Source organism: Pelophylax lessonae (assembly GCF_965119305.1).
Source record: "Pelophylax lessonae genome assembly, chromosome: 4".
In the NCBI taxonomy this organism is placed as follows: Eukaryota; Metazoa; Chordata; class Amphibia; order Anura; family Ranidae; genus Pelophylax; species Pelophylax lessonae.
The window spans coordinates 492,735,857-492,807,945 of record NC_138771.1 but is presented as its reverse complement, the minus strand read 5'-3'; the positions used below and the strand labels follow the sequence as shown (position 1 = coordinate 492,807,945).

General features: G+C 44.7%; 2 protein-coding genes across 2 annotated transcripts; both read right to left on the bottom strand.

The window, feature by feature from the left end:
* Positions 1–13,221: 13,221 nt before the first annotated feature.
* LOC309552721 (uncharacterized protein) lies at positions 13,222–63,502 on the bottom strand. The gene is made up of 4 exons (XM_082253645.1): positions 63,398–63,502; positions 40,815–42,527; positions 30,355–30,482; positions 13,222–14,842 (listed from the first exon to the last, which is right to left on the bottom strand). The coding sequence occupies exons 2-4, from the start codon at positions 42,470–42,472 to the stop codon at positions 13,416–13,418; spliced, it is 3,213 nt and encodes a 1,070-aa protein (XP_082109771.1). The 5' UTR covers positions 42,473–42,527; positions 63,398–63,502; the 3' UTR covers positions 13,222–13,415.
* LOC309552353 (E3 ubiquitin/ISG15 ligase TRIM25-like) lies at positions 62,757–64,439 on the bottom strand. The gene has a single exon (XM_082253274.1). It carries the CDS (start codon positions 64,427–64,429, stop codon positions 62,855–62,857), a length of 1,575 nt encoding a protein of 524 aa, XP_082109400.1. The 5' UTR covers positions 64,430–64,439; the 3' UTR covers positions 62,757–62,854.
* Positions 64,440–72,089: the final 7,650 nt, after the last annotated feature.

Sequence of the window (72,089 nt, the reverse complement as noted above, 5' to 3'; positions counted from 1 at the left end):
CCACACCAGTTACTGCGTCTCTGATCACTGTCCCTGCAGCTACAGTGTCCCTGACCACTGCCACACCAGTTACAGTATTCCTAATCACTGCCACACCAGTTACAGTGTTCCTAATCACTGCCACACCAGTCTCAAGTGTCCCTGATCACTGCTACGCCAGTTATAGTATCTCTGATCACCGTTACAGCAGTCATAGTGTCACCCTAAGAACTTGTTAACATGTGCAATGCTCTCTGAACAACCATCTGTTTTCAGATCGCATTTCAGAGTGCATTTGACAGGCAGTAAAGAGATACTGTATCACCTTCTCACCACCTGCTTTAACCCCTTGGACCCCTCACAAGCACCCCCATTCCTTTGAAAGTGTCATGATCAGCAGGGTGTATAATTCCTGCCACAGCTGCAAAGCAAAGAATCACAGCCCTGGCATGTGTGCACCCCCAGCCGCTGCAGCTAAAGGGGGGGGGGGGTATTGGTTGAGGATAGCAAAACTGTGGCTTAATCATGTAGTTCTACCACCCCCCATCCTCAAGTGTGAACAAGCCCTAATAGTGCAGCCAGTCACAGTTGGAGTCCTTAATTATCGCCTGTACTAACCCTAGCTTGTTTAATAACCACATCTTTGCCTGTGCCTGAACTGACCCATCTCAATGTCTGACTGAATATGTTCCTGCGAGACACCAGTCCCTACCATCCCCTGCAGACAACTGCACTCCTTGAACCACAGGAACTCTTTTGTTTTCCATTACCTCTTGTACTTCCTGCCCAGTGAAGCTGCCACGTACCAGTAGCCAAAGCTTGCTTGGTTTATAGAAACGGGGACTGCTATAGGTGAAGCTGCACTAAGATATATTCCCTGATCACTTGCACCGAGGGCAGGTCCGGATTAAGAGCATCATGGGCCTGGTGCTGAAGATTTTGGTGGGCCTTTTTATGGAAATAAATAAAATAAGAAAAACAAACGATTTTTTGCTAAGGAAGTGAGAGTGGGTAACTGTCAAATCTAGGTACCCACTTCCTCAAAAAAAAGGACATGCCAAATGTGGCATATCAGGGGGTCAGGAGGCCTTAAAGCAGAAGTTCTACTTTTGGGTGGAACTCCACTTTAAACAGAATCTTAGTCACTATATACACTGCACACTCATGCCAACGTCATTGTACCCACATAATACTCATTATTATTGTGCCATAAGGAAGAAGATGGGAGAGACAGGGAGGAGGAAGGCAGGGGGGTTGGGGAGATGTAAACCCTAATAAAAGGACATTTTAAATCCTGTGTATCAAACAATAATGCAATATAGAAAATATTACTCCACCCAAAACTGAAGTTCTGTATATCTCTGATATTATGTGCAATACTATTCCTACTAATAGTAAAAGGCCGCCAGCCTCTGGGTTTAAAGTGTAATCAAAGAGAAAGCTTTTATTTTATTTATTTTTTTGGATAGAGTAAGGAGGGGTTAGCCTGGGTTCACACTACTGCGATACGGGAGCCACCGCCATTCCTGTGCGGGTTCCCGCATCGCATCTCCCCGCAGGCAGTTTACATTACGCTCTGCGAACAGCAGCTGGTGTCAAAACAAAGGTAATGACACCCCCAGATTGGTTTGCAGATCGAATTTGGACAGGAATTGGATCGCATGGGATCCAATTCCAGTGCGGGGAAAAAAAGGTTCCTGCAGCATTTTCTTGGGAATGCAATGGAAGTTTAGCCATACAAAATGCATGGCTGAATTTGCATTGCATAGACATCCCATGTGATCTGCATAGCAATGTGGTGCAAATCGCATGCGATGTCTGTGTTTGCAATAGTCTGAAACAAGGCTCATACCCATCAGCTTTTTTTCCAATCTGTGTCCCATTGAGATTTCTCTTCACTTTCTGTCCCATAGCCAAACAGGAAGTAAGAGAAAATCCCTCCAAAGTAAGGGAATCCCTGGTTGTCACCAGAACTTGTGTCACCATTGGATGATTTCCCCTCTATTCCTGCTCTGGGGACACCCAAAATATAGGGTTTTCATTTACTTCCACATGCGATGATAACAGTAAACAGGACAAATAGAGTCAAAAAGAAAGGGTAAATCTCCCTAACAGGGCCATAGGCAGTTATGGAAACCTGACAGAGGATCTAATCCCTCTCCACTCTATCAACAAACTAGAAAAAAGAAAAAATTGCATTTAGTTATACTTTACCAATGTTTTAAAATGTTCTGTGAAGGGCTCCGCTTAAGTGTAGAAACTCACTCTGCACTCCACCTTATTTCAATTCCTTTTTTTTTTTAGGTATTGCATGTGTAGAAAATAAGATGAGAGCACATTGAATACCTAAAGAGAGCGACAGAAATAAGGTGGAGTTCAAAGTGAACCATACTATTATCTTGCAGGAATTGGCATTTGGGGGGTAAAACATGCAGTGAAGAGGTAGGATATCACCTCCTCACTGCCGGTCACTTTTCAGTTTAGTGACAGTGCCAGCTGCAAGTGTGTACAAGCCTTTGGGTTCACACTAGTGCAGTTTGGCCGCAATGTTTGTGTATCCGAAGTTTCCTGCGTTTTACCTGCAGTTTTAGCTGCGATCCTATTGATTTCTATTAGGTTGCAAGTTTTTGCTGCTTTTTCTTTTTTCTTAAAGTGTACCAAAGATGCAGCATGCAGGAATTTTGCTGCGCTTTCAGAAAATACAGAAAAAAACATGCAACCTAATAGGAATCAATAAGACTGTGGCTTTAACGCAGGAAAACTGCAGATACACAAGCAATGGGACAAACCATAGCAAACCAGTGTGAACCCACTTAAACGCACAAAGCACTGAGCACTACCATAGGCTGATGACACAATTCTAAACACTTTGGCTGCAGTTTTAACAGCTAAAGCTGGAGAAAAAGTTAAAAAAGAGGGGTGGAGGGAGAGAAGAAAGGAGGCAGGAGGAAGAGTCCAGTCACGGAGCTTACATATGGATGGTTCCTGGAGGCTTATCACTCACACATATCTTATTCATGTTGTATCTGTCGGCTGCTCTGTGTATAAATTCCCGCCCACACGGCTCCTTCACTTCACTGTACAGACTGGTGTGTGTACGGGCACAGAGGGAGAGGGGCGGGAGAAGGCAGAGCCAATCCAACCTCTCTCCTCCTCCATTTGTGCAGGGGGAACTGTGCTCTGTGACACTGTAATATTCACACTGAGCCAACCCAGGTGCAGCCAGCCACCCCTACATTTACAAACAGCTTCTCCTGTCCCATAGACGTTTATGGACAGGAGAAATCAGGCTCATGCTGCTGGCTGGATGGGCCTATCTTAAGGGAGGGGACCTGGTGCTTCAGCTCCAATAGCCCCTATGTTAATCCGGTCCTGACCGAGGGGACCATTACAGTACATTGGTTTTGATACAATTGGTTGATTTGTGATACACAAGATACAATGCCTGGTACATAATCAGTCCAGACGTTGAAAAGGTCTCACACGTCGTATCGCCACACTCAGGAAAAGTAGCAGAATGTGCTTTGAGGTGTAATTCTAAGTATGCCCATGTTGTGTGTGAGAAATATCCTAATAAAATTGACAACTTTGTTTAAATAAATAAATTTAAAAAATAATTTAAAAAATTAATTAATTTTCACTGTATTTCTGCATTTTTCAAAAAACCTCTGGCAAAAAATGAATTAATCAAGACACTCACCATGCCTCTTTGGGGTGTTTGCTTTTCAAAATGTGGTCATTTTGTAGGTGTTTCTGCTGTCCTGGTGTGCCAGGGCCTCCAAAAATGTGGTTGGTAGTCAGGAAATTAGATGTGTCATTTACTGTATGCTACTAGCTTAAAAAAGCTTCTTGGATTTGGGCCCTCTCTGTGCTGCTAGGCTGTGAAAAAGTCCCACACATGTGGTATCCCCATACTTAGAAAGAGTAGCATAATGTGCTATGGGGTGTAATTTTAAGCAAACTTATGATGTGTGTTAGAAATCTTATCTTATTCGTTAACAACTTTGTGTAAAGAAATATAATTTTACTTTTCTTTACTACATTTTCCAAAAACTTGTGGCAAAAAAAATTACATTTTCAAGACTTATTATGCCTTTCAAAAAATACCTTGGATTGTTTTCTTTCCAAAATTTGGTTATTTTTGGGTGTTTGTACTGTTCTGGTGCTTCGGGGCCTCCAAGGGTAGTCAGGAAGTTAGATGTGTAATTTATTCCTCTGGTATGCCTGAAGGGGCTCCTTAGATTTTGAGCCCCTTTATGCTTCTAGACTGTGAAAGTCTTATATTTGGTATCCACATACTTGGGAGGAGTAGCAGAATGTGTTTTGTGGTATAATTGTAAGTATGCCTATGCTGTGTGTGAGAAATATAAATAGAGTGCAGCGCTACAAAATTATTAAACATGATTGTAAAGTGCCAAGTGCCTGAAAGACTTGAGGTATCAAAAAATTTAACAAATGCAAAGTTTACATAATTAGTGTAAAAATAAAATCAATACAACTTGAAATAAATCAAGATTAATAAGAAAGTTCATACAGAGTCCATAAATAAGTGAAAAGGTCCAAAAAGGGCATGTATTGTCCAAAAAATAAATAAATAGAAATTAAGTCTTTTGAATAAATGAATTCCGTGATCAGAAGAAACCATAGATCCCAATGTGCATGACGAAAAGAAGTGTTCACTGATCCATCCACCTAACGTGCAACCACCAACATGTGATAAAGAAATGTTTGCTTACCAGAAGATATGTGGCCTCCAAACGAATGGAAGGGCCAAAAACGCTTTTATCAGGTAAGTATCCACGATATGCAGAGCGAAAGCAGTGTACATTCAGGTGGGCATCCAAGTTAAAAAATTCAAGTCTTTAGATGCATTTGTTTTCTTCAGCCTTTTTCTCTTTATTTTCACCTGGTGATCCTTAGCTGCTGGTCTTAATGCAGGCCTGTGGATTTGTGAGGACTATGCCTCCCACAATGCACCACAACAAAGCAAATCCTGCCTTACCCTTCAGGTTAACCTTAACCACTTAAGTCCCGGAAGATTTTACCCCCTTCCTGACCAGGCCCTATTTTGCAAATCGGCACTGCGTGAATTTAACGCACAATTGCGCGGTCGTGCGATGCTGTATGAAATTGACGTCCTTTTTTTCCCCACAAACAGAGCTTTCTTTTGGTGGTATTTTATCACCTGTGCGATTTTTACTTTTTGCGCTATAAACAAAAAAAGAGCGTAAATTTTGCATAAATATCAATATTTTTCACATTTTTTTATATGAAATTCCCCCCCAAAAAATGTAAAAAAATCAAAATTTTTTTAACATTTTAGGCCAATTTGTTTTCTGCTACATATGTTTGGTTAGAAAAATTGCAATAAGCGTATTTTGATTGGTTTGCGCAAAAGTTATTGCGTTTACTAACTAAGGGAAAGATTTCTGTCATTTTTGGTGTTTTTTTTTAACGAGTAATGGCGGCGATCTGCGATTTTTTTCGGGTCTGCGACATTGCGGCAGACAGATCGGACCCTTGACTGACATTTTTGAAACTTTTGGGGGTACCAGTGACATTACTACAGTAATCAGTGCTATACATATGCACTGTTACTGTAAAAATTACACTGGCAGGGAAGGGGTTAACTTTATTGAAGATGCAGGGGTTAAGTGTGTCCCTAGGGGCGTGCTTCTAACTGTAAAGGGGTGTGGCTAATGGTGTAACAACAGAGACATACGATCCTACATAGCAGGACCGTATGATCTCTGTTCTTACACAGGGGAGAATGACAGGCGGCTTTGTTTACATCAGCCACCTGCCTTTCTCCCTCTGCACTGGAAGATCGCGAGTGACCGACGGACATCGGGTCCGCCGGTCACACGCGCGGGGATGTGCAGGAGCGAGCGGGGGCGGGAGCCCGCCTCCGGTGGCGCGCGCTCGCCCCCTAGAGCCTCACAGGCTAGCGACGTAGTCCTACGTCGCTTTGCCTGTGAGGGGCTGACTGCCGCAGTAAATATACTGTGGGCGGTCGGCAAGCGGTTAAAAATAAATAAATTCAAAAGCAGAATCACTGAGTTAAAAAAAAGGATCACCCCCTCCTAATGATGACTTGTAAACTCAATCAGGTGTAGACAAAGCCATTTGACTTTCAACTGTGATCAGCTGTGGTCATTTCGATTAGTTTAGCATAACAACAGCTTTCCTGGAGCATTTCAGTCCCTGGTAGTGCAACTGAAGCAAACAATCAACGATGGGTGGCAAGGCACTGTCAAAAGATCTTACAGATAAAGTTGTCGACAGGCGTAAATCAGGAGATGGATACAAAAAAATTTCAAAGACTTTATTAATGCCTAGAAGCACACTGAAGTCTATTAGAAAGTGGAAGGTATTTGGTACAAAACAGACCGTCACTGGATCAGGATGTCACTCCACACTGGATGAAACAGCCAGGAGGAAACTGGTCAGAAAGGCTACCAAGAGGCCTACAGCAACTCTGAAGCAGTTGCAGAAATGAATGACAAAAAGTGGCCATTGTGTGCATGTGACCACAATATCATTAATTCTCCACAAATGTGGCTTGTATGGGAGTGTTGCAAGAAAAAAGCCACTTCTCAAGAAAGGACACATACAGTCACGACTGAGCTTTGCCCAAACGCACCTTGAAGATTCTGAAGCCACATGGAAAAAGGTGTTATGTTCAGATGAGACTAAAATTGAATTATTTGACCTTAACACCAAATGATATGCATGGCGGAGGTGGTAATATCCTGTTATGGGGGTGTTTCTCTGCAACAGGGACTGGAGCACTTGTCAAGATAGAAGGAAAAATGGATGGGGCAAAATACCATAAAAAATCTTGAGGAAAATCTGGTAACTGGTATCAGTAGGCACAGTAATTAATCAGATTTCTGCAGCTGCGCACTTTCTTTAGTGAATCCCCCTTAATGTGTCCCATTGCGGAGACTTCCCTTCTCTTCCTGTTTTAGAGACACAACAAGAAGTAAGGGGAAAATCTTCAAAGTGCAGGGAAATTCTATTATAGGTAGTTGTCACCAGAGCAGGTGTCCCCATTAGAATATTTCCCTTTACTTTCTGTTCTGGTGACAACCCAAAAATGTTGGTTTTTCCATCATTCAACTACTTGCCATCCTGGCCATTTCTGACATTTCGCTCCTACATGTAAAAATCAACTTGTTTTTGCTAGAAAATTACCTAGAATCCCCAAACAGTATACAGTAAACCCACGCTCCATCGCAGTTCAGTTTTTGCGGTCCCGGTATATCGCGTTTTTTTTTTGTAATGTTATTTTACTATATAAATCATTAAAAATGAAATATTTTTGTGTTTTCCATAGCTCTTGCTATGTCTCTCAGTATCTTTTATGTGTTTTAATGAGTTTCTATTGTTTTAAAAGTGTGTTTAAAGACCTTAAAATGCTTCTATACGTACAGTGACAGTAAAAAAAACATGCCTACAATGCATTTTAATAGGGTTTTTCTATTTTGCGGATTTTCACTTTTCACGGCTGGGTCCGGAACGGAACCCCCGCAATGGAGGGGTTTTTACTGTATATATCTTTTTTTAAGCAGAGGCTCCAACCTAAAGTTAGCTAATTTTTTTTGTATAATGTGAAAGATGATGTTACACTGAGTAATAGATACCTAACATGTCACGCTTTAAAATTGAATCTGCCCGTGGAATGGCAGCAAACTACAGTGCTTAAAATTCTCCATAGGTGACACTTTAAATGCCTTTGCAAGTTACCAGTTTTGAGTTGCACAGGCGGTCCGGTGCTAGAAATATTGCTCTCGCTCTGACAATTAGGGATGCTCCGAAATTTCGGCCACCGAAATTATCGGCCGAAAACGAGCCTATCTCATTTCGGCCGATAATGGGTTAACATTGCCGAAAATAAATATGGCCGCCGTGGGGAAGGAGGAGGGCGCAGCGCAGGGCAGGTTTTAAAAGTCCCGCCTCTGGCCGGCCGTCCGCCTCTTAATGACGTCCCTACTACGATCTGTGCATTATGAATGGACATACCAGGCGGGGGGGGGCGGGGCGAGCGGCCGCTATAGATAGAACTATGTGAATTATCCCTGTCAGCTCAGCACGTCTATGTGTGAATGAGAACAGAACTGAGCTGACACCGGGCATGGGGGGGGGGGGGGGGGGGCGGGCGGAGCGGCTGCTATTAGCTGTAACTATGTGAGAGCTTCACTTCCCTGACAGGCATGTATCTCCGCTGACAAGGAAGTGAAGCTCTCACATAGTTACAGCTAATAGCGGGCGCTACGACGGCCCCACCCCCCCCCCCCCCCGCCCGGTGTCAGCTCAGTTCTGTTCTCATTCACACATAGTCCGGCTGAGCTGACAGGGATGGCTCACATTAGTTCTCTCTATAGCGGCCGCTCCCCCCGCCCGGTGTCAGGTCAGGTCTGTTCTTATTCACACATAGTCGTGCTGAGCTGACAGTGAAGGATCACATTAGTTCTATCTATAGCGGCCGCTCGCCCCGCCCCCCCGCCTGGTATGTCCATTCAGAGGCGTAACTAGAACCTTCAGGGCCCCGATGCAAGAAACCATAAAGGGCCCCCCAGACCCCTGGCCGGGGCCCTTCCCTTCAAGCCCAGGGCTCTTCCCACTAATCCTGGGGCTCTTTAATCTCATTGCATGGCCTTTTATTATGGTCCCGCATCAGGATCCTTTCACAAGTTCTGCAGTGGGCCCCCTTCCTGCAATCTTGGGGCCTCCCCACAGTGGGGAAATTCCAGGGCCCGGTCGCAAGTGTGACCTTTGAGATCCTAGAAGTTCACCCACTGGTTTGCTACCGGGCCCCCTGGAGCATGGGGCCCGGTAGCGATTGCAACCCCTGCAACCCCTGTAGTTACGCCCCTGTGTCCATTCATAATGCACAGATCGTAGTAGGGACGTCATTGAGAGGCGGTGCCGCCGGCCAGAGGCAGGACTTTTGAATGCAGGACACCCGAGGAGGAGGACGCTGAGGCAGTGGGGGTGGGGGGGAGATGGGGGGGGGGAGCTGAGGCAGCTTACCAATGGTATTTGTATTATGAAGCATGAGGGGTTAATGTATTGTCACTGCTGGTCACTCATCTATTAGTGACCGACCAGTGGCAGGTAATTAACCCTTTTGTGCTGCATTAGTGCAACCAGTATCAGTGTTAATTAACACTGGTTGCACAGATACTGGTTGCACTAATGCAGCACAAAGGGGTGCTGCATTACCTGCTACTGGTCGGTCACTAATAGATGAGTGACCAGCAGTGACAATACATTAACCCCTCATGCTTCATAATACAAATACCATTGGTAATTAAATTAACCTCTTGCCAACCCGTCACAGTACATATACTGTGACAGGGTGGCAGCGACAGGTGTACGTCGCTGCCTGTTTTTGGTGTATGCCCCTGTTCTATCCATTTTAAAAAATTTTTGGGGAAAAAGTAATTTTCGGTTTCGGTTTTCGGCCAAGGGCATCCTGCATTTTCGGTTTCGGCCCAAAAATTTCATTTCGGTGCATCCCTAACGACAATACCTCACATCACCATTTATATATAAGTGCGGGAGTAACGTGAGCGTTCCAATGCAAATGGACGTAGGCACGGTGGGACAGGGCACTTTACATTTTTTTTATTATTACTTATTTTATACAAAAATCCTTTTTTTTTTTTTTTTTACTTTTTTTTTTAAAAATTAACTTTATTGCTATCACAAGGGATGATCAACGACAGCATGGGCATGGGACAGATGATCAACGACAGCATGGGCCATGACAGGTCCTCCTTATGGAGAGATCTGGGGTCTATTAGACCCCAAATCGCTCCTCTAGCTTCTCATGCAGCCAATCAGACACAAATCGGTCTGATCGGCTGCTTTCCTGGCCGTTGGTGGCCAGGTAAATAAAGAGGCGGAACTGGAAGTGACGACATAACTCCTGGTTTCTGGGGTCACAGAGAGAGTGGAAAGTCGTCAGTTCCTCTCTCTCTGTTCAGGGCGATGGCAGTGGGATGGGGGTAGGGCCCCCTTCAGCCAACCTCAGAAGTGATCGAGCGGCTAATTAGCCACTCAGATTTCTTCTGCATGTTAGGGAATCGCCGTCTGAAAACATACATAATGGAATGATGCCTGTAGGTGCAGGCATCATTCCGGTATTATCACTGAAACCAGAGGACGTCCCCCCAGTGGGAAGTGAAGTCCAGCCTTTCCTTCGGTCTTGCACAGGTGTACACACTCTACTCCTGTACAGAAATTGCTTATTCTGATTTCACTGCACACTGTGAGCTGCAGGAAGTCAGATAGAGCCTACCTTATTTCCTAGCTGGAGGATTTTCAGCATCATTCAGTTCTTACCTCCAGATTTACATCCACCCATCAGGGGATTTTTAAGATATTTGCATAAGTCTTCCAAAGAGCCAGCTCACTGCTTGCTGAAGTACCGAGGAAGGGTGCTGTAATGTTTTCAGGAAGCTATGTACGGCACCCTGCCAACCCCTCCCCATAACCATGATCTACCTGCATTGCATACAGACGCACAAAGAGACTAAAATGAGGTATGTAATGAAAATGGAAATGTGTTATTTAAAATTTCATTAGCATGTTGATGAGGACACTGATGGTCCCTTCCACTAGCCATGATCTGCCTGCATTGAATAGAGAAGCGCAGAGACCCAGTGATGACACTACGGGGTATAAAATAAGGTATGTAACAAAAACAAAAACATTGTTTTGGGATTGTAAAGACAAACATTTTTTTTAAATTTCATTAAAAAAGAGGTTTAAACTTACCTACTCTGTGCCATGGTATTGCACAAAACAGCCCCCACCGGCTCTGTCCACTCCACCTCTTCTGCATCTGCCCATTTAAGAAGCCACTTGTTATGGGGGCACACATGCGGGCACGCTCCAGAGTCGGGCTTTGTGCACCCAGAGACACACACAGTGCGGCTCTGCCCACCCCCTGCTCCCTCCTCACTGATAGTTCTTAAATAGCTAAGGGAGAGGCCACCTAGTGACACCACCTCATGTCATGTCATCGATTGATGCATCCTGGGTGACCCTGCCCTTAGCTATTTAAGAACTGTAAGGCGGTGGAGCAGGCAGATGGCGGGAGTCTTCCGCACGAGCAGAGCATTTTTTTCCTGGGTCAGCGGTGGCAAGTGGCGTTATGATTGACGATTGAATTTACACCAGGAGGACATTTATTTTTTAATAAGGACTTGTCAAAAACTTGTGTTGTGTCTTTTTTGTTGGTGAATGTGTAGGGATACTATGTACCCCATACTCATTCACATGGGGGGCTGGGATCTGGGGCCCCCTTTGTTAAAAGGGGCTTCCAGATTCCAATAAGCACCCTGCCTGCAGACCCCCACAACCACTGGCCAGGGTTGTGGGGAAGAGGCCCTTGCCCCCAATCAACTTGAGAAAAAGGTGCTTTCCCTATGTTAAGGGCATGTGGCCTGCTAAGGTTTTGGGGGGGGGGGGGCTTGCTCGTCCCCTCCCTTTCCTGACCTGCCAGGCTGCATGCTCAAATAAGGGTTTGGTAGGAATTTTGGGGGGGACACCACACCAATTTTTTTATTGTAGAAATTCTTGTTTTTACATTCAGCTGTAAGCGGGAAACCCTGCTGACAGCTGAAGACTCATTGGTTGCTAAGGACATGGCAGTTGGCTTGCTGACCCGCTCCTTAACAGCCAGCTATTCACAGTTTGTTAAAGAGAAAAAAATTGGAAAAAAGCAGGTTTTTAAAACACACAACGCACCGCAAAATGTGCCAGAAAAACCCATCAACTGCAGCCTCATAGATGTGAACCTAGGGTAACGAATGCTTTAATAATTCATACTATGTTATTCTATCAATAGCGTTACAATCACATTGTTCCATTCAAAAATCACACAGCTGTGCTAAGACTTAAAAAAAATGAAACTAAACAATGACACCAACCTCTTATATTTTCCATTTATTTTTCAAGATAGATGATTAAGGCATGCTAGGAATTGTAGCATAGAGTTCTACATATCACAGAAGTGATAATGGCAGCTACTATCAGAAGGGGATTTTCAGATTCACCCTCTTTGGTAATATGAAAAAGGCTAGCTGTGATCTGAGCAATAGAAGAGTAAGGGTTCTTTCACAGAGGCATCATCAGTTTAGTCATGTTGTTTGCTACAAAAAAACTGATGAAAGTACTGATTCAGGTTACATCAGTTTAAAGTGGAATAAAAGCCAAAAACCTTCATGTAAACAAAATTAATTGTTATGCCCCAAAATGCAAAAATTGCCTTTTTTAACCTTTTTAAGTGGCACTTCATTGCCTGTCAGGTGATCACAACCCCCCTCCTTTCCACTCTAAGGGCAGCTGGTGGAGCATTTCTGTATGTGGAGTCATCATGAAAGCTGCATCATAGGTTCCCCTTTCAGAGCACTCTCATGAATGAGGGCGCTTGTGCATCCTCATTCATGAGAAAGAATGTTACATCGTGGATGGGGCTGGGGTAGGTGAGGCTGGAGGGGTTTTTTGAATGGACACTGACAATGGTAATAGGAAGTTCCTGTGAGCAGCCACATTCAGCTGCACAGGGCAACGGTTGTCACTAAAAGATAGGTGTGTTGCTGAATGTTTGTATTAGATGGTTGTTTCTAATCAGACATTTAGCAATCCATTTGATGTTTAATAAAAAAAAAATGTATTATAGTTTTCTAAGAAATAAAGGGTAGATTTTTAACTGGAATTCCACTTTCAGCTCACTATATGACATACCTTGTGATCAGCTGTGTCCAATCACAATGAATCACAGCATTACCAGGAAGTTCAGTTTATTGGCATTCCTCCAAATTACTGCTTACAGGGCCTGAGTGAAGGAGAGCTGATAAACTACTCTTCTGATGGGGGGGGGGGGGGGGGGTCTGCACTGATAATCAGTGCAGCCCCATCAGCTATGCCCACCAGTGCCCACCTGTGATGCCAATCAGTGCTCGACAGTGCTTCATATTAGTACATCCTCATCAGTGCCACCTCACCAGTGCCCATCAGTGTCGCCTCATCAGTGCCCATCAGTGAAGGAAAAAACTTATTTACAAAATTTTATGGCAGAAACTAAAAAAAAAATGTTTTTTTTTTTTAAATGTTTTTAGCAAAAAATAAAAAACCCAGTGGTGATGAAATACCACCAAAAGAAAACTCTATTTGTGGGGGAAAAAATATTATTTGGGGTACAGCGTTGCATGACCGCGTAATTGTCATTCAAAGTGCTACAGCATTGAAAGCTGAAAATTGGCCTGGGCAGGAAGCGGGTGAAAGTGCCCTGTATTGAAGTGGTTAATACAAGACCAGGCAGGAGAATGGCAGCAGTCCCTACCCACTGCCTCATCCTATTGGCTGAATATTCTATTAGAATACTCCCTCTTCTGTTGTGAGGTCTCTCTGTAGAATTTTCATATTCTGACAATTTCTGGATTCCTCTCTGATATCTTTATACAACCATTCCATATACGTAATGCAGCATGGAGGGGCTTGGTGAAGGTGGCGGTGAAGGTGTGAAGGTGTTGAATTGAGTCACACAGGGCATAAAATGAGACAAATCCAGCCTCATAATCCAGATATATCCTGATTCTGTCAGCAGATATATTGTCAGGTACCCGGCTCCTGGAACTGTCATGTATAACAAAATACCGATCGCCACTCCTGCGCAAACACCAGGCCTTCTCAGTGCAGTCAATCTGGGACTGGTATCCTACCCGGTCTATACTAGGGTAACACATCCCGACACCCCAATACTCGGATCCAGCAACATCCACTTCCCAGTAATGTCGGCCTGATGAGAAACTCTGACTACTTATCACCTGAGTATAATCCTGAAACCTTTCTGGTGCTTTTGGGTGATTCTGGTTTGGTGAATAGGATGCCACTTTCATGTCATCTGATATATGTAGATCATTATGAGATGTGTTGACATCCAGTAATATGTCTTCAGGTTTCTGTAAATAGAAACATACAGTTACCCCTGTTATTTGGGATACACCTGTGTGTAATGTGTGGGAGATGCCAGCCACATCCAGATCACTTGCTTCCTGTCTCCCTCTTTCCTCGTTGTCTCCATCCTCAGTATTACACAAGTCAGCTGTGTCTGATTCCTGTAGGACAGTCACTAAATCAGTTATCAGCTCTCGGTCAATGTCACACATCTTTCTTGACAGCTCCCCCTTTTTTATCACCAGCTGATCAATCAGATTGGAGACTAAGACAGATACCCGCTCTGCCTCTATGGTAATCTGACTCAGGACCTTCTTTTCCAAGTCATCTAACTGTCTTCTGAGGTCTCTAAACAGGGCAGTGACTCTCTCTTTTTCATCAGCTGCTTTTTCATCTACTTTTCTTTTGTGTTCCTGCAGACTCTGAGCTCTGTTCTCCATATTCTCTCTCTCTGTCATTAATTTTCGGTGAACGTACTTGAGTTTTTCCTTCTTCTTCTTAGACGCTTCATCCAAGGACTCCACTTGGTGCCCCTGATGTTCATCTTCTGAGCACTTTTCACAGATACAGGCAGCGTCCTGAACACAGTAATACTTCAGGTCCAGTTTGTGGACGAAGCACTGTTGGCTCTCTAGAGAGAGTTTAGATAAGAAGTGCTCTGATATGTTCCGTAGAGCAATGTTCTTGTGAAGCGTGGGCCACTCTTGGGACTCTTCTTTGCATTGAGGACAGGAATAACACCCGAATCCCTTCTGTGTGATCAGCTGACGAGTGATACAATCCTGGCAGAAGCTGTGTCCACATTTCAGGCTTACAGGGTCGATATAAATTTCCCAACAGACAGGACATTTCAGCTCCTCTCTCAGAGAGAGATCAGAAGACGCCATTGCTGAAAGCAGAAGAGGGAGTTAATATAAAAAGCCTTTAACACACAGAGCGTAGCGGGTTTGTTTACACAAGCTTGAGGCGAGGCCAAGATTGTGACTCATATTGTAGTCATATGATTAAGCTGGCCATAGATGGATCGAAATTTAGTTAGTTTAGCGAGGACCGACTGAATTTTGAATCATCTATGGGCATTCCTGCTCGCTGGAAATGTTCAATCAATTTGTGGCTGCAGCACTGTTCTGTGTATTCTGATAGTGGATGAGTCCCCTATGGCCAGCTTTAGTAATACAGAGGGACACAGATCATATCTAACAGGATATCACACAAATACATGATTCTATTTGGAGACAAGTATAAAAAGCTTTGGCAGAAATCGCTCTTGTGTGAATTAATACAAGCAATATTGAGGTTTGCTACGGAACATATAATGGTTTTGTAAATATTTTCTTTGCTTGTTATTACAGTCAGCACTAAAAACCCTTTTTTTCTTTTTTTTGTCAGGTAAAGATGAAATAATATTGCTTAGTTACTATTTTTAATGATGTTGTAAATAGAGCTCAGTAGCTCAAGCTGAAATTCACAAACATGCAGTGACTTTTACCCCTCCAGATCAGTGACTCCTCCCCCTCAAATGCAGGGACTCCTTTTTCTCCAGAGTAGTGACTCCTTTCCTTAAAAAACAGTGACACATCCCCTTCCAGAGCAACAATGCCCCCTCTTCTAGAGCAGGCAGTATTGTTGTGCCTACGGAATGGGGTTCTCAGGAGACTATGTAAAGTTCCCCCTTCTCAACAGCCCCCTGCCTATTTGTGGTACCCCTATCAGGGCTGATGACAGGGGGAAACAGGCAGCCATTCTGTACTGGGCCCCATTGGGTCAGCAGGGGAACCTGATAAAAACAGCAGCTCATGGCTGAAGACCCCAGGTGGCAATACTCAGTCGGGTGCCATCTGGGATCAGCTGGTGCTGTCTGTTTCCTTCGGGATAACTGAGCGAAATGTCAGGAGGGGAATAAGTGGCAGTGCCCAGCGGAACTGAACAAGCCTAGAAGCCTGCACTGACATGGCATAAAATCCAAAATGAAAGTGGGGTAACATGAAGTAGGAGAATAGAACTGACATCGAAGAAGGCTGAAAAGTTAGGCAAGAAAGGGAAAGTGGAATAGCGATTACCTCTGATGCAGCTGGTTGGACCCAGCAAAACCGGTCAGGCAAGACTCTTATATTTCCCTGACTCTCTATGTGATGTTTACATGGGCACAGATACATATATTTCTTTTGTAGTAAATTATCTTCTACCTGGAGGACATGTGCAAATATAGCTAGGCAACTCTTATAACATTGATTAGTGGTTCCAAATTAATACCTATTGCAGTAGGGAACAGACACAAAAAGATACACACCTCATCTTTCCAAAATAACTGTTCTCTTTTACTTGACGCAATTGAAGGCTTTTATATGCATGAATATGTAAGTATCACAGTAATATTACAATTGAACTTTTATGGTAACAAGGGGCGTAACATAGACAGGCTAATTCTAATCGGGACTCAAAATAATGCAAACATGTAATGAAAACATTATTAGTGCCGTGTGTACAATGAGTGCAGTGTGCAATACATACAAAATAAAATGTAAACATTTTTAATGTACAAATTTCCTTTACACTATGAAGATCTTATCCTTGGACTGAACATGATTTCTATATTGAGTCCCCTTACATCATAGCCCCCATTGGCTCTATGAAATGCAATTACAGTAAAACCTTGGATTGAGAGTAACTTGGTTTGAAAGCGTTTTGCAAGACAAGCAAATTTTTTTTTAAAAGCTTTGACTTGATAAAGAAGCGATGTCTTGATATACAAGTAGTGCCTCGAAGTGTAGCAATATGGTTACATTTATTGAAGTTACAAAATTTAGCAACTCACATGGTTGATAATTAAAACAGGCACATCTAAGTATGCAAGCACCCGGGGTAATGCTGTCCACATAGACTGTCCTCCAAACCGTCATCGACGTCATCCCTTCAATGCTGCACTCCACGAACACTTCAAGCCTTGCTTTCAAGTCACTTCAAGCCTCGCTTTCAGATCGCTCTACTGCAGGGTAGTCTTTCCGGTCACGATTCAAGACTGACAGCGGTGAGAGCCGGCGGTGCAGAAGAAGGTCTATGTGGACAGCTTTACTTCGGATGCCTACAAACTTAGATGTGCCTCTTTTAATCATCAACCATGTGAGTTGCTAAATGTTGTACCTTCATTTTTATGTAACTACTGCTACACTTAGAGGCGCCTCTCTTCTCTTTTATACTCTGTAGCTCCTGCTGGATTTTGCTTCTAATCCCCTAGTAGAGGCTGCTACCATTTTATGGTTACACAACCTATCACATTGCTATCATCTTTTTATATGGACTATAAACTGAAGGACTTATGAATAAATGGTTGTGTAACGAATCATCTGAGTTTCAATCATTTCTTTTGGGGGAAATTTGCTTTGATATAAGAGTGCTTTGGATTACAAGCATGTTTCCAGAACGAATAAGAGTCGGTTCACACTGGGGCGGCACGACTCTGTACTACTTCTGGGGCGACTTGTGCAGTACCGTGCACCGCGACTTCGGCGCGACTTGCACGGACTTCACATAATGGAAGTATATGCAAGTCGCTCCGAGGTCGCCCCCGAAGTAGTACAGGACACTTTTTCTAAGTCGGAGCGACTTGTGTCGCTCCTATTAGAACGGGTCCTGTAGCAGTCAATGGACTGCGAGGGACTACGACTTGTCAGGCTGACCGGTCGCCTGACAAGTCGCTCTAGTGGGAATCGAGTCTAATACTCTCAATCCAAGGTTTTACTGTATATCTTCTGCTGGAGTGCAAGGGAGGTGCAACAGTGGCTGCCCTGAATCACACAATATAATAGCATAAAGTTGATGATGATCTTGTGAGTCAGGTGCACTCTGGCAGCACTTGCATTCATCCTCCTTTGGACCACTGTGCCTGACATTGTATTTGAGGGCACTACCGACTGAAGTTGGAGCTGTACACTAATAAGGGGCAACCAGAGGATGGACTTTGTGGATACACACTTCCAGAGGGAACTCTTGTTGATGGAAATATAATCAATGAACCATTTTACATACTCTGCTGAACACTTCTTTGTCATCTTTTATCTCCTTTTACCATATTCAACATCTTGCTAGCCCCAGGGCCGGTGCTTCCACTAGGCAAACTAGGCAGCCGCCTAGGGCGCATTGCCACCTAGGGGCGCAGCCACGAGTCAGCACTCACGCTCCATCATGAATGATCCTTGTGAGCTGAGGAAAGGGGCAGCAGTGGGGGAGGAAGAAGGGACAGAGGAAGATGCCAGGTGTCTGGGGCAGTGGCAGAACTACCAGGCCCTGGCTTTCCACCATTGTTGGGGGAGCACCAAGGGGCAGGAAAGGAGCCCACCGGAGTGCTAGCTGCATAATGATCCTCTTCGTCTGGAGCTGAGCGGCCTAATCCCTGGGCGGGAAGTGACTCTCTAATCTGAGCTGGTGGGCAGTCGTTCATTTCCCTGGGTCGGTATTAAGCAGGGAGATGAGGGAGAGCTGAACCTGAGCCGGAACTCGGCACTGGAGGGCGGCACCTTTACTGGAGCAGAAGCGACGAGGCAACGGAATGGTCTGAGGATGTTGGTGATGAAGGAGGTGCGGAGCTCTCTGACTGCTGCTTCTCCCTCCACCAGGAGCCGGTTGGAGCTGTGGTGAACACTGTGGTCCAGGAGAGGAGCGTCCTGGTAGAAGGAATCAGCAGGATCATGGTGAAGGAGGGCAGAGTGCTGGCCACTCTCTTCATACTGCCCTGTAAGTGTCCCCAGAACAGGGAATCAGGGTCCCTGGGTGTGACATGGAGTATCCCTGGTGTGAAAGAGAATTGCGGTCACCAGGTATGCCATGGGGAATCTGAGTCACCAGGTGTTACATGGGGGAGAGGGGTCACAAGTGTAACAGGGGTTTGGGGTCACCAGGTGTGCCATGAGAAATTGGAAACCCTGGGTGTGCCATGGGGGATTGAGGTCCCCAGGTGTGACATGGAGGAACATCAGGGTCCCCAGGTGTGACATGGAGGAACATCAGGGTCTCCGGGTGTGACATGGAGGAACACCAGGGACCCCTGATGTGACATAGAGGAACATTGGGATCACTGGGTATGGCAGCATTACATGGAGGAACCATCAGATCAGGGTCACTGGATATGACATAGAGCAGTTTTTAACCCCTTCCCTTTTTATTTTTTTTTTGGGGGGGGGGGGGGGGCGCAAGTAGCTGATCTTGCCTAGGGCGTAAAACAGTCTAGCACCGGCCCTGGCTAGCCCACAACTCTTCATGATTGGAAGGACTTTGGTATTTGTACATTGGGGTACTTCAGCACCGTAGATGTCCTATGTAGATATTGATTGGTTTATATTGAAACATGGGTACTATGCACAGCTTCACATGGTGTCATTGGATGTGAGAGGGGGCAATTTTGTCAGTATTTTTAGCTATATAATTGTTTGTGTTATGAATTGAATCATATTTGTATTAAATAAAGTAGTTTTGTAATGAACCAAGTGGAGTACAGATTTATGTTGTTCAGTATACCCTCCATACATTTTTCTTTAATTTAGGGGTGTACAGAAGAGGAAGTTGAGTCTTAACCACTTGCCGACTGCCTAACGCCGATCTACGTCGGCAGTCAGCCCCTCACAGGCAAAGTGACGTAGGGCTACGTCACTAGCTTGTGAGGGCCTAGGGAGCGAGCGCGCCTGATGACGCACAGATGCGAAATGCATTGTGGTTACTGACAAACCCGGAAGCAAAACATACAGGCATTCGTAGCAGAGGCAGGGACGCTCGCCGACCGCCGCACACAGCACAGTGAGAGGAAAACTAAGAGGAAGCTGCAGATCCTCGGATACGATTCCCCACTATTGAAAGATTTTGTGTACTGCCGAATTGCCCAGTGCCAGGAGGGCACAACTAATAGTAAGGGACCAACTGTATACCTTTTTTATTAATTTTCAAATAAAGCATACAATATTTCACTATTGGAGGCTTTTTTTGTTTATCTTTATGCGGACTATATGGTCCATACATGCCTAATGTAGGAGCAGATATCCATCCCAAAAGAGATCGAGGAGAGGTCTGATCCACCCAATTAAAGGGATCACAGGCGTTGGGAGTCATTGTGACTCATTGGAAGCTGGTAAGAGGCCACGTGTGTCACACCCCACCACCTGAAGCACTTTAAGGAGCATATTTTTTGCACGAATTACAGAGACACTTGCTATATAATTATTATTTTTTCACTGGAGAGCATGAATTTATTTGCTTATATTTGACGAGTTTTTTTATGCACGCACTATTAAGCACTTTTATTTGTTTGCTGCACGGAATATTATATATTTATATAATTGATTTGCTTGTTGCATGTACAATATATTTATATATCTATTTATTTATATATAATTATTTATATATTTATTTATCAATAAGTAACAGAAATATTTTTTTAATTTTGAGTTGTGCACTTTAAAAAATATTTATTACCTTCAATTATAATAATTCACCAACAAGCACTTTTAATATATATTTAATACACATGCTACCCTGAACAAGTTTTATTCCAGTAAATATAAAAGATCACCAGCGCCTTTTTCATCTACGTCCCATATACTATGTAGATCTGTTGATCAGTGTCCTTTCACCTCAAGCCACAGCCAATCACAGTAGAAAGCACGCCCCTAGGGATACACACAGCCCCTCCCTCCCAAATAAAGTTAATCCCTTCACTACCAGTGTATTTTTACAGTAACAGTGCATATATATAGCACCGATTACTGTAGAAATGTCACTGGTAACCCCAAAAGTGTCAAAAATTTCAGTCAAGGGTCCGATCTGTCCGCCGCAATGTCGCAGTACCGCAAAAAAAATCGCAGATCGCCGCCATTACGCGTTAAAAAAAAAACAACAAAAATGACAAAAATCTTTCCCTTTGTTAGTAAACGCGATAACTTTTGCGCAAACCAATAAAAATATGCTTTTTGCGATTTTTTTTACCAAACATAGGTAGGATAAAACAAATTGGCCGAAAATGTTAAAAAATTTAGATTTTTACATTTTTTTGGGGGAATTTCATATAAAAAAATGTGAAAAATATTGCTATTTTTGCAAAATTTACGCTCTTTTTTTGTTTATAGCGCAAAAAGTAAAAATCGCACAGGTGATCAAATACCACCAAAAGAAAGCTCTGTTTGTGGGAAAAAAAGGACGTCAAATTCGTTTAGGTACAGCGTTGCACGACCGCGCAATTGTCCGTTAAAGTAACGCAGTGCCGAATCGCAAAATACCCCCTGGTCGTTTAGCAGGAAAATCCTCCGGGGCTTAAGTGGTTAATATGTTAAATTAATGTTAAAAAAAATCTGATCACTTTTATTGCTGACGCCAGACCCATCCACTGCACTTCAATGTATTCAAAACGCAAAATCGGCATTTCTGAATACTGACAGCTTTTTAAATTTGGCGCTTTTAGCCGCTGAGTAACCCGTACGTGATGTTATCACGCGGCTTCCAGATTACTACATCGGAGACTCCAACCAGCCGGCGGACGTGTCGGTTGGTTGCTCGGGTCTCCCAGTGGGACGGGAGACTCGGGCAGAGCCGCGGAAGGAGGTGGGGGGTGGGAATCCCCTCCCACTCGCTGGGGTAAGGGTCGAGCGGCTCCCGAGCCACATCGAAAGCTGACCGCTGGCTCTGAAAAATGGTACCAGGATGATGCCTCTAGCTGCAGGCATCACCCCGGTACAACCACTTCTCCAAGCCGACGTAGAGCTACGTAGATTCATGGAAAGTGGTTAATAGTCGCCATGAATTTCAAGCTATTTTGAATGCCTGTTTGATTTTTGTCTTTGTACAAAAAAACAAAACAATAAAAAGCATTTAAAAAAAGAAAAAAACGGCATACGAGGCCATACAATGTAAACTGCAAGCATATTTCCACGCCCAGTGGACAACTACCCATAGTAGTGAATAGCTGTATGCTAGCTGTACGCAGGTATATGTTGACTATGAGTAAACTCACACATGCATATACTTGTGTACACAAGCATACAGCCGTTCATTACAATAGGTGACTGTATGTTTCAGCTATGTTTCCTAAGTTTGTGAAAATACACCCACAATTTATGTTGTTTGGCCCCATGCGCTCATGTGCATGAAGCTTTAGAGGTAGAGTGATGTAAGCTGGTAAGTAGAAATGAAGGTGTCACTGACTGAACAAAATAGGGTGATGAGGAGGTAGAATACATGTGGGCACAGAAGTTGGGTAAAGTTATGGAAGGCCAATCAAAGGTGGAGCACTATGGACATCAGTGCAAATGGGGTGATATGGAAATGATGGAAATCTGTCAGGTAAGCTGTGCAGGCCCCATGATTTCGAATGGCAGTCCTGACCCCTATCACCAACAGTACAGTGATGTTGAACTAGTTTAAGAGTTTAAAGGTGATATGAAAGTGCAGCATGCAATGGAGTAAACTGGCAATGGCTAAATTGTTTAAGGAGTGGGACTAATAACGTCTACTGTAAAAAAAAAAAAAAAAAGAGCTTACAAAACGCCTGAGATAACACCGGGCGTACACTAATAAATTTATTTTTTTCAGTCTGCAGGTTGAACAAAAATGTAACAGATTCCTCCCGTGGATAGATGAATCCACCCTGATGGGGTAATGCTGGCTGTCAGAGTACTCAAACAGTGCTTGTAGCTGACTGAATGCAGGCGCTGTTCAACTGACCTTTTTCTGGATAGCCCTATGCGACAAAAATGGATTAGGTTATCAACTTATATTTAGCCAGCAAGGTCACCCACTGTTCAAATGTGGACCGTTTCAGAGGAATCTGCAAATATTCTAACAGTGTATGGCCAGATTAAATCACTACCTTTAATTCTCTACTCCGTCCTCCACTGCCTCCACCCACTGATTCACTCACTGCCCAAGAGATTGCCAACCACTTCAAACAAAAGATTGATACAATCCGTAAGGAGATCATTGCTGTTCAGATACCTTCCGTGCTTTACGCTTCATGCCCACAGGTGCGATCACTACTTACCTCATTCAACCCCACCACTATAGACGAGGTTGCTAAACTACTTGCTAATGTCCACTTAACCACCTGCCCTCTGGATCCTGTTCCCTTGCAAATGCTACGTTCACCCTCTGGTCCTATTCTATGCTCTCTAACCCACATCTTCAATCTCTCCCTCTCTTCTGGCATCTTCCCCAACTCTCTAAAACATGCACTAGTCAGCCCCATACTTAAAAAGCCCTCACTGGACCCAACCGATCTTAACACCCTACGTCCTATTTCCTTGCTCCCCTTTTTATCCAAACTCCTTGAACGTCTGGTCTACAACCAACTGTGCAACCACCTTGCCGAGAATAGCCTCCTCGATCCCCTTCAGTCTGGATTTCGGCCTCAACACTCCACTGAAACTGCTCTCCTAAAACTGACAAACGATCTACTAACGGCCAAAACCAATGGACACTATTCTGTACTCCTGGACCTTTCTGCTGCTTTTGATACGGTTGACCATCCCCTCCTCCTCAAAAAACTCCATGCCTTTGGTCTCCATGACTGTACTCTTCACTGGTTATCTTCCTACTTATCCAACCGCACCTTTAGCGTTACTTACAATTCCACTTCCTCCTCTCCTCTTCCCTTCTCTGTTGGGGTCCCCCAAGGCTATGTTCTTGGACCCCTCCTATTTTCAATCTACACCTCCTCTCTGGGTCAGCTGATAACCTCCCACGGCTTCTAATACCATCTCTACGCTGACGATACCCAAATCTATTTATCCACCCCTCAGCTCTCTCCCTCAGTCTCCGCACGTATCACTAATTTACTATCTGATATATCGGTCTGGATGTCACACCACTTCCTCATACTCAATCCATCCAAAACCGAGCTTATAATTTTTCCTCCACCACGTGCCCCTTCCCCTGATCTCTCTGTCAATATTGATGGAATTACTGTCAGTCCATCCCCACATGCCAAGGTCCTAGGTGTTGTCCTGGACTTTGAACTCTCCTTCAAGGCCCACATCCAATCGCTGTCCAAATCTTGCCGCCTTAACCTCCGCAACATCTCCAAAATACACCCCTTTCTAACCAAAGACACAACAAAGCTCCTAGTTCACTCCCTGGTCATCTTGTGCCTCGACTACTGCTAATCCCCTCTCATTGGCTTACCTCTACTCAGGCTATCCCCCCTTCAATGCATCATGAATGCTGCCGCCAGACTCATCCATCTTACCAATCACTCAGTGTCCACCGATCCTCTCTGTCAAGCCCTCCACTGGCTTCCGCTCACCCAACGAATCAAATTCAAAATACTAACAACATCTTACAAAGCCATCCACAGCTTAGCCCTTAACTACATCACTAGCCTAGTGTCAAAATACCAACCTAATCGCTCTCTTCGTTCCTCTCAAAACCTCCTCCTCTCTAGCTCCCTTGTCTCCTCCTCCCATGCTCGCCTCCAGGACTTTACCAGAGTCTCTCGAATCCTGTGGAACTTCTTACCCTTATTTTTCCGATTATCTTCTACTCTATTAGCTTTTAGGCGATCTCTGAAAACCCTCCTCTTCAGAGAAGCCTATCCTACCCACACCTAACAACTCTACCTCCATTTTATCCATCTGCCCACCCCCCTCGGTTACTGCCTTTTGTTTCACTTGACCCTCCCTTCTAGATTGTAAGCTCTAACGAGCAGGGCCCTCTGATTCCTCCTGTATTGAATTGTACTGTAACTGTATTGTCTTCCCCCACACTGTAAAGCGCAGTGCAAACTGTTGGCGCTATATAAATCCTGTATAATAATAATAATAATAATTAAGAGGACAGCAGAAATGGAAAAATGTACAGTGCATTTAGAGAACAAGAATCACTTCCAGAAGCAGGGCTGGTGCAAGGATTTTTGTCTACTTAGGCGAAGGTACATTTTGCCACCCACCACCTCCTTCACCTGTTCTTCCTTCACCCCCTCCACCCCTTCACCTGTTCTCCCACCAGTTTCTCCCCTCCACCACTGTCTACAGCCAGGCTGGTATCTCCTTCACGTTGTGCCTGTGATGTGATGGGGCGCAGCATGAAGGATGTCACACAGCACTGAACATTGAGCTGAGCATAACTGCTACTAAGCAGCAGTGTGTAATGAGCTGGCAGAGTTATGCATTTCCCACTTCTCTTCCCTACAGGCAGGTGAAGCAAACTAAAACTTCCACGTGCCCGGTAGGAGAGAGGGCACAGTGTTAGGAAACGGAAGACCAGTATTTTAAAAATCCAAATTGCCAACACGTGGCTGGGGATTTGGAGTTTACTGCCCCTCCCCCAACCTGGCACCCCAAGGTAGCTGCGTAAGCATTCTTAGGCTTCATGTACACACAGTCTACTTTGACTGCTGGCAGCGGGAAAAAGCAAAACGCTGCATAATCAAAGCGCTGCGATATTGCCATGGTTTTGCCACTGTTTGCAATTCTTCCATGTTCAGGAGAGGGAGGTTTAAGCTCCCCTAACTGCAGCTGCTCCTAAACTCTGGTAAATGCCTATGGGTACATTGACACATAGGCTTTTATGGAGTTGAGTTTAGGAGCTTTGGCAAAAAAAGCTCCTGAACTCAACTTTAGTAGCTGTAGTGTACATGGCTTCATGTACATACAGCCTTCTTTGACCGCCGGCCGCGGTTTGCATTTTCTGGCTATCAAACTGTTCCTATTCTGAATGCGATTCTTCCCCGTTCAGGAGAGGGAGGTTGAGTGAGGTTGAAGCGCCTAAAGCTCCTAAACTCAAGTTTAGAAGCTGTAGTGTACATGAAGTCATTTTGGCACTGGCCCTGGATACCCTCTATTCCAGTGCACATACCCCATAGATTATCCCACCTATCCTGGAGGAATCTACCCCATACACATACCCCAGTGCATGCCCTTCTGCTTGCATCCCACCTCCCTAATATACCCCCTGATTACCCCACTCCCAGAAACACACCCCTCCATAAACAAACTTCCAAATTACACCCCAGATAATCCCCACTTTGATCACACCTCCCTAGATAACCTCAGCCTGATCACACGCCAAGATACCCCTCACCCACTCTAATCTCTCCCTTCCACTCTAATCACACCCCCTTCATACTGTAACCCTGATCACACCCCCCCATATACCCCCACCCTGATCACCCCACCCACATACTGCCACCACTCTGGTCACATCCCCCCACACATACACCCACTCTGATCACCCCCCCCATCCATACCCCCAACCTGATCACACATCCCCACTCCGATCACTCCCCATCATACCCACAACTTGATCAACCCCCCCACATACCACCTACCTGATCACACCCCCCCACATACCCCCAACCTGATCCTGATCACCAATCCCCCCAACATACCCGCAACCTGATCACACACCCCGGGAACCCCTCCCCTCTCTGGTCACACCCCCCAGAACCCTTCATTCTGATCATACCCCCTATTCTGATCACCCCTCCCCCAAAACCTTCCCCCCACATCACACACACCTTGGGTTTACCAATCCCCCCCAGATTTCACCAGTCCTGCAGCTCCACTAGATGGCATCAGCGTAGGGCATCCAGGGCCAGGATGATTATTGTGTCCCCAGCAGTCAGGAGAAGATCTCCACCAGGATCCCAGGTGGAATAATCAGCTGCAGCAAAGAGCGAGGAGTCTCCTCCACCCTGCATATTCAACTGGGATCTGCTCACTGCTCTGTCCTGTTTAGCATCCTTGGATCCCTTCTGACAGCGGGGTGAGCCTTACTGCACTCTCCTGCTCTCCCAGAAGCCTACTAAACAGCAGGCAAGCAAATACTTCCACACTGCGCCCTCTCTCCTACTGGGCGCAGCATGGAAGTGTTTTTAAAGTAAAAATAAACAGATAATCAGCACTACACTGTAGAAATAGCTGCTAGCAATAGAGGAAATTAATCACCCTCAAATAAACATTGAAACTAAATTGCAGCACTAACAATAAATTAAATCAAATAATCCATACAAGTCCATATAAAGTTCAGTGCTAAATAGTCAAATTATTGGTAAAAAGATCAAATAGTCCATAAAAATAGCCCATAAAAGTGCAATGTACACTCACTACTTTACATTGTAGCAAAGTGTCATTTCTTCAGTGTTGTCACATGAAAGGATACAGATGGCCGTTCCTTCAGAGTGACGTCATCAGCACACTATACAGTAAATATCTCCTAAACAGTGCAAGTTTAGGAGATATTTACAGTACCTATAGGTAACACCTATTATAGGCTTACCTATAGGTACAAGTCAGAGATGGGAGTTTATTTCCACTTTAATGGTAGAACTGGTCAGAGAGATATTTCCCATTTCCCTGCTGGCACACAGAGGGATAATGTTATTGTGCAGGGGGTGATTAGGGTGTGCCCAGGCAAATTTGGCTGACCCCCTGTGCATGCTTATAATACAGAATAAGAACAAATACTGAGACATACATCTACATTACACCTGGCATACAGAACAAGAGAAGTGGTACTGTGCAGAGTCCATACATACAGAATAAGGACACATACTGAGAATTACACCCAGCATACAGGACAAGAGAAGTGGTACTGTGCAAAGTCCATACATACAGAATAAGGACTGATACTGAGAATTACACCCAGCATACAGGACAAGAGAAGTGGTACTGTGCAAAGTCCATACATACAGAATAAGAACAGATACTGAGAATTACACCCAGCATAAAGGACAAGAGAAGTGGTACTGTGCAGAGTCCATACATACAGAATAAGAACAGATACTGAGAATTACACCCAGCATACAGGACAAGAGAAGTGGTACTGTGCAAAGTCCATACATACAGAATAAGGACTGATACTGAGAATTACACCCAGCATAAACGACAAGAGAAGTGGTACTGTGCAGAGTCCATACACACAGAATAAGGACAGATACTGAGAATTACACCCAGCATACAGGACAAGAGAAGTGGTACTGTGCAAAGTCCATACATACAGAATAAGAACAGATACTGAGAATTACACCCAGCATACAGGACAAGAGAAGTGGTACTGTGCAGAGTCCATACATACAGAATAAGAACAGATACTGAGAATTACACCCAGCATAAAGGACAAGAGAAGTGGTACTGTGCAGAGTCCATACATACAGAATAAGAACAGATACTGAGAATTACAACCAGCATACAGGACAAGAGAAGTGGTACTGTGCAGAGTCCATACATACAGAATAAGAACAGATACTGAGAATTACACCCAGCATACAGGACAAGAGAAGTGGTACTGTGCAGAATCCATACATACAGAATAAGGACAGATACTGAGAATTACACCCAGCATAAAGGACAAGAGAAGTGGTACTGTGCAGAGTCCATACACACAGAATAAGAACAGATACTGGGAATTACACCCAGCATACAGAATAAGAGAAGTGGTACTGTGCAGAGTCCATACACACAGAATAAGGACAGATACTGAGAATTACACCCAGCATACAGGACAAGAGAAGTGGTACTGTGCAGAGTCCATACATACAGAATAAGAACAGATACTGAGAATTACACCCAGCATAAAGGACAAGAGAAGTGGTACTGTGCAGAGTCCATACATACAGAATAAGAACAGATACTGAGAATTACACCCAGCATAAAGGACAAGAGAAGTGGTACTGTGCAGAGTCCATACATACAGAATAAGGACAGATACTGAGAATTACACCCAGCATACAGGACAAGAGAAGTGATACTGTGCAGAGTCCATACATACAGAATAAGAACAGATACTGAGAATTACACCCAGCATAAAGGACAAGAGAAGTGGTACTGTGCAGAGTCCATACATACAGAATAAGAACAGATACTGAGAATTACACCCAGCATACAGGACAAGAGAAGTGGTACTGTGCAGAGTCCATACATACAGAATAAGAACAGATACTGAGAATTACACCCAGCATAAAGGACAAGAGAAGTGGTACTGTGCAGAGTCCATACACACAGAATAAGAACAGATACTGAGAATTACACCCAGCATACAGGACAAGAGAAATGGTACTGTGCAGAATCCATACATACAGAATAAGGACAGATACTGAGAATTACACCCAGCATAAAGGACAAGAGAAGTGGTACTGTGCAGAGTCCATACACACAGAATAAGAACAGATACTGGGAATTACACCCAGCATACAGAATAAGAGAAGTGGTACTGTGCAGAGTCCATACACACAGAATAAGGACAGATACTGAGAATTACACCCAGCATACAGGACAAGAGAAGTGGTACTGTGCAGAGTCCATACATACAGAATAAGAACAGATACTGAGAATTACACCCAGCATAAAGGACAAGAGAAGTGGTACTGTGCAGAGTCCATATACACAGAATAAGAACAGATACTGAGAATTACACCCAGCATACAGGACAAGATAAGTGGTACTGTGCTGAGTCCATACATACAGAATAAGGACAGATACTGAGAATTACACCCAGCATACAGGACAAGAGAAGTGATACTGTGCAGAGTCCATACACACAGAATAAGGACAGATACTGGGAATTACACCCAGCATACAGAATAAGAGAAGTGGTACTGTGCAGAGTCCATACATACAGAATAAGGACTGATACTGAGAATTACGCCCAGCATACAGGATAAGAGAAGTGGTACTGTGCAGAGTCCAATCATACAGAATAAGAACAGATACTGAGAATTACACCCAGCATACAGGACAAGAGAAGTGGTACTGTGCAGAGTCCATACATACAGAATAAGAACAGATACTGGGAATTACACCCAGCATACAGGACAAGAGAAGTGGTACTGTGCAGAGTCCATACACACAGAATAAGGACTGATACTGAGAATTACGCCCAGCATACAGGATAAGAGAAGTGGTACTGTGCAGAGTCCAATCATACAGAATAAGAACAGATACTGGGAATTACACCCAGCATACAGGACAAGAGAAGTGGTACTGTGCAGAGTCCATACATACAGAATAAGAACAGATACTGGGAATTACACCCAGCATACAGGACAAGAGAAGTGGTACTGTGCAGAGTCCATACATACAGAATAAGAACAGATACTGAGAATTACATCCAGCATACAGGACAAGAGAAGTGGTACTGTGCAGAGTCCAATCATACAGAATAAGAACAGATACTGAGAATTACACCCAGCATACAGGACAAGAGAAGTGGTACTGTGTAGCATCTATACATGCTGAATAAGCAGAGATACTAAGAATTACACCCAGGGCACAGTAAAAAAAAAAATTGGCACTGTACATTTCATATATAAAGAATACAACCTGATAGAATTCTGTCCAGTAAGTAACACAGGGTGAATTGACAAGACTGGTTCTTTCAACAAATCCCCCCCAATCTCTGATGCTCAGCCACCCCTCAGTTCCAAGTCCTTACCAGGACTGTCAGTGCTGCAGAAATCCGTTCCCAAACTCACCCTTGTAGCAGTCTGGGTGGGGAGCCTCTTCCTTATTGGTTTGAGTCCAAAGCTGCGTGTCCTTGTAGTACCGCCTCCACACCATGGCCTGGTCAGAATATTGATCATGTGATTTCCCAGAAGGCATTTACAGCTGTGCTTCATGTTTTCTTCTCTGCTGTCTATGTGTATAGTCACATGACATAACATGCATTGTGTACAGTCACATGACATAACATGTATCATGTACAGTCACATAACATCAGAGATGTATAGTAACGAAGTAGAACTACTTAAGTACTGTACTTAAGTACCGAAATGCGGTATCTGTACTTTCCTAGAGTAGAATTTTTTTCTCCTACTTCTACTTTTACTTCACTACATTTTTTCGATGATTTCGATACTTCTACTCAAGTATTTTTTTTTTGTGCTGCATAGTTACTCGTTACTTTTAAAAAAATTACCACTGCCAGAACAGTAGATGGCAGGTTACATAAAGCTCAAAAAAATGTGTATAATGTCATTTGTAAATCAGCGCATACGAAAATAAAGGCTGTGTATAATAAAAGCTGCTATACCAAATCTTTCCAATAAAAAGAAAATATGAAACAAACAAATAAATTGTGCTACAGCGCTTAAAGTGCATCAAGAAACTACTAACAAACACAACTTGGCTGTGCGAATAAAGTGCCTGTACAATCGATATAATATCATTGTTGCCCCCAGTGCCCTGCCCACACTCCACACAGTATCAAAAGTAAAGTGACATGAATGTGCTAAAGCCTAAATGCAGTGAAAAAATAATTATTCCCACAATGGAACAGTAAATTCCATTCATATAAAATATGACAATAAATCACAATAAAATAAGTTATGAAATAAGTTAGGTCAGGTGCGTGCAACAAGTTGAAGTGTGTAAACCTATCTATAACGAAAAGTCCATAAATGAATTCCAGTGTGCAAATCTAAAGTGTGACTTCACTTGTCAGATGCTTCCACCTCCTTCAGTGCTCGAGTGACCGACCAACACACTTAATGGTGGTGGCACTGGTGGATAGCGTCTGGGTGGCACTGTGGCACTGGCACTGACTGCACTGGTTCAAAAAGCCATATATATATATTTAATTATTTCAATTCTCAATCTCATAGGTCCTCTACTCATAAGATATTAATAACTTAGGTGATGAACTTCTTGGCGACCCTGGCAGGATGACGGGGACACGCACCACTTCTGGAGCCGAGCCGCTGTGATTCCCCAACATGTGACAAAGTGACAGCCAGGAGATCTAGTGGCTAGTAGTGCTCAACAATACCGCTTTTATATATAAAAATGAAATAAAATATGCTGACTCACAATTTAGTAGTAGTAGTAGGTAGCGTGTAGCAGTAGGCAGCACAACTCAATTCAATCAATCCCACAGCCTCGCTCGCACCGCGGCCCGCGGAATCACTATCATGATCATCAAGTTAAGACCGCACTGGAGGAGCCGTGCTGCCGTCTTCCCACTCGAGGTCTCCGCCTCTAAACGTGTTGTGTGTCACTCATACTCCACCCCTTAGGGCCCTTACTGAGTCTGAGAGGAGTTGTGACACGGGCGGCGGGACGCGGGAGCAGGACTCGGAGCATTTTCTTCGTTATCTCATCTTCTTCTCTATGAGGTAAGTGAGGTGGACCGTGGAGAGGGCCTAATCCTTGCCATGGCAATGTGCCATTTGAGAATCAAATAATCAATATAAAATATTAATATATTATATACACACGGGTCATGGGTGGCTTTTTTGAACCAAGAAGAGTGAGACTGACGGCTATGATTATCCGACCATCCATGGTCCATGGACCATAAGTGTTGTGTTGTGGTGGTGCCTGTGCTTCCTGCGGCCTGCCTCTGCCTGTACGGCTGTGCCTGCACTGCAGTGGCCACTGGCAGTGGCACTTGACTTGAGCAAAGCAAATGAGCACTACTAGTGTGAAGGACAGGTGGTGGAAGCATGTTCTGACAAGTTCTTATAATGAAAATAATATAGACAGCTTTTTGAACCAGTGCAGTGCTAGTGCTACTAAGGTGAGAGGCAGAGAGAGAGGCTATCCAGTCCACCACTTTACTTGAGCAGATCACAGAAGAAAGGTGGAAGCATCTGACAGCAAGTGACAAGCACTTCTTAGATTGCACACTGGAATTCAGTTATGGACTTTTCGTTATAAAGTTTAGTTTACACACTTAAACTTGCACCTAACTTAGTCACAATCACAACTTATTTTATTGTGGTATTGTCATATATATTTTATATGAATTAAATTTACATTGTGGGAATAATTTGCACTGCATTTAGCACAGACATGTCACTTTATTTTTGATACTGTGGGCGATGATTTTGAATACAAGAAGAATATATATATACAGTATATATATAATTGCAGGCACTTTATTAGCATTTTTAGCACAGCCACTTTGTTAGTAGTTTTTGATGCATTTTTCACATTAAGCGTTGTAGGTTTGATGAAGCTGGCCTGGCACATCATCATCAATTGAGCAAATCAAATCTAACCGCGATTAAGAAGACTGCGCATGCTCCTGTTCTGCCTTTTGATCAGCTGAAAAGATGGACGAACCAAAAACACCACCTTCCACCCCTGGCCCTTCAACTTCAAGTGACCTGCCTGGCTGTGAGAGTGAGGAAGCTCAGGAAGGAGACCACCCCTGGCTTTAAAAGGGGAAGGGAGGGACATACTTTATCTGTTTTTTGTTTACAAAAAGTTACAGCCTAAGGAATTGTGATTGTCCTTTAGGTTAATCATTTGAATAAATCATTTGAAATAATAAAAAAACAATATGATGTTCAAACTTTTGACTTCTTTCTTTAATAACTACATAAAACAGTACTTGTACTTCTACTTTCAGTACTTGAGTAGAATTTTTTTTTCAAAACTACTGGTACTTTTTACTTTTAGTACTTAAGTAGCAATTTTTTTGAAAAAACTACTTGCAATACTTAAGTAAAAAAAATGTTGAATACTTTAGTACTTCTACTTAAGTAACTTTTTCTGCGAGCACTTCCACTTCTACTCAAGTGACTTTTTGATCGAGCACTTGTACTTTTACTCAAGTAGAAATTTCGAGTACTTTATACAAGTCTGAGTGCAGCTTATGAGTGCCATCTCATCAGAGGCCATCAGTACAGCCCCATCAGTGGCAACCAGTGCTGCCTTATCAGTGCAGCTTATCAGTGCTATCTCATCAGAGGCCATCAGCGCAGCCTCATCAGTGGCCATCAGTGTACCCATCAGTGAAATATATCAGTGTCCATTAGGGCAGCATATAAGTGCAGCCCCATCAGTGAAGTTTATCAGTGCCCATCAGTGCAGCATATCAGTGCTGCCTTATCATTGCTGCCTCATTAGTGTCTATCAGTGCAGTTTAACAGTATGCACCACTGCCGCCTCATCAGTGGCCATCAGAGCAGCATATTAGTGCCCATCAGTGCAGCCTATTAGCGCACATCAGTGCAGCATATCAGTGCTGCCTTGTCAGTGCAGCTTATTAGTGCCACCTCATCAATGGCCATCAGTGCAGCCTTATCAGTGCTGATTAGTATAGCCTCATGTCACGGGATTAGTAAGAGTACTCCTTTCTTTTAAGAAATTTGGACTTTTGTTTGCTGCGACTGATTGTAGTCATAGGATTATTTCACTTATTTGTATAATGACTAGGAAGTCCAGAGTCATTTATATAAATAAATGAAATAATCAGTGGCAGCAAACACAAGTCCAAATATCCTAAAATAAAGGAGTAATCTTACTAATCCAGTGACATATTGCGATAGCACATATGAGGTGAGCAGGTCCAAAATATTATTGCCATCATATACAAATGGGTGTCAAACTCAATTTCATAGAGAGTCGCATCAGCATTATGGTTGTCCTCAAAGGGCCAGTTGTATTTGTAAGAACACATAAATTTATCCCAGGCTTTTTTTTCTTAGAAAAGGTACAGGAACTCAACCACACCCCCCTCGAACCACATTGAACGGTGGGTGTGATCAAACTGCACTACCGGTGGGAGGATCTTAAAGGGGCAATAAATACCAGGAGAGCATTAGGTGCAGGGTTCAGGGGTGCCTTATGCACAGAGAGCAGGGTTCAGAGGTGCGCTATGCACAGAGTGCAGGGTTCAGGGGTGCACTATGTACAGTATGCAGAGTTCAGAGGTGCGCTATGCACAGAGTGCAGGGTTCAGAGGTGCGCTATGTACAGAGTGCAGGGTTCAGGGGTGCACTATGTACAGTGTGCAGAGTTCAGAGGTACGCTATGCACAGAGAGCAGGGTTCAGGGGTGCACTATGTACAGTGTGCAGGATTCTGGCTGAAAAAAAAAAGCCCTGGGTGTAAGGGCCACCGGAAATGGCCTGTCAGGCCGGTTGTGATGTGGGTGATCGTAAAAAGTACTTTTTCTTACCTGATCCCCCTGCTGCTCCAGGCTCCTTCCCTTCTGTGGTTGCAGGTCCTCTGACGTCATCAAGTACAAAGCAGTTCCTGTAGCCCTGCATTAGATGTGAGTTTGCCAAAGGGCACTGCAGGGGAGTGCTGCAGGGGGAGCTGGGATAAGGTGCTTTTGTGGTCCCCTAGATGTAAAGGAAAATTCAACTATTGTAGTTTGGGGGCAGCCCTACTTCAAGGGAGGATTTTTGTTTTTCCCTGAAGATAGGCTTTAATGGTGGCCATACTTAGTGCCATTGAATTGAACCATTGATGTTCGATTCGACATATTGATTGAATCAGATATTGATCGAGTAAGACAAAAATGGCAGGGCCAAGCAATAAGAGACAGATTATTATTATTATACAGGATTTATATAGTGCCAACAGTTTGCACAGCGCTTTACAATATGAGAGCAGAATGTCCCCTGTCAGAACACAATAGCTCAGTGGGGAGATCGCTGTACTAAAAGCGAACTGTTAGTACAGCGACTCCAACCTGAGCTGTCAGTTTTTTTTTCATTTGGGTTGAATGATAAAAAAAACTGATAGTGTGTACTAGGCTTTAGTCTACCTTTCTGTTCTGTCCACCTCTTTCCTCTGATTTTTCTTGATTTTCGACTTTCTCTTTTTGTTAAAGTTCTTAAAGGGTAACTCCACTTTCGTGGGGGAAAAAATAGCAAACAAAGAAAAAATAATATAGCGTATACAATTGCGACACAAGTGATATTGTAATTGAATGTTATTAAAAATGACCTTTCCTTTTCAATCTGCAGCCGCTGTAAATTTCTGAAAATGCAATGCAATATGGCTACCTGGAGGTGTTCTGTACACATAGAAACATCATTTCCTGCTTGTGTGATTGGCTCACTGATTTTCCCAGAAGTTTGCCCTAAGATGCCAATCAGATTTCAGGCATCCCCTGCAACAAAAATGTCGTGTTGGTGAGATACTCCCAATAGGAAATCATGGCTAAAGGGATGCAGGCCAAGCAGCTTTCCTCATTGGAGCCCTGCAGGTGCAGCAGCTGCTTGATAGTTATGAAACCACTCCCATTAGACTCACTTTCCTACATGGACTCAGATAAACACACAGAGATTTCTTCAGAATAACAAAAGGTAGGAATCTGCAACAAAGTTTGTTAAAATGCTTGTAATGTACATAGATCACCCAGACAGGGATGTTTTTTCTCAACAAAAGTGGAGTTACGCTTTATGTTTTAAATCAGTTTCTAGCATTGTACAGCTAAATTACAAAGGTTTCAATAGAGGATGCTATGCTTTATCACTATAGTGCAGGGATATGCAAACTGTGCCCCCCCCCCCAGCTGTTGCAAAACTACAAATCCCATCATGCCTCTGCATCTGGGTGTCATGCTTGTGGCTATCAGAGAATTGCTATGCCTCATGGGACTTGTAGTTTTGCAACATCCGTTTGCATACCCCTGCTATAGTGGTCACCTCCTGTAGGACTGCACTATGTCCACTAGGTATTGAGCAAGCAGAGAATGGCAGGAAAAGGGAAAGCAGAATATGCCCCCTTTTCCTCATGGGAGAGTGGCGGGAAGGAAGGAGGTCAAGTTTAGCAAGTTTAGGTCAGGCAGATTCCCTCCTTTTTTCCTCAGGGAAAAGGGCGGGAAGAGAAGTGTTAGTCCCCTGGGGCAGTCAGCTGTGAAGTAGGAGGTCACGTGGCTTTGCAGGTGACTGGGCTCACCTGCAGGGACACGTGACAGCTAGAGAAGCTTCTGGAACTGCCTGAGGGGCATATATAAAGGGGGTTCCCTCTTGGCGGGGCTCATTCGCCTCAGAAGGCATAGCTGTGGTGTTCCCCCATCCCTCCCTAATTTTATGTCGCGGCTGCTGTTATGTGGTGGGTCACCTTTGTATTTAAACAAAGGGAGACTTTTTTTTGCTATTATTGACTTGTGTCAAGTTTATTAAGCTGGGAGTTATGAATTTTATCTGGAAAGATTTATTTATGCAGCCTGAGCCATAGTGGCTGGTTTGTTAAAGTGTGTTTTGTTTGTTATTTATTAAATAAAATTGTGAAACCAATAATACAGTAAATGGCCACGGCCAATTATTTTCCAAAAGAAGTGGTGTGTCTGCGTTATTTATTTAAGTTATAGTTTTGAATCTCCTGCCTACTGTCCCATTAAAGCGGTTGAATACGCAAGAAAAAAAAAAAAACCCTGCAGGACAAAGGCATAATGAGCTAGTATGCATTGCATACTAGCTCATTATGAAACACTTACCTTAGAATGAAGCCCTGACATGGTCGTCTGGACAACGCTGAGGGCACTGACATGCTCCCTCAGCGTCTCTTCCTGGTTCGGCGGCTCCGGCGCTGTGAGTGGCCGGAGCCGCGATGACGTCACTCCCGCGAATGCGCGCGGGAGTTTCACTTTCCGGCAAGGAGCTCTGAAGGTCCGCCGGACTTTCAGAGCACATGCGCCGCTGACGTCAGCGGCTGCATGCAGGTTGAATATCTCCTAAACCGTGCCGGTTTAGGAGATATTAATTGTACCTACAGGTAAGCCTTATTATAGGCTTACCTGTAGGTAAAAGTCAAATAGCGGAGTATACTACCGCTTTCATTTACCATATCCTCAACTTATCTTCCCTCTTTTAGGATTTCTAATTGCAAATGGGCTTTCATGACAAGTATTCTTCTTTTGTGCTTATTTGCATTCTGGATGTGGAATACTAAACTTCTGTCTTCTAGAAATACTGTATGCTCTGTTTCTATATAGAAATAATGCAAGCTGGCTTGTTTATGGAAAATTGTTCTTTATTTTACTTGAAAAAACATTGAAATACAAACTGCGTAGCACAAAACATCAGTGGTGCGTTATAGCAGGTGTCTCACATCACTTTGTAAATTGGGTGATGGGGTGCAACTGATGAGAAATGGCAACACATACATACAGTGCATTACAATAGCAGATGATGCTTTGTGAGGCGTGGACAAGTCTTAAGCTGGCCATACATTGTTTCATTTTCTTTTTCCTTTACATTTACGTTCATCTTTGTAGTGCAAGGGCCTGTCTGATTGCATACAGATTGAAAGTGTTTAAGTTTGACCTCATATTATATGGTTTTCGTAAATCTAAAGGAAAATTAGACAAAAAATTTGTATAATGTATGGGCAGCCTTATTCATATTGATGGTGCAAAAATTGATGAATTTAATGAGTTTTTGTAACCTGACATCAAAGCAGAAAGGGGGTGCGTTTCACATATTTTTTACATATTGTTTTACTGTTTAATGATAGGGGCGATATTCTGTGATGGACAATAGAGTTTCTGTCAAGTACCACCATAGCGGAATGCTGCCACCCGCTATGCGTAGACCTTCTGTAGGGAGATGTCAGATGGGTGATAATGTGATTGCCTGAGAGAGTGTTGGAGGGCCAGTGAAGAGGGAGAGTCATCTAATTATAAGGCAACAATAACCAAGTAAACAACCCTAATATCACCTAGAGACTACAATAATGAACAATACGGGACGATAGTCTGTACGAAACAACAATGCAACAAAAACACCCTCTTAAAGCAGATCATTGGGCAAACACAAAATATAAGTGCATAACTCATTATGAGCAGGGCCTTCTAAATCCTTTTGTACCAAATTTTATTGTAACTGTAATGTCTGCCTTCATTTTGTTAGGCACTGCGTAAACTGTTGGTGCTATATAAATCCTGCATAATAATAATAATCATTGACAGATTTGGAATTCTGTTATGCTCCTCATATGACCTAGACAACCCTGAAAACAGGGGTTGATTTACTGAAGTCAAATAGACTGTGCACTTTGCAGTTGCTCCGGAACTTAGTAAATGAGGTAACCCTTCACTTTGCAAAGAAAACCCAATCACATGCAAAGAAAATTTAAAAAAAAAAACAGCATTTTTGCTTGCACATGATTGGATGATGGAAGTGAGCAGATCTTCTGCTCCTTCGCTAAGTTCTGGAGCAATTGCACTTGCAGAATGCAACTGCACTTTGCAAAGTGCACAGTCTATTTGCCTTCATTAAATCAACCCCACTGTATCATCAATTCCTGAAGCACTGCAGCAGTTTTTCAGTGACAACACCCCTTTCTCTATTTTGTTGCTGCAATGTTTCAAGATACTGTACTGCTCCCGTGTTTTTTAAGATTGTTTGAGGCTTTTACATGCTACAGAAGACTGTAAGGGGGGGTACAGGCATTCTACAGGGGACTGCTAGTGGTTACAAACATGTTACAGGAGACTGTTAAGTCTAGTACACACAGGCCGAATGCAGGGCGACATTGGTTGGTTCCCTAAAAAAACGTCCGACATTCGGCTTGCGTGTATTGGAGTCGGTCCAACAGAAGCCTGCTGTTCGGCTGGCTTCTGTCGAAGGGGCATGACCGAAAAATGTCTGCTAATGTGTATTAGGGCTCTTTCACACGGAGCGGACCGCATTGCGATCTGCTCCGGCACTTTTTTTTTTTTTTTTTTTCACGGAGCGGATGACATTTTTGTCATCCGCTCCGTATGTCTGCATATCATCCCATCCGTTTGCGGATGATATACGGACATAATGTATGTTTATGGGCATTGCGGATGTCAGCGGATGACACCGCTGACATCTGATTTTTTCATCCGGTCCGTTTTTTTACACGGAACAAAAATAGGGCTCTGTTCCGTTCCAAAAAACGGAACAGAACTGAAAGGACGAAAATCGGATGTCAGAGGATGGTCATCCGCTGACATCCGCAATGCCATTCACTTACATTATGTCCGTATATCATCCGCAAAAAAATAGGATGATATACGGACATGCGGAACGCCCGTGTGAAAGGGCCCTTAGGCTTTAGAGGATACAACCCTGCTAGGGGACTGTTAGAGGTTACAGACATGCCACAGGAGACTGCTAGAGGTTACAAACATGCTACATGAGACTGCTAGAGGTTACAAACATGTTACAGGAGACTGCTAGAGGTTACAAACATACTACAGGAGACTGCTAGAGGTTACAAACATGTTACAGGAGACTGCAAGAGGGTACAGATATGCTACAGGAGAAAGCCAGAGGTTACAGGCATGCTACAGTAGACTACCAGAGACAGCATACTAAAAGAGACGACTAAAAAGAGAGGAATCTATAGCCGTTACTGGTACCTTGGGTATTTGTATATTATTATTTGATATCATTTGTATAAACCTCCATTTGTTTAAGCACATAAATTGATCAAGGGTTAGTGGCAGACAACAGAGCTTCTGTTGGCCACAAATCAGTCATACGTCAATCCTGCCCTTTAGCTGTTCAGAATTAATTTGCAAGTATTTGTATCACTTGCACTCTAAATCTCACCCTCTGCTATGACCTGTACGTAGCTGCTGGCAAAGGAGGTACTGCCTCTCAACCTTCTCTGTAAACCTTTATGTGTCACATAACACAGGAGAATTGTATCCCTTTTAAAACTGAGTAAGGCCTCTTTCACACGGCCGCTCCGTATGCCCGCAAATCATCCTAATTTTTTGCGGATGATTTGCGGACATAATGTAAGTCAATGGCATTGCCAATGTCAGCGGAATACCATCCGCTGACATCCGATTTTCTTCCTTTCAGTTCTGTTCTGTTTTTTGGAACGGAACAGAACCCTATTTTTCCTCCGTTCAAAAAACGGAAAGGAAGCAAAATCGGATGTCAGCGGTGTCATCCGCTGACATCCGCAATGCCCATAGACTTACATTATGTCCGTATATCATCCGCAAACGGATGTGATGATATGCGGACATACGGAGCAAGTGTCATCCGCTCCGTGAAAAAAAAAAAAAAGTCCCGCAGCGGCGCAAAAAAAACGGAGCGGCCGTGTTAAAGAGGCCTTAATCCTGTTCTTTTTCTTGGCTTGTTCCTATTCTATTAGCTGAATATGCCACCAGTCCAAATTCCCTTGCCTTCTTTTGGTGCCACCTCTTTTTGAACAAATTTCTCACATCTCTCGATTACCCCCAAATATCTTTAGACAACCTTTCCAAACACCAAGAGCAGCATGAAGGGGTTCATCAAAAATGGTGGTGAAGGTGTGGAGGTGGCGGATGGGGTGACACAGATCATAAAATGAGATCTGCCCAGCCTCATAATCAAGATATATCCTGACTTTGTCACTGGAGATATCGGCAGGTAACTGGATCTTTTTACTGTCATGTATTACCACATACTGGCTGTTAACTCTGTACAGACCCCAGGACTTGTCATTACTTCCAATATGTGATTTCTCTCCTGTCCTGTCCATACTAGGGTAACACATACCGACTCTCCAGCTCTCTGAACCCCCAACATCCAACTCCCAGTAATGTCGGCCAGAGGAGAAACTCCGATTACTTATCACCTGTGGGTAAAGCTGAAATCTCTCTGGTGTTCCTAGGCGATTCTGGCTTCTCTCTGCCCTGGATGCAGATTTCTTGTCATCTGATATATGTAGTTTATTACTTGCTGTGATTACATCTAGTAATATGTCTGAAGCTTTCTCTACATTCATTCCTCTGTTTACCCCTGTTATTACATCGAATAAACCTGTGTGTATTGTCTGTGAGATTCCAATCACGTTTAGATCTCCACCATCATGGAGGAGCTTATCATGTCCATTTTTAGCCTCGTTATCTTTTTCCTTGGGATCATAGAAATGAGATGAGTCTAATTCTTGTAAGACAATCAGTGGGTCTGTCATGTTACACAGCTCCTCAATGTGACGCATCTTCCTGGACAGCTCGTCCTTCTTTATTTCCAGCTGCTGGATCATATCAGAAATTGCAAATGAAAGTTCCTTTTCCTGGCTGGAAATCTCACTCAGGACTTTCTTCTCCAGTTCCTCCAGCTGTCTCCTGAGGTCTATAAACAAGGCAGTGACTATCTCCCTTTCACCAGCTGCTTTATTTTCTATTTGCCCCCCATGTTCCTGCAGACTCCGAACTCTTTCTTCAGTCTCCTCTCTCTCTGTCATCAGTTTCTGTAGATAACTCCTTAGCTGCTGCTTCTTCTGCTCAGAGGCCTCATCCAGGGACTCTATCTCATGTCCTTTGTGTTCCCCAATGAGACAGCAGGACACACAAATACAGGCAGAGTCCTTGGTGCAGTAATACTCCAGGGTCTTCTTGTGGATAGAGCATTTTCTTATTTCCAGGGTAGTAGTAGGGTCAGATAACACATGTTCTGGTGACCGTTTGTGGACACTCAGGTGCTTATCACACAAAGAAACTTCACAATGCAGACAGGACTTGACAGCAGCTACGGGAGAGTCCACACAGTGAGAACAAAAGATTCTGGTCTGCTCCTGATCAGGTTGAGTAGACAGGAAATTCTCCACTATGTTTCGCAGCGTTATGTTCCTGTGCAGTACAGGCCGATCCTCAAACGCCTCTCTGCATTCAGGACAGGAATAACCTCCAGATCCCTCCTGCGTATCCAATACACGATCAATACAGACCCGGCAGTAGTTATGTCCACATTTCAGCATAACCGGATCGGTATAAATGTTCAGGCAGATGGAACATTCCAGCTCCTTTCTCAGACCAGCAGACGCCATCGCAGACAAAAAGGGGGAGATATGAAACTGAAAGTCCCCACGCTTGGAATGAAGAGGGCGTTTCCACATGTTCCTAGGGTGGGTGAAGCTGAGGCTGTAACTCAAGCTGAATTTAAAGGATTAGCTATTGAAAAGAACGCAGAAAATACTGCATATTACAAATAAATGTGTCACTGATTTAGGTCATTTAATAAGCTTCATTTACACATTTTATACACAAAGATACACAAATGATAGTTGGTGTTAAATAATATACACAAAATAAATACTTAGATATGTTTATTTACTCCAAAAATCTTTTTATCCTAAAGAAGACCATAGACCTCTGAAGAAAGTGATATGCAGTCAGGGTCTAATCACCCAAGGGAACTGTGATCATATGGCTTGGACATTAAACTGTATCTAAACCTTATGGTGAAAAAATATATGATGTTAACCACTTGCTTTCTGGACACATATACCCCCTTGCTGCCCAGGCCAATTTTTAGCTTTCAGCACTGTCACACTTTGAATGACAATTGCGCGGTCATGCTACACTATACCCACATGGAACTTTTATCATTTATTTTCACACAAATAGAGCTTTATTTTGGTGGTATTTGATTACCACTGGGTTTTTTATTGTTTTGCTAAACAAACAAAAACTAAACAGTTTTCATAATTTGTTATAAAAGTTTCCAAAAGTTTTTCATCTTCATTAATGTGCGCTGATGACGCGGCACTGATGGGCCCTGATAGGCTGCACTGATGGGCATTGATAGGTCGCACTGATGAGGCAGCAATGATAGGTGGCACTGATGATGAGGCACTGATTGGCAGCACTAATGGGCACTGACAGGTGGCACTGGTGGGCACGGGTAGGTGGCACTGGTGGGGACAGTGTGCGATGGATGTCCATTTTACAGAAGCCGGTGATCAGCTTTATTGTTTACTCCTTACACTATCAGCGTGAGGCAAAAAAAAAAAGCTGATGACTGGCTTCAATTTAGATCATATGATCAGCTGTCATTGGCTTTCTGACTGTCTCCTGCAGTAAGAGCCGCATTCTCTGCTCATCTCCTGTAGTATGTCCATACTCTCTGACCGTCTTCTGTGGTAAGAGCCATAGATGGAGCTGGGATGGGCATTTGGGTGAATGGAGCTGGGGTGGGAATTTGGAGTAGATGGTGCTGGGGGGGGCATTTGGGGTGGATGGACCTGGGGGGCTGGATGGAGCTGGGGTGGGCATTTGAGGTGGATGGAGCTGGGGTGGATGGACCTGGGATGGGTGTTTAGGAGGATGGAGCTAGGGTGGGTGTGGGGAGTGGATGGAGCTGGGGTGGGCATTTGGGGTGGATGGAGCTGGGGGCGGTGGATGGATCTGGGGTTGGAACTTGGGGTGGATGGAGCCTGGGAAGGGGAGTGGATGGAGCTGGGGTGGGCATTTGGGGTGAATGGAGCTGGGATGGGTGTTTGGGATAGATGGAGCTGCGGTGGGTGTGGGGGGTGGATGGAGCTGGGATAAGAGGTTGGCATGGATGGAATTGGGATGGGCGTGGGATTGGTGTGGGGAGTGGATGGAGCTGGTATGGGTGTGGAGGATGGATGGAGCTGGTATGGGTGTGGGGGGTGGATGGAGCTGGGATGGGATTAGAGGGCTGGATGGACCCAGGATTGGTGTGGGGGATGGATGGAGCAGGTATGGGATCATGGGGAAGTATGGATCCATGATGGGATCAGGGGGATGGACAGCCGGGATGGGATCGGGGGGATGGACAGAGCCGGGATGGGATCGGGGGATGGATAAAGTAAGGATGGGATTGGGGGGAGCGATGGAGCCAGGATGGGATCGGGGGGGGGGGGATGGAGCCAGGATGCGATCGGGGGATGAATGCAGCCTGAATGGGATCGGGGGACTCCTGTCCCCTGCATTCTGTACATTACATACTCCTGTCCCCTGCATTCTGTACATTACACACTCCTGTCTCCTGCATTCTGTACATTACATACTCCTGCCCCCTGCATTCTATACATTACATACTCCTGCACTATATACACACAATACTGTACATTATATACAGTATCTCACAAAAGTGAGTACACCCCTCAAATTTTTGTAAATATTTTATTATATTTTTTCATGTGACAACACTGAAGAAATGACACATTGCTACAATGTAAAGTAGTGAGTGTACAGCTTGTATAACAGTGTAAATTTGCTGTCCCCTCAAAAAAACTCAACACACAGCCATTAATGTCTAAACCGCTGGCAACAAAAGTTACTACACACCTAAGTTACAATGTCCTAATTGGGCCCAATTAGCTATTTTCTCTCCCCGGTGTCATGTGACTCGTTAGTGTTACAAGGTCTCAGGTGTGAATGGGGAGCAGGTGTGTTAAATTTAGTGTTATCACTCTCACTCTCTCATACTGGTCACTGGAAGTTCAACATGGCACCTCATGGCAAAGAACTCTCTAAAGGATCTGAAAAAAGAATTGTTGCTCTACATAAAGATGGCCTAGGTTATAAGAAGATTGCCAAGACCCTGAAACTGAGCTGCAGCGCGGTGGTCAAGACCATACAGCGGTATAACAGGACAGATTCCACTCAGAGCAGACTTTTACCATGGTCGACCAAAGAAGTTGAGTGCACGTGCTCAGCATCATATCCAGAGGTTGTCTTTGGGAAATAGACGTATGAGTGCTGCCAGCATTGCTGCAGAGACTGAAGGGGTGTGGGGTCAGCCTGTCAGTGCTCAGACCACACGCAGTACACTGCATCAAATTGGTCTGCATGGCTGTTGTCCCAGAAGGAAGCCTCTTCTAAAGATTATGCACAAGAAAGCCCAAAAACAGTTTGTTGAAGACAAGCAGACCAAGGACATGGATTACTGAAACCATGTCCTGTGGTCTGATGAGTTCAAGATAAACTTATTTGGTTCAGATGGTGTCAAGCGTGTGTGGTGGCAACCAGGTGAGGAGTACAAAGACAAGTGTGTCTTACCTACACTCAAGCATGGTGGTGGGAGTGTCAGGGTCTGGGGTTGCATGAGTGCTGCGTACACTGGGGAGCTATAGTTCATTGAGGGAACCATGAATGCCAACATGTACTGTGACATACTGAAGTGGAGCATGATCCCCTCCCTTTGGAGATTGGGCTGCAGGGCAGTATTCCAACATAAAAACGACCCCAAACACACCTCTAAGACAACCACTGCCTTGCTAAAGAAGATGAGGGTAAAGGTAATGGACTGGCCAAGCATGTCTCCAGACCTAAACCCTATCAAGCATCTGTGGGGCATCCTCAAATGGAGGGTGGAGGAGCGCAAGGTCTCTAACATCCATCAGCTCCGTAAAGTCGTCATGGAGGAGGGGAAGAGGACTCCAGTGGCAACCTGTGAAGCTCTGGTAAACTCCATGCCCAAGAAGGTTAAGGCAGAGCTGGAAAATAATGGTGGCCACACAAAATATTGACACTTGGACATTTTCACTTAGGGGTGTACTCATTTTTGTTGCCAGTGGTTTAGACATTAATGGCTGTGTGTTGAGTTATTTTGATGTGACAGCAGCTGTACACTCACTACTTTACATTGTATCAAAATGTAATTTCTTCAGTCTTGTCACATGAAAAGATATAATAAAATATTTACAAAAATGTGAGGGGTGTACTCAATTTTGTGAGATACTGTGCTTCTCACCAAAGTCTTCATTGTCTCAACAGTTGCTGGTTGCTATGCATTCCCTCACTATTTTGATGAAGTTCTTCTTTAAGGTAGGCTCAGACAAAGCAATCAAAGCATATTTTATGGGTACAAGGGTTTTGTTTAACCACATCCCTTAAGCCCCTCCCACTGCTAAGTGATTGGTCATGTCTATCTTTTCCCTCTTTCAGTGTCCTTCATTCCGTAGTTCAAATGTTGGGAGGTATGTGCAAGTACTACAAGTACTGTAGCTGCTGATAAAAAAAACTCTCATATTTTCCATCTGAAGAAGTCCAGCACTGTCTTCCTGAGTTCTTCATTGCCATCTTGGAAAAGGAAAGTACCTACATGAAAAGGTACTTGCTACTACAATAAAAAAAAAACTAAATGTGTAAAATGGAGGGGGAGGTATACATTTTTCTGCCAGATCTACCATTCATAGAATCCATACTACAATTCCTATAAATGACATAGGATCTCTGAATTGGAGGAACAGAGCTTCTGCCCATCCTCTTTTCAGAGATCCTGTTTCATTTTTAGAACCTGTAGTATCACTTTTATAAATGGCAGATCTGGCAGGAATATGCAGCCATAGTCGTTCTCTCTCGATGAAAGCTCCTGCCAGCCCCTTAGATGTATTAACCACCGCCACACCAGAAGTTGGCAGGGGTAGGGGGTAAAGGGGTTTTTAGTACAGAGGAATAGTTCTCATAAAATAAGAAGAATCAGCACTAAGGGATACATCATTTTAACTGCATGTTGTTTTTAGATAAACTTTGGCTTTAACCAAACAAATAGACCTGTTTCAAGTCTATCTGCATCACCCAAACTAATTTCTATTTGAGAGTAAAATAGAAACTGCTAGGGCTGCGCAAACCTCACGCTTCGATTAGATTACGATTATTAGGGCAATGATTCGATATGATTCGATTCCGCGATGCATCACGATTACTGCCCAATGCCCATGCCCAGCCCACTGCCCAATGGTTTTCAAAACTTTATAAAAAAAACAAACAATCAAGCAGTCACAAATTAAAGAATCCTTTTTATTTTAATTTGCTTTTAAAGGACACTTCCCTGGACCCTGGCATGGCCTGCAAACCCTGCATAGTGCACTTGCACTGCAAACATATAGGAGGTCTCCTCAAGGATGTGATAAATACATGGCGGTGTAAGGAGGTCTCCTCAGGGATGTGATAAATACATGGCGGTGTAAGGAGGTCTCCTCAGGGATGTGATAAATACATGGCGGTGTATGGAGGTCTCCTCAGGGATGTGATAAAAACATGGCGGTGTATGGAGGTCTCCTCAGGGATATCCGGGAAGTGATATATACATGGGATTGGCAGGCAGGATGTTTTTTCTTTTCTTAAATAAGTTAGTAAAACCATTTTTTTTTTTTTTTTAATAAATTAAATCAATTAAATAACAATACCCAATTTCTTACTTAAATAATAGACCACACATATTGGCTTGGACATAAAAAGGCAGCAGCTTGTTTTATTATTAGCTTTACACAAATAAATACTTTGAACTGTATTTACAACTTAAAGAATTGACTTACATCAACAACCCAGCCAGACGGCTCAGGTTGACAAAACATCACTATAACTTTTACCAACAATATCCAACAGCAATATATATAATACTGAAGAAAAACTTATCGTCCACCCAAGTATAGAACTAGGGCGACAGTGAATGCCAATAATAATAACTATGGCCGCGACAAAAAAAAAGGGGGGGGAGGGGAACACCTCAGTAGAGTCCTGACAGGGTGAAGTGACCCGGGGTCCCGCGGCCGCCTCTTAAATAGCCCACCTGGGAACCAGTTTGAGCTGGAGCGGCTGTGTAAACTTGGAGCCTTCAGGCGGGAAAACACAGCTCCCTGCTCAGATCTGCCCAGTGATAGCCCACCAATCGGGCAGGAAAGCTGAAATCCAGCTAAAGATTTGCCTGGATACTGCCCCTAAAGCGGGAAAAAACCAAAACTCAAATTTGACCTTTGGTCAAAGTTCAAATCCCTGACTGACTGAAAGAAAGCCCCCATAGCTGTATATTAGTTACTACTTCCCCTGCCGCCATCCCATAAAGAAAGGGGGGCTATAAAAGCACCCCCTTATCTTTTTATGGGAATGGCAGGCAGGATGTTTTTTCTTTTCTTAAATAAGTTAGTAAAACCATTTTTTTTTTTTTTTTTAATAAATTAAATCAATTAAATAACAATACCCAATTTCTTACTTAAATAATAGACCACACATATTGGCTTGGACATAAAAAGGCCGCCGCTTGTTTTATTATTAGCTTTACATAAATAAATACTTTGAACTGTATTTACAACTTAAAGAATTGACTTACATCAACAACCCAGCCAGACGGCTCAGGTTGACAAAACATCACTATAACTTTTACCAACAATATCCACCAGACAGGCGGAAACATTCCGCCTGTCCCCACCATCCCAGCACGCGGCCAATTCAATACTAGTACCCAAATTATTATTCATGATGTCCAAGCCAATATCGGAAAGATGAATACCATCTTTCCGATATTGCCCCACCAGACCCCCTTCCAACTCACAATGCCTATACGACAAAATTCCTAAACCTCCCAACAATTTGGACAACCCCCTATTTAGACGTTTTCGCATCCGTTCGATGGGTTTAAGCCCGTGATAACGAAAAGATACCAGTCGTGGTATTACTTCCGAAAAAACCAAACGCAACCTAGGAAAAAGGGATTGAAGAAAAACTAGATCGTCCCGAATGATAAATAGCAACTCTAATGTTTTAAACCGCCCAATGTCGTTTCCGCCTAAGTGTATTACCAGAACATCAGGAGGGGGGGGCCGATCGTGTAAGCTTTAACACCTCTGGAACTAGCTCAGCCCACACCATACCACGTTTTCCAAACCAAAATACTTGAAACTTGCTCCTGTCCAATCCTAAGTTCTCGGAGTAGACTCTCTTCTTTGCTCGTTGATGAGCCCAGTGAACATAGGAATGGCCCAGGATCCAAACTGTAATCTTGTTCCCTGCAATTAAACAAAAGCGTTAGGGCGGACATAAGATTTATAGCTATCAGAAGCCCATCTACCAATCCTTTTAACCGATTCCACACCCAGACCTAACCTAACTGCCTCTGTAGCAGCCCCGATGCGGAACGAGTGGGATGTTATTTTTTCTTCGTTTAGATTTAAACGTTTCAAGCACATGCGCAAAACCGCCGAAAACTGGTAACGGGAAAGGGGCTTACCTGATAGGTGAATGAATAAAACGTCGCTAATATTAGGTCTCATCAAAACAAAATCGTTTAGAAGGGAAACCGGGCAAATGGAAGAATTTCTGAACTCATAAAGTGTTATTTGCTTGCCGACTCCCATTTGGTCTGTTTTGGAGTGGGCCAAAAAAATAACGACACAAGTTGGATGAAAAGAAATATCTTGAATTCTTAATCCTGTAAAACCTAATTTTTTATCTGGAATTAATTCCGAGATCCTAAGCGCCGCGAAAAACATCACGACGAAAGCCGTTCTAAATAACGTCGCCTCATAACTAGAAAAACAAACTTTATCGAGGGCTGCACAAAGGTCGTATAGCAAATCTAAAGAAATTGGTTTCCTGTCGTCTAATTTAAAATGAGTTTTCTTGTAACCCTTCACAGCCTGCCTTATAGAAAAATACGAAAGGCAGGCTGGCCTGTTCAAAAGTTTATTAAAAAAGGATATTCCTGCCAGAATCTTGTGTACATGTGACCAGGAAAATCTTTCAGTAAACAGTGAGTTCAAAAAGGACAGGAGCAAGAATTCGGAGAAAGCATCAGATGGTACATTAGAGGATTGAAGATGCTGTAGACACAGCAACCAAGCCGATCGATATCCGGCGAGCGTTGAAGGGGCTAGAGATAATTCAATATTTTCAATGACACTGTCTAGATTAGATCCCATAGGTGTCCCGGGCAGGAGTGTCCAGCCGAATCTGCCGTTGGAAGCAGATGAAAGAAACGCTGCTTCTGAAAATGGGACAGACAGTCCGCCAAATTGTTATCCTTACCCGGCACGAAAGATGCTTTTAACCAGATGTTAAATTTCAAACATTGTGCTACTAAGTATCTTAGCATTATGGTAACAGGTGGTGACTTTGAAGACAGGCAATTTATCGCGAATAACACGCCTTTGTTGTCTGTTCTTACCATAATTCTCCTGTTCCGAAAATATTGGCCCCATAATTCTAGGGCCACTATAATCGGAAACAGTTCCAGTAGAACAATGTTGCGGGTAAGACCCTGACTTTTCCATCTGGGGCACCATGGTGCGGCGCACCAATGATTGCGCCAGATGGCAGCAAAACCTTTGGACCCGGCCGAGTCCGTAAAGAGCAAAAAATCCTTGTCAACAATAAAAGGTTCTTGCCACACAGTGGCGCCATTGAAAAATAATAAAAATTGAATCCATACTAAAAAATCCTCCCTCATCTCACTTGAAATTCTCACATGAGATGAGGGAGACTTCAGCCCAGAGGTTGCTGCGTAAATACGTCTGGAGAAAATTTTACCGACTGGTATCACCCTGGAAGCGAACGCTGACAGCCCCAACAGGGACTGCAGCTCTTTGAGACAAACCTTTTTTCTTCTGACCATCTGCAATAACGAAACTCGCAGTTTCTCGACCTTTTCTTGCGGTAGCCTGAACTCCATCCGGGCAGCATCGATAGTGATACCTAAAAACACTAGGCAATTGCAAGGAAGAAAAGTTTTTTCAGGGGCAAGGGGAACCCCAAAATGGTTGCATACTTGTAAAAAAGTGTCCAACAAAATCTTACAGGTGTCAGAGGAAGGAGGTCCTATAAAAAGAAAATCGTCTAGATAGTGTACTATGAGGTGTGACCCTGATACCTGACCTACCACCCATTCTAGGAAAGTGGAAAAACTCTCGAAATAAAAGCAAGATAATGAGCAACCCATAGAGAGGCACTTATCAAAGTAAAAATAATCTTGAAAGTGGAATCCCAACGAGCTGAAACTGCTAGGGTGAATAGGCAGTAGACGAAAGGCGGACTTAATATCCGCCTTAGCTAAAAGAGCCCCCTTTTCTGCAAACCGGAGTCTCTCCAAGGCATCCTCAAAAGTAGAGTATTGCACTGAAGCTAAATCATCACTAATATCATCATTAAGTGAGTCATCTTTGGGGTAAGATAGATGATGAATCAACCTATACGAATTTGGTTCTTTCTTTTGGACTATGCCTAATGGAGAGACCCTAAAATCCTGGAAAGGAGGCTCAGTAAAAGGCCCCGCAAACCTTCCTTCCTTCAATTCTGCAGCAATCTTATCGGCCACAATGCTTTGCAGGCCCGCCACCGACTTTAAATTCCTATGAACGATACACCCCTTGCCCTTAAAAGAAGGTAAAATAAATCCAAACGTAAATCCCTCAATTAACAGATCCGCTTTCTCCTGATCTGGGTAGCTGAGAAGCCAGAGGAGCATTTCTGGCAATCTCACTGGGGAGTTGGCCTTTCTGAACACCTGATTGCTGTGCATTTGCCATTTGTTTAAAACATTTAAAGACGGGATGCGGCCCGGCGCAAAACGCGCATTCGTGCTTAAACTTGCAGGACCCGGGCCATTTGCATTGTGCTTCGTTGAAGTTAAAGCAAAGGCCTTTTTTAAAGGACTGCAAACCTGACTGTTGAGGGTTAACGGTTGGTTTAGGAGGAAAGGACCGCTGGGGAACAAAAAGGTCCAACCACAGACCCTCGTCCTTGACTCCCCATTTTAAGGATGGCTGTACTGACAATTTTTGCCGGAACGCTAGGTCGTAGCTGAACCAAGCGAAACCTCCAAAGTTCTTGTACGCCTCTAAAACTATTTCCATGTGCTGAAACAAACCCAAACTTCTAGTAGGAAACCTTTCGCAAAGCACGCTGGAGAAGATTAAAAAGGCTTGCAGCCAATTATTAAACGACTTCGTAACTGGTCTTTTCCTTTCCTCCTCCTCTTTTTTGCTAGATACGAAATCCTTGGCTGATGGCAACAAGGATAACAGATCAATATAGGCACCTTGCCAAATCTTCTCTTTCATTGTCTCAGAAAGGTGAAAACCGAGTGGGGAAATTTCGCAAGTCAGGGGCTTCCTTAAACAAACTTCAGGTAAGTTTTGACTCAAAGCAAGGTCAAAAGATGAAGCTGGCTGACTCGCTGCACTTTCCCCACTAGGTGGCGCTAACCATACAGCACTAGCATTACCAGGTGCCTCCTGAGTACTTTTAAACTGTGCAGTAAAATTCCTAAATTCTGACAATAATTGTGACATTAGAGATGTCACAGAAGCAGGGGGAGCAGACTCACCCGTGGCAGGCGGAGCCGGCGCTCTAGCCTGGGATGAAGGTCCATCTTCTCTGCTGGCCGCGAGGGGGGGCCCCCCCGGAGTAGCGGGTGCCGCTCTGTCTCCGGACGCCCTGCGCCCAGGGGTCCGCTGCCTCCGTGGTGTCTCGTCTGATGTCGGAGGGTTCTGGCGCTGTCCTCTTCTTCCGTGTGGGGAAGTCTTTCTTGACGGACCGGCGACTTCCCTTCCGGTCGGCGGAGAGTAGTTCTTCCGGGGCAATCTCCGTCTCTTCGAAGGCCCCGCTTCCGTCCCGGAAATGGCCGACGATACGCTACTGCGCATGCTCGCGGCTCTGGATGCCATTCCTCCGACCTCCGCCATACTAAAAGGATCTTCGGCTGCCCGTTCTTCCACCGGAGCCCCGCTGCCACTGGCGATGGGGACGTGGCTGACGGCCGAAGCTGAAGAAGTCGAGGCTCATGGTATCAGGTAGGAGCGCAGAACACCTCAGTAGAGTCCTGACAGGGTGAAGTGACCCGGGGTCCCGCGGCCGCCTCTTAAATAGCCCACCTGGGAACCAGTTTGAGCTGGAGCGGCTGTGTAAACTTGGAGCCATCAGGCGGGAAAACACAGCTCCCTGCTCAGATCTGCCCAGTGATAGCCCACCAATCGGGCAGGAAAGCTGAAATCCAGCTAAAGATTTGCCTGGATACTGCCCCTAAAGCGGGAAAAAAACCAAAACTCAAATTTGACCTTTGGTCAAAGTTCAAATCCCTGACTGACTGAAAGAAAGCCCCCATAGCTGTATATTAGTTACTACTTCCCCTGCCGCCATCCCATAAAGAAAGGGGGGCTATAAAAGCACCCCCTTATCTTTTTATGGCAGTGTATGGAGGTCTCCTCAGGGATGTGATATATACATGGCGGTGTATGGGGGTCTCCTCAGGGATATCCAGGATGTGATATATACATGGCAGTGTATGGGGGTCTCCTCAGGGATGTGATATATACATGGCGGTGTATGGGGGTCTCCTCAGGGATATCCAGGATGTGATATATACATGGCGGTGTATGGGGGTCTCCTCAGGGATGTGATATATACATGGCGGTGTATGGGGGTCTCCTCAGGGATATCCAGGATGTGATATATACATGGCGGTGTATGGGGGTCTCCTCAGGGATGTGATATATACATGGCAGTGTATGGGGGTCTCCTCAGGGATGTGATATATACATGGCGGTGTATGGGGGTCTCCTCAGGGATATCCGGGATGTGATATATACATGGCGGTGTATGGGGGTCTCCTCAGGGATGTGATATAAACATGGCAGTGTATGGGGGTCTCCTCAGGGATATCCAGGATGTGATATATACATGGCGGTGTATGGGGTTCTCCTTAGGGATATCCAGGATGTGATATATACATGACGGTGTATGGAGCTCTCCTCAGGGATGTGATATATACATGGCGGTGTATGGGGGTCTCCTGAGGGATATCCGGGATGTGATATATGCATGGCAGTGTATGGGGGTCTCCTCAGGGATGTGATATAAACATGATGGTGTACGGGGGTCTCCTCAGGGATATCCAGGATGTGATATATACATGGCGGTGTATGGGGGTCTCCTCTGGGATATCCAGGATGTGATATATACATGGCGGTGTATGGGGGTCTCCTCAGGGATGTGATATATACATGGCGGTGTATGGGGGTCTCCTCAGGAATGTGATATATACATGGCAGTGTATGGGGGTCTCCTCAGGGATGTGATATATACATGGTGGTGTTACACGTATTATATTACATGTGATATATACATGGTGAGGAGACCCTCATACACCGCCATGTATATATCACATCCCTGAGGAGACCCCCCATACACGGCCATGTACAGTATATATCGCATCCTGGATATCCCTGAGGAGTATGGAGGTCTGGTGTATGGAGGTCTCCTCAGGGATGTGATATATATTTATGGCATTGGATGGGGGTCTCCTCAGGGATATCCGGGTTGGAGAATCTCCGGTGCTGTGACCATGCCGGATAGTCCGGCTCCCCCTCTCCCTCAGTGTGCTCCCCCTGTCCGCCCCCTCACCTGGCTCTGCCGCTCTCCCGGTTCTCCTCCGGCTCGGACGAGGCCACGTCATCCTCCACTGTCACATCTCCGGCTGGGAAGGCCACGGCCACCCCGAACCCTCCCGGGGCCAGAGTACTGATAGCTCTGCTCTCCTCCTCTCCTCTCCCGCGAGGAGCTCCGTGTTCCATAAGCCTGGTCGCCGCCACTCTCATCAGTAACAATGCCAGTAGGGACAGGCCGAGCTGCCCCAAGCCCCGCCCTTCCATATCCCCGCCAACATGTGCACACAGCGTGACTCCTCACCGACTTGCGCCAGCGCCGCCATGACACTTCTGTACTGACAGACAACCCCCCCCACCCCTGGAGTACGGACGTCATTAGCTAATCGATTTTGCAGTCACCCCGAATCGATGCAGAATCGCGAAGGGTCGCATCGCGATGCATCGATTCGGGGATTATATTCCGCAGGCCTAGACAGATCTGCACCTAATTAACAGAGGGAATGCAACAGTTTTCCATATAGGAAACTGCCACAGATTCCTGCCAGGTCTGACCTGGTGTATGGGATGTGAGGTGTAATTAGACAGATTCCAGGCCTCTCTCTGCACAATGATTAGAGCCTGCAAGGATAAACCCTTCACGCCGACGGAACTCAAATATGTGGCCTCGGCTTCAAGGGGGGGGGGGGGGCCTGCAGCTAGAGGTATCACCCTGGTAACGTTGTTTAAAGGCGACGGTTGGCTTTCTTGTAATACCAACCGATGTGGCTGAGCAGCCACTTGGTTGTCATTACAACTAGTGGGAGGGGACCTACCCCCCCTCCCGCCGCCTTCTGCGGCTCGTCCGGGTCTCCTGTCCCACGGCTGGCTGGCTGAAGACCCGAACAAAGCCAAATTCGGCTTTGATCAGGTCTCTGATGTAAAAACGCAGAAGCAATGTCATCACATAATTTTTTGGATACTGAAGCCTTTAAGGCGCCAGATTAAAAAAAAAAAAAAAATGACAGCATTCAAAACAGCCAAACTTGGTAATCCCTCCATAAAGAGTACCTGTCACTGCCTATTACTGTCACAAGGGATGTTTACATTTTTTTTTAAAGGGACAGTGTACAGTGTAAAAATAAAAAAGTAAAATAAAAATGTAAAGCGCCCCGTCCCTCTGTCTTCGCGTGCAGATATGAACGCATACGCAAGTCATGCCCGCATATGTAAACAGTATTCAAACCACACATGTGAGGTATCGCTGCGATCGTTAGAGTGAGAGCAATAATTCTAGCACAAGAGCTGCTCTGTAACTCTAAACAGGTAAACATTTTTAAAGCATCACCTATGGAGATTTTTATGTACCGTAGTTTGGCACTATTTCACGAGTGTGCGCAAATTTAAAGCATGACATGTTAGGTATCTATTTACTCTGCGTAACATCCATCTTTCACACTATTAAAAAAAAAATGGGCTAACTTTACTGTTTTGTTTTTTCAATTCATGAAAGTGTATTTCTTCCCCAAAAAAACTGCATTTGAAAGACCGCTGCGCAAGTAGCTTGTGACATAAAATGCAACGATCGCCATTTTATTCTCTAGGGTCTCTGCTAATATATATATATATATATATATATATATATAATGTTTAGGGGTTCTAAGTAATTTTTTACCAAAAAATACTGATTTTAACTTGTAACAACCCTCTTCCTCCCTCCCACTTTTGGCTAAGAGAGGGATTGGGACAGGGACAAGGACAGGCAGAGAGATCGAAGCATGCAGCTCCATCTTTCCTGTTCTCTTTGCTGTGTCACAGCCACAGCAGAATGGAGAACAGCTTGCTCCTAGATAACAAAGCTTTTGATAAATAGGAGCAGCTGCTGCTCTGTTTTTTATGTTTAGAAGAGTGGCAGAAGCATTAAGCATGAACCGCTCTTATTTTTACTCCAATGTACTGTATTTGTATATGTGCCAGATATATGGTGCAGAAATTAAATACCCAATAAACCTATTTGGGAGAATAGAATAGGAGAATATTTGGCTCAGGGCTTGTTCGCCAAACTGGGTAGTTTAGCTAGTGCGCCAATTTCTAAAAGCGTTGCACCAAATTAACAATAGTCAAGCATGTCATTTATTTATTAGAAAACCTTCTAGAAAGTGCAACTGATGCCAACTAGTGTACACAGAAATGAGAAGTTGAGAGTTTCATCTGATAATGAGCTTGCAATGCTTGTAAAGGTGTTTTGTCTAAAGTGGGGTACACACTATAAGAAAAATGGGGCGAACGATTGTCCGATTTGTCTTGTTGTTTCACAGCAAATCGGAACCAATGAAAGAATTTTCTTACAAACATTCGTACGAAAATTCTCATATGACAAAGGCTTTTTTTGTTATTTATTGTTTCTGATCATGCGCAGTCTTTCTTTTCTGATTTTTCTTATACAAAAATCGTACGAAAACGGTACACATTAAACGAAAATCGTTCGTTTTTTCCCGTACGAGAAACATTTTGTCCATCCAAGAATGTTCGTAAGAAAATTCTGAATTGTCTGTAGAAAGTTCTGTACACACTATACGAAAATCGTACCAAACTTCTTTGGACGAAAATGTTCGCCCGATTTTCTTATAGTGTGTACGCAGGGCCGGCCTTAGGTGTTCAGGCACCCTGTGCAAGCCAATCCTGTGGCGCCCCCCTCCCCCCCAGCACCCTATACATTTTCACATTTTTGCACTTTTTTTGCACTTCATTTGACTTTTCTTTTTTATGATCACTAATAACTTAGCCCCCCTTACATTAGAGATCCCCCTTACATCAGCCACCCCTCCACCGAGCCCCCCTTACATCAGAAACCCCCCACAGAGGCCCCCCTTACATCAGAGACCCCCCAAGGAGCCTCCCCTTACATCAAAGACCCCCACTGAGCCCCCCTTACATCAGAGACCCCCCACAGAGCCCCCTTACATCAGAGACCCTCACAGAGGCCCCCCTTACATCATAGAACCCCAACACAGAGCCCCCTTATATCAGAGACCCCACACACAGAGCCCCCCTTACATCAGAGCCCCCCCACACAGAGCCCCCCTTACATCAGAGCCCCCTTACATCAGAGACCCCCCACACAGAGCCCCCCTTACATTAGAGACCCCCACACAAAGCTCCCTTTACATCAGAGACCCCCCACAGAGACCCCCTTACATCAGAGACCCCCCACAGAGCCCCCTTACATCAGAGCCCCTCCACACAGGAGCTCCCCTTACATCAAAGAGCCCCCCACATCAGAGCCCCCCCCACAGAGCCCCCCTTACATCAGAGACCCCCCCCCACACAGAGCACCCTTACATCAGAGACCCCCACACAGAGCCCCCTTTACATCAGAGACCCCCACACAGAGCCCCCCTTACATCAGAGACCCCCCTTATATCAGAGACCCCCAAACAGAGCCCCCTTTACATCAGAGACCCCCACACAGAGCTCCCCTTACATCAGAGACCCCCACAGAGCCCCCTTATATCAGAGCCAACCTTACATCAGAGCCCCCCCCCACACAGAGCCCCCTTACATCAGAGCCCCCCACACAGCGCCCCCTTACATCAGAGACCCCCCACACAGAGCCCCCTTACATCAAAGACCCCCCACACAAAGCCCCCTTTACATCAGAGACACCCACACAGAGCTCCCCTTACATAAGGGACCCCCCACACACAGCCCCCCCTACATCAGAGACCCCTCACACAAAGCCCCCCTTACATAAGAGACCCCACACACAGAACCCCCCTTACATCAGAGACCACCCACACAAAGCCCCCCCTAACATCAGAGACCCCCACACAGAGCCCCCCTTACATTAGAGACCCCCCACACAGAGCCCCCCTTACATCAGAGACCCCCCATACAAAGCCCCCCCTTACATCAGAGACCCCCACAGAACCCCCCTTACATCAGAGACCCCCACACAAAGCCTCCCGTTACATAAGAGACCCCCCACACAGAGCTCCCCCTTACATAAGAGACCCCCCACACAGAGCTCCCCCTTACATAAGAGACCCCACACACAAAGCCCCCCCTTACATAAGAGACCCCCACACAGAGCCCCCCCTTATATGAGAGACCCCCCACACAAAGCCCCCCTTACATAAGAGACCCCCACACAGAGCCCCCCTTACATGAGAGACCCCCCACATAGAGCTCCCCCTTACATAAGAGACCCCCAACACAGAGCCCCCCCTTACATAAGAGACCCCCACACAGAGCCCCCCCCTTATATGAGAGACCCCCCACACAAAGCCCCCCTTACATAAGAGACCCCCACACAGAGCCCCCCTTACATGAGAGACCCCCCACATAGAGCCCCCCCTTACATGAGAGACCCCCCACACAAAGCCCCCTTACATAAGAGACCCCCCACACAGAGCCCCTCCTTACATAAGAGACCCCCCACACAGAGCCCCCCCTTACATGAGAGACCCCCCACACAGAGCCCCCCCTTACATTTGATGCAGGAGAGAGCTTACTTACCTTAATACGGAGGCTCACCACAAGGAGAAGGGCGGGAGGAGGAGGAGAAGGGGCGGGAGGAGCTGACGATCTCTCCTCTGGCGTCCCTGGAGAGGAGGGGATCTGTCATTGGCAGCAGATCGGAGGCTGAGCTGTGTGAGACATACACACAGTTCAGCCCTGGAGCAATAGGAGACCAAGGCACAGCCACACAGTGGGAGGTAAGCGGCGGTCGCGGCCTGTGTTAACCCTCTCCAGGCCGTGGTCGCCGCTTACCTCCCGCTGTGCGGCCTGATCATGTGCAAGCTGTGATGGCCGCACGGCGCCCCTGTTGCCCATGGCGCCCTGTGCGGCCGCACAGCTCGCACACCCCAAAGGCCGGCCCTGTGTGTACGAGCCTTAAGAGTTTTATATGATCATCAGATGTTTGTGATTTTCATTAAGGAAAAAAACAATTAAAATAATTACTGAATAAAGTCGTTTAATTTGAATGTTCAAAATGAACACAATAAGGATTCACATGTTACATACAATTGAAACAGGGATTTATATAATTAAAGTAGAACTGAAGGCAAAACTTTTTTTTCATCTGTGAGTAGGAGAGTGTTATAACCCGTTTTTTCTTTTGCGGTTTCGTGTGGGTGCGTGTCCCCGAACACAGTGTTTGTTCAGGGACACACACGCACCTGTAGATGTCAGATTAGTAGCAGGGGCTGTGTCTGTGCAGCTGCTGCTTCCCAGTTGATATGAATGGAACTGCTTGCACACAACTGAATGGAACACCTGGGCATCTCATGCGGGCAAACACAGCCCTTCGCAAAAGTGTATAATAAAAGGATCAGTTCACCTTTGTAAAAAAAATAAATATAAATGCACATCTTTTTGTGGGCAAAAAAAATGTGCATTTATTATTTTTCTTTTACTAGGAATCGGCAAAGCTTTGCACCAGCAAACAACTGATTGCAGGTGCAATGCAGGGCTCTTGCACACTGTTAGTGTATGCTGTCTGCTCGTACCTCATACGAGCAGGCAGATATACACGGACAGGAAGCATCAATGAACTACCTAGAGTCCTCAACAGCGCCCTGGTAGTTCATTAGCACATTCACAGAACTATGTGAAAGAATGGCGCAGCTGGATGGTTGGAGCCCCACACAGCCACATTTTTTTTTTAATTGTGACAGCGAATTCAGGGAGAAGATCCCCCGCTCGCTGTCACAATGGGGGATCAGAGAGATGCAGAAACTGCTGCAACAGTAATATGGGTGTAACATGTTACGAAAGGTGAACTTATCCTTCAAGTATGCCCATGTGATTGAGACTTAACCACTTAAGCCCCGGAAGATTTTTACCCCCTTACTGACCAGGGCCTTTTTTCCCAGAAACAGAGCTTTTTTTATGGTGGTATTTGATCACCTGTGCGATTTTTACTTTTTGCGATATAAACAAAAAAAGAGCGTAAATTTTGAAAAAATAACAATATTTTTCATATTTTTTTATATGAAATTCCCAAAAAAAAATGTAAAAATCTAAATTTTTTAACATTTTTGGGCAATTTGTTTTCTGCTACATATGTTTGGTAAAAAAAATCGCAATAAGCATATTTTGATTGGTTTGCGCAAAAGTTATTGTGTTTACTAACTAAGGGAAAGATTTCTGTAATTTTGGGTGTTTTTTTTTTTAACGAGTATTGGCAGCGATCTGCGATTTTTTTGTGGGACTGCGACATTACGGTGGACAGATAGGACCCTTGACTGACATTTTTGACACTTTTGGGGGTACCAGTGACATTACTACAGTAATCAGTGCTATACATATGCACTGTTACTGTAAAAATTACACTGGCAGGGAAGGGGTTAACTTTATTGGTGATGCAGGGGTTCAGTGTGTCACTAGGGGCGTGCTTCTAACTGTAAAGGGGTGTGGCTAGTGATGTAACCACAGAGACATACGATCCTACATAGCAGGATCATATGATCTCTGCAGTTAGATCAGGGAGAATGACAGGCGGCTTTGTTTACATCAGCCTTTCTCTCTCTCCACGGGGAGATCGCGAGTGACCGGCGGACATCGGGTCCGCCGGTCACACGCACGGACTTGTTAGGGAACGAGCAGGGGCGGGAGCGCGCCTCCGGCGGCGCTTGCTCGCCCCCCAGAGGCTCACAGGCTAGCGACGTAGTCCTACGTCACTTTGCCTGTACGGGGCTGACCGCCACAGTTAATAGTCGTGCGGCGGTCAGCAAGCGGTTAAAGGAAATAGCCAATATAGCAATATAATATTAAAGGCAGTGTATACATAACATTACAGAACATTATATTCTCTCCAAGAGTCTTTGCCTGTTCTAAATAAATCCTCTTTTCGAATTTGAAAGGACTAATTATTATAAATATTACATAGTTTTGGAGGAGCAGTTTGGAAGCCTAGGACTCCTAGGACACAGGTGTTATGTAGTGCACACAAGAGAACTGGGAACAATGCAATTGACAGCAGAGAGCACAGAAAGTTGCCAGCTCACTGGATTTTTGTCAGGATCAATGGGTATTTTTGCACTCTTTAACTACCTCAATACTGGGCACTTAAACCCCCTTCCTTCCCAGACCAATTTTCATCTTTTAGCGCTGTTGCATTTTGAATGACAATTGCGCGGTCATGCAACATTGTACCTAAACCAAATTTGTGTCATTTTTTCCCCACAAATAGAGCTTTCTTTTGGTGGTATTTGATCACTGCCAGGTTTTTTCTTTTTTGGTGCACAAATAAAAAAAGACAGAAAAGTTTGAAAAAAAAAAAAAGTTTTTTTGTTTAGGTTATAAAATTTTGTGAATAGATACGTTTTTTCCTGCACTGATGAGCACTGATGATGCCGCACTGACAGGCACTGATGAGGAGACACTGATGGGGTGGCACTGATATGCAGCACTGATGGGCACTGATAGGTAGCACTGATATGCAGCACTGATGGACACTGATATGTGGCACTGATAGATAGCACTGATATGTAGCATTGGTGGGCACTGATAGGCAGCGCTGATGGGCACTGATAGGCAGCACTGATCGGCACTGATGGGCGGCACTGATTGGCACTGATGGGGGGCACTGATGGGGGGCACTGATGGGCACTGATAGGCAGCACTGGTGGGCAATAATGGGCACTGGTGGGCAGCACTGGTGGATGGCAATAACGGGCACTGGTGGGCAGCACTGATATATGGCATTGGTGGGCAGCACTGATAGGAGGGCACTACTGGCAGGCTGTTTGCCATCCCTGGTGGCCATGGTGGGCATCCCTGGTGGTCATGGGTGGGCATCCCTGGTGGCTCTAGTGGCATCCCCTCCCCCCAGGGCTGCACTGGTAATCAATCATCTGATTACCAGCACAGACCCCCCCTGTGATCAGTGAGTACTTAGAAATACTCACTGATCACCCCAGCTCCAGTATCGATCCTCTTCTTCTCCTCCCTGACAGGATCTGTCAGGGAGGAGAAGAGATCGAAGCCGTTACAACGGCTGTATTTACATTGCATGACGGCTGTGATTGGACACAGCCGTCATGTGATCAGGAGGGCCAATCACAGGGCCCTCCTGACGCATCTTGTTGCGCTGTGTCCGCAGCGGCGCGATCTCGCTCCTTCTGAAGGACGTTCCGGAACGTCCATTCAGAAGGACGAGACTCCCACCCGGCCGTATATGTACTATGGCCCGGGTGGGAGGTGGTTAAACAGGTATAAAAACACTTTCAATGGTATATTTACCACCTTAAAAGAGCAAATAAGGGAAGTTTATTGTCAGGGCTTACATATACTTTAATATTCTACAAATCCGATATCCCTCTTTCATGTCAACAGCTTGTGGGTAGATTTATATTATTCAGATATTTTTCACATCTCTCATCTTTACCTAGATATTTTTATACAGCCCTTCCATACCCCGAATGCAGCATGGAGGGGCTCAGTGAAGGTAGTGGTGAAGGTGTGGAGATGTCGGATCAGGTCACACATAGCCCAAAAGGAGATCCGTCCAGCCTCATAATCCAGGTAGATCCTGACTCTATCACTGGAAAAACTGTCATACAATTTGATCTCTTCACTGTTATGTATAACCCAATACTGGTCATTAAATCTGTACAGACACCAGGACTTCTGATTATATCCAATCCATGACTGCACCCCTGTCCTGTCTATACTGGGATAACACGCTCCAACTCTCCACCATTGTGACCCCCCGACATCTATTTCCCAGTAATGTCGCCCTGAGGAGAAACTCTGACTGCTTTTCACCTGAGGATAAACCTTAAACCTCTCCGGTGTTTCTGGACGATTCTGCTTTGGTAAGTAGGATGCAGTTTTCCTGTCATCTGATATATTTAGCTTATTACAAGCTGTATTTACATCCAATATAAAGTGTACAGGTTTGTCCATAGAGAAGCATACATTTACCTCTGTTACTATATCAGATAACCCTGCATGTAATGTGTGTGAGATCCCAGCTACATCCAGATCCCCATGGTCATAGAATAGTTGACCATGTCTCTCTCTGTCCTCATTATCTCCATCCTCAGTATCACACAAGTCACCTGTGTACGATTCCTGTAGGACAGTCAATGGATCGGTCATGTTACACAGCTCCTGAATTTGACCCATCTTCCTGGACAGCTCATCCTTCTTTATTTCCAGCTCATTGATCAATTGTTTGAGTGGTAGCATGATTCGCTCTGCTTGCCTGGAGATTTCTCCCAGGACTCTCTTCTCTAGGTCTTCCAGCCGTCTCCTGAGCTCTCTAAACAGGGCAGTGGTTCTCTTTGATTGACCATTTGCTTTTTCCTCTGTTTTTCTCCTGTGTTCCTGTAGTTGCTGGACTCTGTTCTCAATCTCCTTTTTTGTTGTAGTCAACTTCTGTAGATTATTTTCCAGTTTCTTCTTCTTCTCCTCAAAGGCCTCATCCAGGGACTTCATTTGGTGACCTTTGTGTTTCCCAATCAGACAGCAGGACACACAGATACAGGCAGAGTCCTCAGTACAGTAATATTTAAAGAGTTCATTATGGATGAAGCATTTCCTGTTCCTCAGGGTAGTGGTGGGGTCACATAGGACGTGTTCTGGCGACTTGCTGTGGACACTCAGGTGATTAGCACACAGAAAAGCTTCACACAGCAGACAGGATTTAACCGCAGGCATGGGAGATACCAGACAGTAAGTACAGAAGACCCCGGACTCCTCCTGATCTGGAAAAGCAGACAGGAAATTCTCCACTATGTTACGTAGTGTTATGTTTTTCTGCAGTGCAGGGCGATCCTGAAACTCTTTAATGCATCCAGGACAGAAATAACCTCCAGATCCCTCCTGGGCATCCAGCACACAATCAATACAGTCCCGGCAAAAGTTATGTCCACATTGCAGCATTACAGGATCATTGTAAATACTCAGACAAATGGAACATTCCAGCTCCTCTCCTATTTTAGCAGACGCCATCGCTGCCAGCAGGAAGTGAAAGTGGATTTGGCCAGCTTACAGAGCTATCTACACCCTGCAGTACGACATAGCAGCGATGAACAGAAATGTGTTGCATGCCGTGTATTACATCACTTTGAATGTATTTAGTGCTCTTTTAACATGTAAAGTAAGCATCATACACCACACAGAAAACTATGTGTATGTTTAATGTTCAGTATGCAAAGCTAAATGTGAATTATTAACCACTTTACCACTGGAGGATTTTGCTGTCTTACGTCCAGGCCACTTTTTGCGATTCGGCACTGTGCGAATTTGACTGACAATTGCATGGTCGTGCGACGCCCTACCCAAACGAAATATACTTCCTTTTTTTTCCACAAACAGAGCTTTCTTTTGGTGGTATTTGATCACCTGTGCGATTTTTACTTTTTGCGCTATAAACAAAAAAAGAGCGTAACAATCTACATTTTTTAAAATTTTTGGCCAATTTGTTTTCTGCTACCTAGGTTTGGTAAAAAAAATCACAATAAGCGTATTTTGATTGGTTTGTATATGCACTGTTACTGTAAAAATGACACTGGCAGGGAAGGGGTTAATTTTATTGGAGAGGGAGGGGTTAATGTATGCCTGGTGCTTACTAACGTGTGTGGGGGGAGGTGACTGAGTGACACAAGGACAGATCGCAGGTTCAGTTATGCTGAACCCTGCAATCTGACCCTGCCTGTCACTTTGGAGATCCGCCCGCTTGTGTTTACACAAGCAGGCGGATCTCCACACTTGATCCCCGATGATCGGGGAAGAGCAGCGGCGATCGCCGTTGCTCCTCCCCTGGCCCGACTCCCGACTGAACACTGCGGGAGCGAGCCTCCGGCGGCGCGTGCGCGCCGCCGAGAAGGGGGATTGTCTGGCGACGTAGGTCTACGTCGCCAGACGATAACCAACCACTTTGCCGCAGTAGTGCTCGAGTGAGCAGACGGCAAGTGGTTAATGTTCAGTATGCAAAGCTAAATGTGAATTATTAACCACTTGCGTCCGTGACAGCGGGAGAAAGGCAGGCGGCTGATGTAAACAAGCCGCCTGTCATTCTCCCCTGTGTAAGAACAGTGATCATACGGTTTTACTATGTAGGACCGTTGATCACTGTTCCTACACCTCAAGCCACAGCCAATCACAGTAAGAATCACGCCCCTAGGGACACACACCACCCCTCCCTCTCAAAAAAATTTAACCCCTTCACTACCAGTGCCATTTTACAGTAACAGTGCATTTTATAGCACTGATTACTGTAGTAATGTCACTGGTAACCCCAAAAGTGTCAAAAATGTCAGTCAAGGGTCCGATCTGTCCGCAGCAATGTGGCAGTCCCGCAAAAAAAAATCGCAGATCGCCACGATTACGCGTTAAAAAACAAACAAACAACAAAAATGACAAAAATCTTTCCCTTAGTTAGTAAACGCAATAACTTTTGCGCAAACCAATCAAAATACGCTTTTTGCGATTTTTTTTTACCAAAAATATGTAGCATAAAACAAATTGGCCTAAAATGTTAAAAAAATTTAGATTTTTACATTTTTTGGGGGGGGGGGGGGATTTCATATAAAAAATTTTGAAAAATATTGTTATTTTTGCAAAATTGACGCTCTTTTTTTTGTTTATAGCGCATGATCAAAAAATCGCACAGGTGATCAAATACCACCAAAAGAAAGCTCTGTTTGTGGGAAAAAAAGGACGTCAAATTCATTTGGGTACAGCGTCGCACGACCGCGTAATTGTCCGTTAAAGTCACGCAGTGCCGAATCGCAAAATACCCCCTGGTCAGGAAGGGGGTAAAATCTTCCGGGGCTTAAGTGGTTAAGAAGCAGAGATATGTTTTGTCTTCAGCTATATTCCTTCTTGGTGATGTGTGAAGGTTGTTATGCACATTATTCCAGCTCTACAGACACTAAAGTAGCAGATCTCAGCACCATGGTAAAGCAGAGTTCCACCCAAATATGGAAGCTCAACTTTACTGCTTCCTCCGGTGCCACATTTGACACCTTTCAGGGGGGAGCGGATACCTTTCAAAAACAGGTACCCGCTTCCACTTCCCTCTAAGGGTGCCGCGATGACCTACGTCAATTGCAACCCCTCCTCCTTCCCCCGCTTCCTTCTGGGAAACACAGAGATCCCAGAAGACAGCGGGACCATTAAGAATATGTTTTTACGCATTTGCGCGAAGGCATATACACGCAAATACATACAAAGAAAAAAATGTCTGAAAAAGTAGATGCTCAAACAGGAATATCATCTGCAAGTGGCCTTACAGCCTTATTCCAAAATGTAATTCATTTTTTTTCTCAAAATTCTACAAACAATACCCCATAATGACAACATGAAAGAAGTTTGTTTGAAATCTTTGCAAATTTATTAAAAATAAAAAACAAAAAAAATCCCATGTACACAAGTATTCACAGCCTTTGCTCTATACTTTGTTAAAACACCTTTCGCACCAATTACAGCCTCAAGTCTTTTTAAATATGATGCTACACCTATTTGTGGGCAGTTTCTCCCATTCTTCTTGGCAGGGCCTTACAAGCTCCATCAGGTTGGTGGATTGGGAGCATTGGTGTACAGCCATTTTCAGATCTCTCCAGAGAGGTTCAATTGGGTTCAAGTCTGGGCTCTGGCTGGGCCACTCAAGGACATTCACAGAGTTGCCCCATAGCCACTCTTTTGTTGTTTTGGCTGTGTGCTTAGGGTCATTGTCCTGTTAGAAGATGAACTTTCACCCCAGTCTGAGCGCTCTGGAGCAGGTTTTCATTTAGGATGTTTGTGTACATTGCTGCATTCATCTTTCCATCGATCCTGACTAGTCTCCCAGTTCCTGCTGCTGAAAAACTTCCCACAGCATGATGCTGCCACCATCATGCTTCACTCTAGGGATGATATTGGCCAGGTGATGAGCGGTGCCTAGTTTCCTCCAAACATGACGCTTGGTATTCAGGCCAAAGAGTTTAATCTTTGTTTCACCAGACCAGAGAATTTTGTTTCTCATGGTCTGAGAGTCCCTCAGGTGCCTTTTGGCAGACTCCAGGCAGGCTGTCCTGTGCCTTTTACTGAGGAGTGGCTTCTGTCTGGCCACTCTACCATACATGCCTGATTGGTAGAGTGCTGCAAAGATGGTTGTTTTTCTGGAAGGGTCTCCTCTCTCTACAAAGAAACGTGTAGCTCTGTCAGAGTGACCATCGAGTTCTTGGTAACCTCCCTGACTAAGGCCCTTCTCCTCCCTATCGCTTTTGTCGGGCGGCTGGCTCATTTCCTATATGCTTGTTCATATGCTACGTTTGTGAGTATAGTGTACGCTACCCTTCTTTGCTTTTAATAAACTTTTAAGTGGTAATGCACAAGGTCGGTGCGCCCTTCTCGTTGTTTTCTTACACCACGTCCCAGCCAATGTGTGCGCTGTCCATTACTGGCTGTGTTGTGGCATGGAGCTGCTGTGGAAAGAAGTTGAGTTACTGAATGAGGTGAGGAAGAACAAAGTGTGTAATGGCTGAACAGTACTACTGTAGATTCTTACTCTCTGTTAGCCCAGCTGCTTGTAGTCTCCACTAGGGGGCTTGTGACAGGGTGACAACTCAGAAATGTGAACAGAACATTATCACCTTATAACAGTCAGGGCTTTTTTCAGCGGGAACGCAGGGGAACGCAGTTTCAGCACCTCCACCACTGACTGTATGTAATGGAAAGCGGTGCTTTAGGATCTATTGATGCAGGCTGCTGGAGGATCTATTTTAGCTGGAGGGGATCTATTCTAGCTGTAGGGGATCTATTTTTGCAGGGGGGGGGGTCTATTGTTTCTGAGGAGGTCTACTGTTGCTGGTGGGGGAACTACTGTTGCTGGGGGTGGGTCTTATATTTGTAGCACCCTCCTAGATAGGTGCTAGGTAAAAGCTTTGTTTTTGGCTCTGCCTGCTCATCAGGAGAATGCGATTGTTAGTTCTGCCTGTTACATGTGTCCAGGGTGTGATTCATTTGGTCTGAGGGAGTGTCCCCACTGTATCCAATAGGGGAGCCTGTTGGACAGTGGAGGAAACCCAGCCAATGACACACTGGCTTTTGCGGCAGTCCCAGTGGGAGGGCCCGGGTGTCAGGGGGGCTCGGCGGGGCCATCTTTCTGCATGGTGATCTTTCTGCATCTTCCCCCAGGCTGCTGCCGCAGCAGCAGCAGTTCAGTTTACTGTACCTGCTGGCCGCCCCCAAGACCTGTTCCTCTCCTCTGCCCCGCCGCTTTGGTGTGCAGTAGACTGGTTGCTAGGATAGCCAGCCGCTCAGCATCTAGCAACCAGTGACGTCCCGGGGGTGAAAGCGAGGCAGAGGAGCAGACCCAGCATGCAGAGGATCTTTTTGTCCTCCTCTGTGCATATTACTGGCTCCACCCCCCTCCTCCCTTCATCTTCAGTGTGCGGCCTTACTGAGACAGCAGGAGACCTCAGTGCAGGAAATAGCAGAGAGAAAGTGCAGCTTTGGGTGAGTGAGAAATCTCTCTCTCTTCCCTCTCTCTCTCTCTCTCTTTCTTCATTACCTCTCTCTCTTCCCCCTCTCTCTCTCTCTTTATTCCCTCTCCCCCCCTCTCTCTTTATTCCCTCTCTCTCTTCCCCCCCTCTCTCTCTCTCTCTCTTCCCTCTCCCTTTCTATTTCCTCCCCCTCACCCCCCCCCCCCTTATCCCCTCTATGCCTCTACTTTCTCTTACCCCCTTGATTAAAGTTTTACAATAATGGTTCTCAATTGCTTTCAAGTAAGATTGTTTTTTTTCCAGTAAGTTTACTGTTTGCCATGGCGAGACTCTGCTTTTGCAAAATCTGAAATCTGTTGCTATGTCATAAATGCAACCATATCACTATTCACTCTATGTGTGGCTTATACACTTATAATGAAGATATACTGCATTAACAGGCAATTACTCTAAATACAAACAAAAAAACTATCTAAATAAAGGGAATAAAATAGCAAAATTAGGAGTTTTTGGTGCTTTTTTATTTGTTTTCTTTTACCCTTTCTGGGTAGGCTGCTACTCTTGTTTGTCTTCCTTCTATTTCTTACAATGTGAATTTTTCTGGATTTTTACTATTATTTAGGGTTACGGTTAGAGGTGGCAGCCTCAGCCTGCCTGGGAGGTGAGTCACTGGAGCAGTGAGTCCACTCACTGAACATTTGCAATGCATCATACCACCCTCACACCCAACAATTGTCAATGTGGTTGACATGCTGAGCTGACAGAATTTTACAGCTGAACAATGCTGTAAAATTCTGTCAGCATACTCAGCAGGTCAGCCCACATTGTCATTTTCAGGGGTGTGAGGGTGCTATGAGATGTAAATGTGCAGTGGACTCACAGTGAGAGTCCACTGCACATTTGCATCTCATACCACCCTCACACCCCTGAAAATGACAATGTGGGCTGACATGCTGACCGAATTTATTTTACAGCTGAGCTGAACTGCTTCACTAGTGCCACCTCTAAAACCGATGTCCCCGAGCCTGCTCCTTGTGTGCTGGCTGTGTCTGGTTCCATTGCTGCGTACTGCTGCCTCGCCTTACAGGTGACTCCACTAATGCTGTCCGCATGCTCTGGGCCTTCCAATATATAAACATGAAATATTCGTGACTGATGCCCATTGTCAGGAATATTTCATGTTTATGTCTTTATTTGGCCAATTTTTCACAAATGTTTCATGTTTTATGCATTTGAAGGCCCAGAGTGTGTGGACAACATCAGAGGAGTCACCGGTAAGGCAAGGCAGCAGCACGCAGCAGAGGAGCCAGACACAGCCAGCACACAAGGAGCAGGCCCGGTTTTAGAGGTGGCAGGTAAGTGGAACAGTGAGTGCACTGCACATTTCCTTTCTCATACCACCCTCACGCCCCTGAAAATGACAATTGGACTGACCCGGTGACAGAACTTTACAGTTGAACATGGCAACATGTATAATACATGTCCATACGTTTGCTATGTCCAGCTGTAAAATTCTGTCAGCGTGTCAGTCCGCATTGTCATTTAATGTTTATGCTTTTAATATCCGTTGTCAGGAATATTTCATGTTTATGCGTTTGATTTCCATTTTCGGAATCAAACGCATAAACCTGACATATTCCTGACATAGGCCATCAAACACAAACATTAAATATTCTTGACCATGGGCATCAAACGCATAAACGTGAAGTATTCCTGACCATTTGCCTTGAATATTTCATGTTTATGCATTGGATGTCCATTGTCAGGAATATTTCATGTTTATGCGTTTGATGCCCATTGTGAGGTGTACTTTATGTTTTTGAGTCTGATGCCCATTATCAGGAATATTTCACGTTTGTGTGTTTGATGGACATTGTCAGGAATATTTCAAGTTTGTGTTTGATTTCCATTTTGGGAAAAACAAAAGTGAATTTGTAACAAGGCCTCTGGAGTGCATTCTATTCTAGATAGATAGATAGATAGATAGATAGATAGATATTATAAAAATTATAGTTGGCCCCCCTACTTTTGTCCCTGTCCCCCCATGTGCCCTCCCTAAATATAAAAGCTGGAGATGCCACTGGACCACACCAGTGGGGTTAGTGGATAGAATCTAGTGCACACAGCAAGTGAGAAAGGGGGTGCCAAGTTAGACCCTGAAGAGAAACCTAAGGAATAGTTCACCTTTCAAATTTTCACTTCAGTGGCAAGGTGAAGCAGCGGCCTTGACACACTCACACAGTTAGAAGTTCTCAAGATTTGTGCATAGTTGTCAAGTTGGAGTATCCCACTTATCCCTTCTCCCATCCAAATTCTAAATAAAACACAAAAAAAAACCAAATCCCCTGGGCTGTTCATTGACTGACCCAAGTACAAAGTGATAAGATTTTACAAACTGTTGCTATGGGTAACCCAGGGGAATCCACACTCAGCAGCTCCCAAGGGGGCAGTGATATTGCTGGCTGGTCAGTTGTTGCTGGGAGAGATCTACTGTTGAGGGAGGGGTCTACTGTTGCTGGCTGCCAGAGAGTCTATTGATGCTGGCTGTGGGGAGATCTGCTGTTGCTGCTGGGGGTCTATTGTTGCTGACAAGGGGATCTATTGTTACTGGCTGTAGTGGATCTATTGTACTGCTTTTCTCGTTATTACCAAATTCCATACAAATTACTTAGCACCACAAAATATGGGGTTCTGTATTCTCTAATAGGGCAGTACTGGTGGGTAGAGGGGGTGAAACCAAGGACTGGTGCTCAAAGGTGGCTAGGGGGCGGAGAAAAGTGGTGACTTGAAAAAGGGGGAGTTTCTGCACCTATTCTCTGATAAAAAAAAAAGCCCTGATAATGGTAAATGCCTGAACAAAGAATATTTTGGTAAGATCACCAAGCAATATTTAAATGAAAGGTTTAACCCCCCTGGCGGTAATCCCGAGCGTGACTCGGGGTGGATTTTTTAGTCCAGGATCGGTATCCCCGAGTCACGCTCGGGGTAGATGTGCAGAGAGCGCAGCGGTGTCTCTTACCTTCCCCTGGCGATCCAGCGATGATCTCTCATTGCTGTGACCGCCAGCCGAGAGTCCCGCCGCTCGTCCGTCCTCCGTCGGTGTGATGACTTCCTAGTTCCGTTCCCTGCAGCAGCAATGCTGCATGGGAGCGGAACTAGGGAGGGTAATTTAAAAAACGTTG

Excerpts from the sequence above, each read along its gene's own strand:
- LOC309552721 (XM_082253645.1), bottom strand. The coding sequence starts at position 42,472 with ATGTGGAAACGCCCTCTTCATTCCAAGCGTGGGGACTTTCAGTTTCAT. Across the intron at positions 30,483-40,814 it reads TTTGGGGGTAATCGAGAGAT|GCCATGGTGTGGAGGCGGTA; the intron begins GTGAGAAATTTG and ends TATTCTGACCAG. Across the intron at positions 14,843-30,354 it reads CTGCAGCACTGACAGTCCTG|CAATGGCGTCTTCTGATCTC; the intron begins GTAAGGACTTGG and ends TTCTGCTTTCAG.
- LOC309552353 (XM_082253274.1), bottom strand. The coding sequence starts at position 64,429 with ATGGCGTCTGCTAAAATAGGAGAGGAGCTGGAATGTTCCATTTGTCTG.